The sequence below is a fragment of the Canis lupus genome, chromosome 35, assembly GCF_011100685.1.
Source record: "Canis lupus familiaris isolate Mischka breed German Shepherd chromosome 35, alternate assembly UU_Cfam_GSD_1.0, whole genome shotgun sequence".
Taxonomy (NCBI): Eukaryota; Metazoa; Chordata; class Mammalia; order Carnivora; family Canidae; genus Canis; species Canis lupus.
In genome coordinates this window covers 5,826,754-5,898,842 of record NC_049256.1, presented here as the reverse complement: position 1 = coordinate 5,898,842, position 72,089 = coordinate 5,826,754, and the positions used below count along the sequence as shown (strand labels likewise).

Sequence of the window (72,089 nt, the reverse complement as noted above, 5' to 3'; positions counted from 1 at the left end):
GATACAGAAAGGACATTTGACAAAATTCAACACAATTTTATGATAAGAACACTCACAAACTGTGAATGGAAGGAAACTACCTAGACATAAAAGCCATATATGCAGCTAGAAATAGGATCTACCCCAACATAAAGACCATATATAAAAAGCTCACAGCTAACATCATACTCAATGATAAAAAATGACAAGATTTTCCTCTAAAATTATGAACAAAACAAGGATGCCTGCTTTTGCCACTTCTACCCAACATAATAGTCTTAGCTAAAGTGATTAGGCATGAATCCAAGTTGGAAAGGAAAAAGTAAAATTATCTGTTTGTAGAACACATGATCTTACATGCTTAAAAAAAATCCTAAAGTGATGCTCAACATCACCAATCATCAGAGAAATGCAAATCAAAACTATAATGAGAAGACAAGAAATAGCAAGCATTGACAGGGATGTGGAGAAAAAGGAATTCTTGTGCACTATTAGTGGGAATGCAAACTAGTGTGGCCACTGTGGGAAACGGTATGGAAGTTCCTCAAAAATTAAAAAGAGAATGACCATATGATCTACTAACTCTACTACTAGGAGTTTAGCCAAATAAAACAAAACATTGATTCAAAAAGATATATGTACCTTTATGTTTATTGCAGCATTATTTACAATAACTAAGATATAAAGCAACCAAGTTTCCATCCATGGATGAGTGACTAAAGAAGGCATGGTTATATAAGGCATTATATATATATATATATTATATATATATTATATTTATATATATATAAATGAAAGGTGCCAACACAATTCAATGGGATGAGATCAGTCTTTTCAACAAATGATGCCAGAAAACCGAATATCCCATAAGCAAAAGAAAAAATAAAAATAAAGTTGGATCATTACTTTACACTGCACACAAAAATTTGACTGAAAGTGTGTCAAAAGCTCAAAAGCTTAAACATAGGGAAGAAAACTATAAAACTCTTAGAAGAAAACATAGGGAAAATCTTTCTGGCATTGGATTTGGCAGTGATTTCTTGGATATGACACCAAAAGCATAGGTAGCAAAAGAAAAAAATAAATAAATTGAAATACATCAAATTAAAAAAATGTGTTCATCAAAGGAAAGTAACAACAGAATAAAAAGACAATCCACAGAAAGGGAAGAAATATTTGCTAATCATACATTTGATAAGAGATTAATATCCAGAATATAGAATTTCTAAAATTCAACAAACAAAAAAGACGAACAATCCAATTTTAAAATGAGAGAGAAACTTGAATAGACACTTCTCTAAAGAAGATATACAAATAGCCAGTAGACACATAAAAAAAGAAACCAGGGATTTAAAATCAAAACCACAGTGAAATACTACTTCACACATTAGTGTGGCTATTATTTTTTTAAAAACACAGAAAATAACGTATTGATGAGGATGTGGCAAAGTTGGAACCCTTGTGCGCTATCGGTGGGAATGTAAAATGACTCAGTTGAGGCAGTATGGTGGTTTGTCAAAATATTAAACATAGAATTATCATACAATTTAGTAGTTCCACTCCTGGGTACGTGCCCCAAAGAATTAAAGCAGGGACTCAAACAGATATTTGTATACCCATGTCCACAGTAGCACTATCTATAGCAACCAGAAGGTGGAAGCAACCCAGTGTGCATCAACAGATGAACGGATAAACAAAATGCGGTTAATATATGCAATGAAATAGTATTCAGCCTTAAAAGGAAGGAAATTCTGACACATGTTGCAATGTGGATGAACCTGGAGATTGTTAGCACTATAAAATAAGCCAGCCACAAAGGGAAAAACATTGTATGCTTTCACTTAAAAGGGGCTCCTAGAGTAGTCAAATCCATAGACACAGAAAGAATGGTGGTCGCCAGAGGCTGGGAGAGAGGGGAGTGTAGGGGTTAGTGTTCAGTGGGGATGGAATTCCAGTTTGGGAAGATAAAAATGATCCAGAGCTGGATGGCGATGATGGTTCCACAGCAATGAGGGTTACTTAGTGACACTGAGGTATATCCTTTAAAATGGTTAAAATGGTAAATTTTATGTTGTGTATATTTCACCACAATAAAAATGTTAAAGTCAACATAAAGAGAAATTCTAATATTTTTCTCCCCAAATTTCAATGGATTGTCACATGCACTGACTCCATGTCCTCTACTTTGGACAACATGAATCTGGATCCCAAATAGAGTCAAGGTCTCCGATTTTTTCCACTTAGCCATTCTTCTGTGAAGATACAGGACATTTACAGCAAACGGATAACTTCCAAGAGAGTCCAGTAGATTAGACTCCCTGGAAGATTCCATTACTTCTGCCAATATGTGCTGCCTCCCATTTTACCTGCCCTGCATGCTGACCTTCTATCTCCTATGATATGTTACCAGGATATCATAATTTTGTCCTTCAGGAGTTTGGCTTCTTGCCACACCTACAGAACAATATCCCTGATTAATAATGATGCAAAAATCCTTGGCAAAATATTAGTAAAATCGAATTCAAGTCCATGTAAAAATGATTATCAAGACAATAAAGAGTAAAGAGTAAAACTGTTGTTCACAAGAGTTGTGAAGAATGTTCTAGAAGTGTGTCCTAAAATATTCAGGTTTGCTACTGGGCCACTTCGTTTCATCTCGACATGCCGTCATTTGTTTATCTGGGCCATAGTCAAGGATATCATTTCGGCACCTGAACGTACATCATCTTTATAGAGGAAAATGTTCTCCAAGTTGAGTGAGTCCCAGGATACTTATTAGTATATTTTCAGATGAACTTGATCTCAATGTGTGCATAACACAAGATAAGCACATTGTAATTATCTCTTGGAGAAACAAAAATCTCCAATTAGGTTGGCAGGTATCCAGAACTTGTGCGATCTGAATTGACCAGTGATAGTTAATGGATCTGATGCATCTTGGGATGCTTAATTGGCATATGTGGAATCATCATAGTCTCAGAGATGATTATTGGCTTTGTTTTGATGTTCTTTAATTTCACATTTGTTTCAACTCTTCTAGCAGGCCCATATTTATTTATCTTTTCTGCATCTGTTCCCAGAATATTTCTACTTAGCAGAGAAGTAATATCAATAAGCTCTACTGTATTAGTAAGTTTATCAAACAGAAGAGTTGGTCCATGGACCAGAAATTATTGGTGTGATTTTTTTCTTTTTTTTTTTAGTTATTTTAAATTATATCTCGTAGAGGCTGATTTTCAGTTTTTAAAAAAATCCTTTGACTTTTAGTCTGCCATGAACTTTTGAACTCACATTACATAAAATCTTTATATTTGTACCAAGCTTTGAAATTTCCTGAGCATTTACATATACATTTTCTCATTTAATTCAACAATAAATAGTATGTGGCTATCATTAATTCTGCTTTATGGGAAAAGCAACTAATATTCAAAACTCCTGAGGAAGTTTTTCCCTTTCTGTAATTCTTGAAAATGTGATCAAACTTTCAAAATGTATGAAATACATTATACTAGCATTTCTTCATTAGATGTTTCAGGCCCCTGCAGGTATGCAGAAATATTCTGCATCATTCAAAAGAACTTTATGAGAATATTTAAATTTTGTGATTTTTTTTTTTTTTTTGTGATGATAAAGTAGACATGTTTTAGATTACCTGGATAAGCACCTTAGAAGCAACATTTGAATCCATGGTCATGTTGGTATTAAGTAATGGCTTAAAGTTACAACCTTTTACTTTTAATGCAGTATTTCTCAAGCTAGGGTGGACTGCCAGGGGATCTATAATTTCCCAAATTGACCAACCCTAAGCAAAGAATGACAAGGGAGAAAAAAAGCTAACGCATGAGTATTTGCAGAAGTTTTTGGCTTCTCTTCCAAAGGAAAAATGCTCTCTTGTTGCTTTGGGTCTGTGACTTTTGTTGTGTTGATCAACATGATTCAGAATTGAAAGGCACTTGAAATAATTTATTTCTATTTCAAAGAGCAGAAAGCCTTACACAAAGGGGGAAAAAATAAATCCAGAAACTATTGGAACAGGAGAAGAAGGGGAATTGAGGGAGAGGACCACACAGGAAGTTGGATCTGGGGGCTGCTGCTCTGCTTACCCTGTAAGAGAAAGGAAAAGAGGGTTTTAAGAAGTTGTGTTGCATGTTGTGAAAAAAAATCCACTTTGGCAATTTCTTGGAGACCATTTTAAAGGCTTAATTAAGTAGCTTTGCAATTGCTTTGGATATTACACTGGTGTCCAAATGCAATACGATCCTAAGATAGCCCCTGAAACATCTTGGGTTTATCTAGATTATTTTATTAGTTAAACTGAGGTTCTTCTGTGAGTGTCAGAAAATGGAGAAATCAGTGAATTAAATGAGATAAATATTTATATCTTTATAGATTTAACTGGTGACCTATAAACCAAAGATAAAATATCTACCCCTTGCCAACACATCCAATACACAATGTTGAGTAGGAACAAGGTAATCACAATAAAAATTTCAGTAAAAAATTCAATAAAGAAAGAATGGGAAGCACCAGTATCAATCCCTGGAGATGGAGCAGAAAGATTTTCTTCTCTGTTAGGAGAATGTGTTCCCTGGTTAGTCCATTTGGCAGCTCATGTGGGAGGAATAAACCAATTCAGCCAACAAAAGACACTCCAGAGCAGTACAGTTTAACATTGAGTAAGCATTAATATAACATATGCATGGAGGGTAGAATGAAAGTGTCACAAGGTCTCGATCGAACTTCACACATTTATACAGAAAGTAGGAGAAAGAACATTAAGTCTTCTCTTACCTGCTGGGATTATCTCCAGTAACCCCGTGTGAGAGACTTGGCGGTTTATACTGGAAGCAAGTATTTATAGGCCCGAAGGGTCACAAGGCTCATGACCTTCTATTGCAAAATCAAAAGCTTGGACCTGTTATTGGGCTTATTATGTTTTCAAGGGACACCCTACCTAGAATAGAGAAGCATCTTTTTCCCCTTCAGCCCTGCTTCTGCTCTACTGGTTGTGATCATGTGCTCACTATGCTCCCTTGTCCCCAGGGTCAGCCCTCTGGGGGGGGTGATGGGGCACTTTCTCGTGTAGTTGCCTGGTTAGGGGAGCTCTGAAGGGAGCACTGGAGAAGGTGTCCCTTTTATGGGTTGCCCACGCTCCCAGCAGGGCCAAGTCTGGAGTTTCAATTGATCCTCAAAGATTGAATAATTCAGGCTATTTCAAGCCAGCTTTGTGATTTCTTAGTAGTTTGATGTTCTCAAATGTTTAATCTTTCCATCTATTTGGCTTTAATAGGTTTCTTGTGCAAATAATCACAAATGAATATTGGTCTAGGCAAAGTGTTGAACCTGAAGACTGCATTAACCGCCTCTCCGCTCTGCCCATCTACTTCTCTTGCAACAGCAAGGTGGCGGCTTCCTTGAGGGCATCTGATGCTACAGGCTTAAGGGGGAAGACAGGAATCTTAATTGGACTTTGCTGCTGCCGAGGTGCCTGTTGTCCAACAGAGATAACCTGAATTAAGAAGTTACTTTAGAAAAACTTGCGGCCACAGGCTGTCACTTTGAAGTCCCTGCTTATAATATCCTAAGTTTGGGCTGCAGAAGTCATTGACATTTTCAGTTCAGAAAGTCTCAACGATGAACTCTTAGTGAATTTTGATGACAGAACAAATGCCAAGAGTCTCGCTTTGCAAAGTTATCCTCTGCCAATAAGCTAGCTATAATCAGGGCTCAGTCTCTCCTGTAGGACTTTCTTGAAAGCATCAGAAGTTGCCAACACGTGTAAGTATTCGCAATCTCTCCGACTGGTACACCCTCGGATGGCATGTGGGACTCAGCGGAGGTGAGTGAAGCACTCACCCCAAGTACAAAATTTAAAGGGGTGCCTATACCCCCTCCACAGTAATCAAGGTAAAGATAAATAATATTTCAGTGAGATGTCTTTAAAAAAAATAAAAAGCAATGCAAAAAAATCTGTGACAAAGTATCAAAATTTTGGATGAAGGTAGGTTCAGTATCGCTGACTTTTCTGTTTGCCTCAGGCTCCCATGTGGCTTGGCATGGCATCGCTCACGGTTGATAATTTCACCAACAATTTTGCAATTGAAATGATAGGAATTGCCAGCTTTCCAGCCTGCAATATTGAGTCTTTATCACCTTTTGCCACATAGCGTTCAATAAATCACCTCTAACTCTGAACTCTGGGAAACAAATTGCAGGTTGCTGGAGAGGAGATGGGTGGGGGGATGGGGTAAGCAGGTGATGAGCATTAAGGAGGGCACATGATGTGATGAGCACTGAGTGCTATACGCCTCTGATGAATTATTGAAAACTAGATCCGAAATTAACCATGTACTATATGTTGGCTAATTGAATTTAAATTAAAAAAAATCACCTCCTCAAACAGTTAAAAATATACTTGCCCTATGACCCAGCAATTGCACTGTTGGGGATTTACCCCAAAGATACAAATGCAATGAAACGCCGGGACACCTGCACCCCGATGTTTATAGCAGCAATGGCCACGATAGCCAAACTGTGGAAGGAACCTCGGTGTCCAACGAAAGATGAATGGATAAAGAAGCTGTGGTTTATGTATACAATGGAATATTACTCAGCTATTAGAAATGACAAATACCCACCATTTGCTTCAACGTGGATGGAACTGGAGGGTATTATGCTGAGTGAAGTAAGTCAATCAGAGGACAAACATTGTATGTTCTCATTCATTTGGGGAATATAAATAATAGTGAAAGGGAATATAAGGGAAGGGAGAAGATGTGTGGGAAATATCAGAAAGGGAGACAGAACGTAAAGACTGCTAACTCTGGGAAACGAACTAGGGGTGGTAGAAGGGGAGGAGGGCGGGGGGTGGGAGTGAATGGGTGATGGGCACTGGGGGTTATTCTGTATGTTAGTAAATTGAACTCCAATAAAAAAAAAATCACCTCTAGAATCCCACTTCTGATACCAAATTGTATCTTAAGATTAGGTTTGGCAAAAAGACAAAATCCAAAGTAGCAGGACCTTAAACAAACCAAAAGTTTATTTCCCTGTCCGGTAAATGTAGGCCGGCCAAGGTCACTGTGCTTAGTTACATTATCACCAAGGACCCAAATTCTTTCCTAATTCTCCATTCTCATCAATATGTGGCTTCCACATCATGGTTCTAAAAAGGTGCTCTAGCTCTAGCCATCACATCCACATTCCAGCTAACAAGGCAGAAAGTAGGAAGAAGGCAAATGCAGGCTCACAGTATTTCTAAGGAATGTTTCTTTAAACTACCACATGCCACAGATGCTCATATACACTGGCCAGAACCAGCAAGGCTACCTCCAGCTACAAGGGAGGCTAAAAAGCATGGTATCTGTTCCAGGTTACCATGTGTCAGATAAAAATGCTATTACTATGGGGACGCCTGCGTGGCTCAGTGGTTGAGCGTCTGCCTTTTGCTCAAGTGTGATCCTAGAGTCCTGGAATCGAGTCTCACATCGGGCTCCCTGCAAGGAGCCTGCTTTTCCCTCTGCCTGTGTCTCTGCCTCTCTCTGTATCTCCCATGAATAAATAAATGAAACTAAAAAAAAAAAAAAAAAAGCTATTTCTATGGAAGAAAGGAAACCCAGGCACTGGAGATATCAAGTCTCGTACGTTGTGATGAATTTAGCTGTGTCTACTGCATCTGCTTCATTCGGGTTGCCATAGGAAAGACCTACTTCTGTGCTGGCCAGGTAATCACTACCACTCTCAAACATTTTGTCACATTGTGCTTCTGACCACGGTTTCCATTAGTCAGCTCTGATTTAGATCTACTAAGATCTAATCGTAGCTGCATTATTAAACCTGTGAGGTGAGAGAGATATTTTGAAATGTTCATTGACACGTCCTTTTCTCCCTATATATCCTCCTACCAGATCAGCTAACTGCTCATTTTTCAGAGAAGGGATAAAAGAATAGAATGATAATGTCAAGAATAAAATTTTGGCCTTCTGAACTTCAAAAGCCTAGGACTGCTGATAGATTTGGAAGACTACATCATCAGCCAGAGCTAGCATCTCCCCAGTGGTTCCTCCCATTCTAAGCATGCGTACATTTTCCTGGACTGAGGGAGGATAAAGAGCAGAGGTGAAGCAGGAGGGTTAGATGCTGGTATGAGTCTGTGAGAAGAGGCCAAGGGTGTTGGGTGATGAGTGGGATAGAATCACTAGACAAATTTAGGATCCAGAGGCATAAACATTTGTGTCTCCAACTCCCAGGGAAGAGCTCAGGAAGCCTAAGAAATGATTGTCACGTAAGGTGTCTGGGATAAAGAAGAGTCTACATTGTATGTGCAGCGTATTTTCAGGGTTCTCCAGGGAAACAGAACCAATATGAGATCTATTAGAAGGAATTGGCTCACCTGATTATGGAGGCTAAGAGGTTTCATAATCTGCCATCTGTAAACTGGAGATCCAGGGAAGCCTATGGTGTAGTTGCAGTCCAAGTCCATGGGCCTGAGACACAGGAGAGCGGGATGTGGACTGTAAGTCCCAGTCTGAAGGCAGGAGATGACTGATGACGTCGCAGATTGAGTAGCCAAGCAGAGAGAGGATCTCCCTACATTGCCTTTTTGGTTGTTGTTGTTCAGGCCTTCAACAGATTGAATGAGGCCCACCCACATTGGGAAGGGCCATCTGCTCTACTCAGTCCACTGATTTCAAGTGCTGATCTCTTCCAGAAACACTATTCCCCAAAATAACACTTAACCAAATGCCTGGGCACTCCATTAACCATCAAACCCAGGCCAAAGAGTCTGTTTTTACAGTCAAAGCATTCTATTTTACATGCAATAAGGTGCTACTGGAGAGTTTGATCAGGGAAAGACAGGATGAGATGCACATTTACGATTGGTAAGTCTGGGGGCATCTGGATGGTTCAGTCAGTTAAGTGTCTACCTTCAGCTCAAGTCATGATCCCGGGGTCCTAGATTGAGGCCTGTATCGGGTTCTTGCTCAGCCGGGAGACTGCTTCTCCCTCTTCCTCTGCCTGCTGCTCCACCTGCTTGTGTGCCCTCTCTCTCGCTGTCTCTCTTTCTGTCAGATTAATTAATTAATTAAATACAAATAAATAGAAGCTTCTGCATGTTGGAGTGCTGCTGGGGGAGACTGCCTACAGGGAGGGCTGAGAATCGAGAAGCAAGTGGGTAGCTGAAGCAGATGTGGCAAGCTAAAGAAGTGTTAGGTGGAATGTTCACCATTTGCAGGGCTGATGTACATTGGATGGGCCTGCAGACAGCAGGTTTCAGATGTGGCCATATGGTCTTTATTTGTTCTAAGCTTTAGGAACGCGATTCCAAACCCTTTGGGGAAGTTGTCCTATTCCCTAAGCTAGCTCCAGATCCAGCAGTCCATGGATGATTGGACTTCTATAGGGTAGTGGTTCTCAAGCTTGAGTGTGCGTGGAATCACCTGCAGAAATTGTTAACATTATGGATTGCTGGACCTCAAACCCAGAGTGGCTGGTTCAGTCGTAGGGCCCCAAGAATTGCATTTCTAACAAGTTCTAAGGTGATACTGATGCTGACCATACTTTGAGAATCACTGCTGTTGGAAAAGAAATGACAGTTGGAAGATGGGACAGGCAGGGAGTGGAGTGTCTTTCATCCAAGGGATCATCTCAGGTGGCCCTCTGCATCCCCAAATGGGTCCATGACCATCATCATTTGACAGCACATTTTTACATGCCCATATTTAATACTGAAGTTTCTTACCCTTCGAGGGTAGGAAAGGGCTTGCTGAAGGTAACATTACTGGGAGCAGGAGACCAATGGGACATGGCTAGGATGTGCCTTGCCTCCAGCTAACATTCACTGACTATCCCTTTCGGCTGGGCATAGTTCTGGGAGCCATATGTATATTATTTCTTTTATTCCTTAACATGAAGTGGATGGGCTTTTATCTTCATTTTATAGATGAGAAAACTGCAGATTTAAGAAAATTGTCTGAGATCTCACAGCAGTTAGTGGAGGACTGGGCAGATTGGCCCTGGGCATCAGCCCTCTTAAACAACCCCCCTCCCCCCAACAGTGTTCATGCACCCACTGCCCCTGCACTACTTTCCGTTCTGTGGAGACAGAAGGAATAATCTTCCAGGGAAGTCGCTGGGGGGAGATGAAGCTGTGATCCTGATAGAGGCAGGCAATGCAATCCCACTCTCAGTGTGGTGGAGGGCACATGCCTTCCCCACACCCCGTGGCAGGCAGACAACTAAGGAGTCAGCCCCAAGCTTAGAGTCTCCAGGACTGTGTACTTCCTTCCTAATGGAAAGTAGGAAATGCTTTAAAATGTAGGTTCTATCATCAGTCAGTATGGAGAGGTCAACAGATCAGCAGATGGCAACCATTGAAGAGAGAGCTGGTCATAGTCACTGATCCCAGGGTGCAGGGAAGACCATGACATGGGGCCACGTGGGGAAGCATTGGGGTCAGTCTCGAGGCAGAGCTAGTGGGAGGAACTATGGTGAGAGCCTTTATTGTGGTTTCTGTGGGAAGGAATGAATGAGGCAAGGTGAACAGGCTTAGGGTTGGCTAAATTGAATAATTTCAGGGGCCCTGGGGCCTAGGGTCTGTCCCTAGTGGTCTGGTACCTGGCCCTGGGGTGATTGGCCTAAAGTGTGAAAACCTGATAAAGGAGGTAGTTGCTTCAACTAGTTGGTTTGTATACGAAAGGCACACTCACAGGTAAGTCTTAGTATCTCTAATTGGCTAGTCCTGGGAAGGGCAGTCCCTCCAGGGTCACCAGGGCCCCCAGGTGTCTAAGCATCAAATTCAGAAACCAGAAAACAGTTATTACAGAGACTCCATGCAAAGACTGCATGAGGAGCTACAAATCCCCATGCTATTTTATCTCCAGGGTCATTTATTTGGAAGAGACTTCTAATCAAAAGATAACAGAACAAGGAGGGCAGGCCACAGTTAGGAATAAGCATGGGATTCATCATTCCTGGTGTAGCTCCAAAAGGTCTAAGCTTTAAAGGAACTCTCTTTTAGTGACTGTATTCAAGATGGCATCTCACAAGTGAAGGCAGGGCAGGGTGAGAAGAAATCAGGCTTGCAAGGCTGTAAAGCACAGAGAGTGATCTATCTATATCCAGGAGTCAGATTATATAGTCATGGGACTTTGTTTGTTTCCCTAATTTTCATGCTTTCTCCATTGACCTATGTGTCAAAATGTACCTGGGGAGCTCCCTAAAATTCCAACGTCTTGCCCCGAGAGCAAACCACTGCTCCACATCAGAATCCCCTGGATGGCTTGTTAACACTGATTTCTGGGTTCTACACCCAGAATTTCTGATTTCAGGGAGTCTGGGATGGGCCCCAGGTGGTTTTGACACAGCTTTTCTGAAGGCCACACGTTGAGAAACACAGCCCTGGGGTTTGGTGACTTTTGATGTGAGCATTCCACAAGTGCAGCCACCGTGCTATGGAGGGTTGAGAGAAAGTCATTGACCCTGCTTGCGAGGTGGAGGTGGGGGCCACAGCATCAAGACACGTTAGAGGAATGGGAAAGCATCTTTCACAGAAGGCCCTTCCTCCTCTAGCCCACCGGGAGATTTCTCCTCTGGTGCTCACCTGACAGATTCTCTTAGTTGTTTTATCAAGGAAGATGGTGTTTTCTAGAAGGGAAGATACTCATATGGCTTTCCCAGCTCCTTCTCTCCCTCATCCACGTTGAGTGCTGGTGGACCCTCCCCTCTGAGTCACCAGCCCTCCAGCAGGACTCTGCTGAGTCCAACAATTGCCTTCCACGTGCACGTTTGTCTGCGTGTGTTTCCCTACCAATCTGACCTTTAGCCTGCTGAGGCATCTTCTCAGACCCCTGGGTGGCTCTCCACTCCACTTTAATATTTGTAATATTTTACACGTTTGATTAGACTCTGGGTTGGAATAAGAATTCCTTCCTCAATGTAAAGATTGCCAGGACATCACATCATAAGGCATTATTCAATCAATATCTCAACGGTCCGTTTACACTTCAGCGGGGACTTTGGGTGTCAGATGAGGGATGTCGAAGCAGACAAGAGAATCTGCTGGCAGCCAAGGAGCCCAGGGAGAGGAGGGGTGAGGGAGGAGATGGGAGGATAGCAATGCCCAGCTTGGCCTTACTGGGGATTTGTAGTTTTGTGTAGGATCGGTCTGGACTTGTCCCTCCAAATCCATCTGGCAGTGCCATCCATACAAATGCCTCATGCTGTTAAAGGGCACCCTTTATCCTGCATTTTCTGATATAGTTCTTATTTCATGTGATCTTATTATTTTCAAAAGAGGCATTTCACGAGAGGCGTAACTTGAGAGGCCTGCCCCCAGCAAAGGGACATCCCACCCTGATGTGCAGCTCATACCCCTTCCCCTCTCTGCACCTCTAGCTTCACCAGGATATGTATTGCTTTTCCCATCCCTACTGTCCTGCAAACAACCACCCCTTGGCCGTTCCTTGGGTACCGTCTTTATTAAAGGGAAACTTGGCCTCAGATGGAACTTCCCTCTCAGCTCTTGAGATGCCTGACCCTGCGAGGAAGGACACGCATGGGGGAAGGCAAGAGTGGGTCCCCCAGCATGTGGCGCCTAGCCCAGGGGTGCCAGTCACCCAGTCTAAAAATAGTACCTTAACAATATGTCATTTCATTCTAATATCTTTTGGGACTTGTCACAGTGTTAGAAACAAAACTTACCAGATCATCTGGCTTGAAAAAAATATTACCAGGGGTATAAAGAATGTCCCCAAACTTTGAGCCCTTTCTGCTGTTGAAATACCCCAGAGTAGGCCTCGCCCCAGGCTCCAGTGTTGTGGAAACATGCATGTAGAGCCAGGACTACAAAGTTTCAACATCCAAGGTATGAGGGTGACCTCTCTGTGGGAAATGTACTCTTTCAAGAAAACTTAGTTCCTCATGCTTCAAAAGTTGCTTGGAAAAATTCAGGCAATGATGAAAGCCAGCACCAACTTTAAACTTCAGCATGCCCCCAGCTTTTTCACATTTGTCACATCAGCTAAAGGCTTCCAGGCAAATTTTTTTAAGAGAAGGGGATGGAGGGAAACTAACAACTTTGTTTTGGCCCTGTGATCTATAAATGCAAATAACGAATTGGAGTTGAGCTCTGGTGCAGCAAGAGTTGAATGACACAGGCACTAAATGGAAAACCGACTCTCTCCGAGCTTTCTGTAGCCTGGACAAATGCATAATTTAGTCTCAGATAGCTGGACTAGCAAGCTCACGGTGGGGGGTGTCATGCTAGAATGTTGTTTGTGCAAGGAATCTGAATTTCAAAGGACAGCCTTGCCCGCAGAGATACCACCCAGAACAATGAGGGTTTAATTAAGGTTTAGAACCCTGATTTGTTCACTGGGGGCTGAGAGGAAGCCTCCAGGTAAGATTCTATTTGGAAATAGATTATTGACCAATGGCAGGGGAAGGGGGGCCTATTTGCATATATTACTATTCATGACCTCAGGACTAAAGGAATCAGAATGACAGCAGGCGATATCTCTGTCAGCCTGCTGTTTCTGGAGGGAAAGGCAGTTGGTGGGTGGATAAATAGACGTTTTTTTTTTTGTGCTGCCTTTTTCTCCTGGACCCAATGTTCTATCAGACCCAAATGTGAGATCTACTTCTCTGAGAAATTCTCCCACTCAAAGGGAACACTTTGATGAGATTAATTAACCTGAATACCAAAGATCTGTTTGTGGCACCCAGATGTGGAGTTGGTGGGCAGACCCTGCTCAAGGAGGAGCAAAGTTCTAGGAAGGGGAAGAGGACCCAGGAAGGTCATCCAGGCTCCTCAGCATGAGCCAGGCACTCTCGGTTTACATTCGACCAGGAAGGGAAGGAGCCTGTGGAATTCCCAGCACATCCCAGCCGGGGAGGCAACACCAGGATTCCCAGCCTGTGGTACTGTGCTGGGCCTCGCCTGCTCACCCAGGTGAACAGGGTACTGGGGAGGCCTTTCTAGGGTGAGGCATTCTGGAATTAATGGATTCCTGAAAGATGTCAGGGAGAGGTACACCTTGGTAGGATGGGGTGAATGCTTTTCTTCAGGGACCTCAGTCTCCAGTCTTTGCATTTCGTTCTCATTCCAATGACACTGTCTTCCCAGAGGTCGTACCCCCCACCTCCATTCAAACATAACAAAACAAAAACCAAAAATACCCCAAACAAAACCAAACCAAACAAAACAAAAACATAACAAAACAACTTTGGTGACCAATGCCCTGCCACACTCCTTCCTTCTAAATTTGCTCTCAGGAAAGCCTCTAGTACCAGTAATTCAAACTTTGGGAAGATTTAAAGTTAGATATTACATTCCCCCTGTTTACATACAGATGTCCAGGTTTTCCTGCATTATTGTTAAAAGGACTATCCTTTCTCCATCGACTTGCCTTTCCTCCTTTGTCAAAGATTAGATGGCTATATGTGCGAGGGTCTATTTTGTGGTCCTCAGTTCTATTCCACTGCTCAATCTGTCCATGCTTCCACCAATCTCATGCTGTCTTGATTACTGTAGCTTTATAATAAGTTTTAAGTCAAGCAGTGTTAGTCCTCTGACCTTTCTTTCTTTCTTTCTTTTCTTTTTTTTTTTTTTTTTTCTTCAATATTGTGTTGGCTATTCTGGGCCTTTTACCTCTCCATATTAACTTTGGAATCATGTTCTCAACATCCACAAAATAACAGGCTAGAATCCTGATGGTGACTGTATTAAATTTATAGGTCAAGTTAGGAAGATCTGACATCTTAGCCATATTGAGTCTTCCTATCCATGAACATGGGTATCTTTCCATTCATTTTGATCTTATCAAAATTTCATTCACCAGAGATTTGTAGTTTTCCTCATATAGATCCTATGAATATTTTATTAGATTTAGGCCTATTTCATTTTTAGATGATGCTAATATAAATGGCAATGTGTTCTTTTTATAAGACTGGTATTTTTTTTTAGAATAGTTTTCCATTCACAGTAAAATTGAGAGGAAGGTAGAGATTTCCCATATACCTCTGGCCCATACAGATACATCACCTCCTCCATTATCAATATTCCTTCCCAGAGTGCTATATTTGTTACAGTTGATGAATCCACACTGGCACACCATGATTATCCAGTGTCCACAGTTTACATTATAATTCACTCTTGGTGTTGTACATGCTATGGATTTGCACAAATGTATAATGATATATAACCATCATTATGATACCATACAGAGTATTTCTACTACTGCTTTAAAAATCTTCAATGTTCCACCTATTCACTCCTCTTTCCTACTACCCCTCACCAACCCCTGGCAACCACTGTTCTTTTCACTGTCTCCATAGTTTTGCTTTTTCCAGAATGTCATAGAGTTAGAATCACGCAGTATGTAGCCCTTTTAGATTGGTTTCTTTCACTAACATACACATTTCATGGTTTCCCAGCTCATAGTACTGAGTAGTATTTCATTGTCTAGATGTACCACAGTCTATTTTATCCATTCATCTGCTAAAGAACATCTTGGTTGCTCCCTGATTTTGGCAATTATGAATAAAGCTGTTTTAAACATCCTGATGGTTTTTATGTGGACATAAGTTTTCAGGGGTTTTTGGTAAATACCAAGGAGTGCTATTGCTGGTCATATGGTAACATTTTGTTAATTTTGTAAGAAACTGCCAAACCGTTTTCCAAAATGACTGCACCATATTGCATTCTCACTAGCAATGAATCAGAATTTGTTACTCCACATCCTCACCAGAATTTGGTGTTGTCAATGTTCCAGATTTTGACCATGCTAATAAGTGTGTATTACTATTGCTTATTGCTGTTTCAATGTTTATTTCCCTGATGACATATGATGTTTGCATATGTTTATTTGCCATCTGTATATATTCTTTGGTGAGACATCTGCTAAGGTTTCCTGCCCAATTTTTGTTTGTTTACTTATTGTTGAATTTTAAGAGTTCTTTGTATATTTGGAAAGCAATACTTTATCAAATGTGTGTTTTGTAAACATTTTCTGTCAGCCTGTGGCTTGCCTTCTTGTTCTCTTGACACTTTCTCTTTAATTTTAACAAAATCTAGCTTATCACTTCTTCCTTTCATGAATCATACCTTCAGTATAATATCTAAAAAGTAATTGCTATACCCAAGGTCATCTAGGTTTTCACCTATTTTATGTTCTAGGAGTTTTATGGTTTTGAATTTTATATTTAGGAATGGAATTTTGAGTTAGTATTTTGTAAAGGGGTGTAAAGGTCTGTGTCCAGGTTTGTTTTGGGTTTTTTGTTTGTTTGTTTTTGTTTTTGCCTGTGAATATTCCATTGTTCCAGCACCATTTGTGGAAAAGACTATCTTTTCTCTGTTGTACTGCCTTTGCGCCTTTGTCAAAGGTCAGTCGACCATTTATGCAGGTTTATTTCTGGGCTCTCTATTCTGTTCCATTGATCTACTTTTCTATTCTTTCACCAATTCCACATTTTCTTGATTACTGTAGCTTTATAATAAGTCTTGAAGTCAGGTAATATTACTCCTCCAACTTTGTTCTTCTCCTTCAATGTTGTGTTGACTATTCTGGGTATGTTCCTTCTCCACATAAGCTTTAGAGTTAGTTTGTCAATATCGACAAAACAATTTGCTAGGGATTTTGATTGGGATTGCATTGAATGATTAAGTTGGGAAGAACTGATATCTTGACAGTACTGAATCTTCCTATCCATGAATATGGGATATCTCTCCATTTATTTCTACTTTGAAATTGTTCATCAGAGTTTTGCTGTTTCCTTTATATAGATCTCATACATGTTTTATTAGATTTATACAGAAGTATTTTATTTTGGAGAGTGCTAATGTAAATGGTGTTATGTTTTAAATTTCACATTCTACTTGCTCATTGCTGGTACACAGCAACTGACTTTCGTATATTAACCTTGTATCCTACAGGCTTGCTACAATCTTTTATTAGTTCCAGAGGTTTTCTTTTTGTCAATTCTTTCAGAATTCTATTTAGACAGTCATGTCAACTGTGTAAAAAGTCTGAAGGGAAGTCTTATGTAATTCTTATCTTTGTTCCTCTATACATAAGATGTCCTCTCCTCACCCCAACCCTGGCTTCTTTCAAGATTTTCTCTTTGTCTTTGTTTCTCTACAATCTGGCTATGGTATGCCTAGGAATAGATCTTTTGGTATTTATCTTGATGGGTATTCTCTGCCCTTTGCATCCATAGTTTGGCTTTTGTAATTAATATTTGGAAATTCTCCACCTTTATTACATCAAATATTTCTTCTGCTCATTCCTCTTTTCCTTCTCCTTCCGGTATTCTCATTATGTTTATGTTAACACATAACTATAATTTGTAATTGTCCCACAGTTATTGCATATTATTTTTTTTTTGGTTTAATTATTTTTTTCTCTCTGTATTTCAATTTCATAAATTTTTATTGACATAGCTTAAAGCTCACCAATTCTTTTCTTGGCTGTGTCCAGTGTACAAATAAGCCCATCAAAAGCATTCTTCATTTCTGTGACTATGTTTTTTATTTCTAGCATGTACTTTGGGGTTTATTTCTCTTTTTTTACATTACCCATCAGTTCTTGCATGTTGCCCACTTTTTCCCATTGGGATCTGCAGCATAGTATTCAAAATCACTTTAAATTTCTGGTTTGATAATTTCAAGATTAGTGTCATATCTGAATCTGGTTCTGATGCTTGCTTTGTGTCTCAGACTTCTAAAAAATCTTTTAGAATGCTTGTAATCTTATTTTGAAAAACAGACACGATGTATTGGCAATAGAAGCTGAGGCAAAAAGGTCTTTAATGTAGAATTTTCTGTTTGTCTGGCTACGAGTTATTTTGTGTTTAACGTAGGGTTGCCTATAACTGCCCAAGTCTTCAATTTCCTCTAATGTTCTTGTTTTGCTTTTCGTTCTGTAATCTTGGAGTTTTCCTTGAGACTCCTTCTTAAATAGAGTGTTAGCCTTACATTTCTTCCAGCTATAGTTCCCTGTTGATATACAGGAGCCTGTCGGTTTGGAGGTAAGGTATGATGAGTCCGATGATTAGGACTCAGTCCTTCAGTGAGCCTGTGCCTCTGGGCTGTGGCTTTCACCGTGCTTTTCAGGTTTTTATTCTGCCTGAGGTGAGACAGTAAGGCTAGAGGGGGCTAGAGTCGATATTTTCTTTCCCCTACATTTGTTAAGTCTCTGTAAAGTAGTTTCCTTTGAGGGAAGGCCTTTGTTAAGAGGAGATTTTTCCAAGCATATTTAGAAATGGTTAGTTTTCCTCTTCTCTAAGAACCTGGTGAGGCTTTTAGAAGTAAAATTGATGAAAGTGTGGGTACCACCACCTTCCCTCCAGCCACCAAAGGCCCCCAGGAGTTTTTGGATCTCAAGTTAGTCCACACTCAGCCTCAAGCAATTAGTTAATTACCATTAAAATGTTCTTGTCTATCAGTTACTTGCTTCAGTGGCTTCTGCTTCCAGTAAACTATAATTCTCAATATTCAAGCTATGATCTGTATGTACTTGTCTCTCTAGTTTTGGGGCAATATTTTGCTCTGTGATCCCAATTTTCTGATGGATCTCAGAAGAGTTGTGGATTTTTGGTTTGTTCAAATTTTTTCTTGTTGTGAGGTGGGAGTGATGACTTCCAAGCTCTTTGCAATTTAGAGCAGAAACCAGAAGTCTAGATAACTTTTACAGAAGACATGAGATTAGGTGAGTGTTCATTTTTTTTGCTTATGGATGTCCAATTTTCAAGTACCATGTATTGAAACACTATCCTCTTTCCACTGAATTGCTTTTGCATCTTTTAAAAAACTCAAATGGGCATCTGGGGATGCCTGTATGACCACTCTCCAATAAAATTCTGGGGTGCTGAATGTTTAATGAACTTCTTTGGTAGGCAACATTTCAAATCAATAAGATAGTATGTTAATATATTGATTTGCAAATTTGGGATTCAGGTCAGAAAGATTAAGTCAACAATACCCAACATACGATGAATGAGATCAACCACATGGAGTGACAGCTTTTTCCTGGGAAAGCTAGTGACCTGTCCATAAGGGAGGACAGAGTGCATCCTAAATTGAAGTGTAAAACACAATTCAATCAAGGTGGCTGTGATAAGTAATTTTATGTGTCAATTTGGTTCACCATCACACCTAAGTTTTGGTCAACCATCAGTCTAAATATTGCCATGAAGACATTATATTTTAGATGAGATTAACATTTAAATCAGTAGAGTTTGAGTAAAGCATATTATCGTCTAAAATGCAGGTAGGCCTGTCCAATCAGTCAAAGGCCTAAAGAGAAAAAGACAGATCCTTTGAGGAAGAGGGAATTCTGCTTTCAGATGCCTTCAGACTCTAGCTACATGTCAACTCTTCCTTAGGCCTACTGCTTGCTGCCTACCATGCAAATTCAGACTTGTCAGCCTCCACAATTACATGAGTCAGTTCCTTAAAATCAATCAACCTGTTTATCTATCTATCATCTATCTATCTATCTATCTATCCTATGGGTTCTGTTTCTCTAGAGAATCCTGACTAACACAGAGATGAGGGTGTAGCCTTAAGAAAACATGCGTGGAATGCAAAGACTGGAAGAGAACTGACTGTTGTAGTTCAAGTGTGTGGTCACAGCCTAACATCCTGTGTGTCATCCAAAGCAAAGGGTGGGGTCCTCTGGGCACATACCCTGAAGGGAGCTAAAGAATGTGTCTATGTGTCTCTGCCTAGGGGGAGGAAGGCTGGTTTTAGTACCATCTCTCCAGGATAATATTTCTTTCATGATGCCTGGTAAGCTACCAGGTTACCTGGTGTTAATGGAAACATCACTGGAAATCCTCCCACATTTTGCTCTAATTCTTAGTTCAACCAGTGACATTTATTCATTTTTTATTTATTTAAAGGTTTTTATTTATTTATTTGAGACAGAGAGAGAGCATGACCAGGGTGACGGGCAGAGGGAAAAGTAGATTCCCTGCTGAGCAGGGAGCCCAGTGAGGGGCTTGATCCTGTGACTCCAAGATCATGACTTGAACCGAAGCAGACACTTAACCGACCAAGCCACCAAGTCACCTCATCCAGTGACATTTAAACTTCAACTTGCCAGTGGTTAAGTGCTATGCCTTGAGATATTACTTGTAGACTCAGCAAATTAATAATCTTATTAGTTACTTAACTGTTTTTTTTTAAAGATTTTATTTATTTATTTATTCATGAGAGACACAGAAAGAGAGGCAGAGACATACACAGAGGGAGAAGCAGGCTCCCTGCGGGGAACCTGATGCAGTAGTTGACTCCAGGACCCTGGGATCATGACCTGAGCTAAAGGCAGATGCTCAACCACTGAGCCACCCTGGTGCCTCTTACATAACCTTTTTAAAGTTTGTTTAGCAAAGTGTCTTCTTATGTCAGGTTCCCCAGAGAAGATCTTTGGAGGAGGATTTGGGTGCAACTCATTTTCAAGGGAGGGTTCCCAGGGAGAATGGTAAGGGAGTAGGGGCAGCAAAACCAGAAAGGGGAGGAAGCCAGAAAGAATACACTCCCAGGCAAAGTCTACCTACTGCAGCTTCAGCCCACTTCTGCAGGGAGCCCCGGGATGTAGGTTACAGTTCATGGTCTCCCAACTCACGGTCTCCCAACTCCCAACTCATGCTTGTGTAGCCATCATTCAAAGGTGAGGAGTACCTGGGGCACTCTTAAGTACTTCTAGCTCTCTGTGTGCCGTGGGGTGGAACAAAGGAATCTGAGGTCATTCCTGCCAAGGAGAGCTATAGGTGCTGGCTGTTGAAGCAAAAGCTCACTAAAGTGGATCCAGTCAGATTGGACAGAGCATTGATATTATGCTCTACAAAGTCATTCTCCAGAGTTGACTTGCCAGGTTCTACATGTGACCTTGCAATGACCCCTGTGAGTTTTCACCTGTAGACCCCAGGAGATAGGATCTGTTGGAATAGACCTGACATCTGGCCTTCTCTCCTTTCCCATCCTTGCCACATTGTCCTGAGATGTTATCTTCATTCTGGGCAATACTGACATAAACAGAATCATCAACTTTTCACATATATGGAAATGATGGCAGGCAGACTTTTTGTCATTTGAACAGTAATTTACTTGACACGTTATTTTTGGGGGCAACAACCAGGTACCTGAGTCCTTGGCTCCAGTGAGGAAGAAGACAGACACAGTTCCTGACTTTTTGGAGCTAACAGTCTAGAGCTCTGTGGTCCAGTGCTCTGTCACTAGCCATGTGTAGCTACTTAAATATCTAAACCAATTAAAAATAGATAAAATGAGGGGCACCTGGGTGGCTCAGTCAGTTAAGCATCTGCCTTCTTAGGTCATGACCTCAGGGTCCTGGGATTGAGCCCCACATCAGGCTCCCTGCTTAGTGGTGAGTCTGCTTCTCTCTCTCTCTGCCACTCTCCCTGCTTGTATATTCTCTCTCTCTTTTTCTCTAAATAAAAATAAATAAAATCTAAAAAAAAAAAAAAAAAGATAAAATGTGAAAATCAGTGCCTCAATCATACCAGCCACACTGCAAGTACTCAATGTCACATAAACCTGGTGGCAACTATATTAGATAGTGCAGACATAGACCAGCACTGAAGGATGGCCATAAACATCAGGGATGCCCCTTTTTCCCACATGTCCTTTGAAGTCTCACAGACAAGGTTCACACCCATAATTACATCCAGCCTGATGACGTCCCTGGGGGTGGTTTGAAAGGGCTTACTATTTCCAGCTAATAGATTCACTCAGTAGAGAATAGAATCGAAGTCCAGGGTGTTACACTCACAGTGAGTAGGTGGTAGTGGTAGAGGCAGGCCTCACCCACAGGTATGCTGACTCATGGGTAGAGAACTTCCTGGCTGCAGTAGCATGTCATGGAAATAAATTCTCCATGAAGTGGGATTCCCTTAGGCACACCAGCCTTGAGGGCTGACAACACAATTTCAGGTACTCCTATAAGGAATCATGTCCAGGGGGCATGTGGCACTTAAAGGTATTATATTGTCTCCAACAAAGTGTAGTATGTCTTTTACTGTCTTCATATTTTCTGCATTTTTCTTTTACCATTAAGTTCAGAACCCTACATGTTAATATATAATAATAATAATAATAATAATAATAATAATAATAATAACAGCAGCAGCAAACATATGTGGAGTATTTACTAGTCCTCAGACACTGCTCCAAGCATTTCACATACATTAATTCAGTTTGCCTTCAGAGCAGCCCTGTGATGCCAGTACTATAATTATCCCCAATTTACAGAAGGAGAAAATAAAGCTCAGGTAGGGTAAGCGACTTGCTTAACATCCCATAGTTGGCAAGCAGTAGACACACTATTTGAACCCAGGCCACCTGCTGTAGCACACAAGCCAGTGGGCAGGCTGCCACTTAGCCGTGAGGGCACATTTATATTTGTAGTGATTTCATGTTGTTAAATGCAAATACAGTGTGTGTTTTGAGCCCTAATGCACCATTGTTTTCAGAGGTGAAGGGTCATAATGACTCACTAGACCAGTGTATTTTCCCAAGCCTTTTGAAAAATGCCCTTTACATTATAGGTTTATACAATTGGTATATTCTCTTTATTTCTCATGAGTGTCCATAAATAGCCCATGGTGCCTAAATGAATAGAAATCCGTTTTTATGTTTCTGGAGCTTCTATTGCCAACATTGACCTCCTCCCAGAGCATCAGCCAGGGTTCCTGGTAGAGAAAGGAAACCTCTCTAGCTAACTTAAGCAGAAATGGATTTGGTAATAGGACTTAGATGTTTACAGGGCTGCTAGGTTTCTCTGTGGAAGTCCCAACAACTCTCGGCCCCTGAACTCATATTTGTAGCTTCTGCTGTGAATGGGAGCTTTGGCACTGGGGGAGCAGAAGGCAAAGGATCAGAAAGCTGGCCCCTGCAGCAACCAGGAAAACCAAAGGGAGCTGCCTAAACAGGTTTCTGGTAGATCTGCCAAGATCCATATCCCAAATGGATGCTTCACACCTGCCTCTCTTTCTACTCTTCTCAGTTCCGATTCAAGTCTGACCTGAATGCATCAAATTGACAAATCCTAGTGGCAATGCAATATGGGAAATGCAACTTTTATCTCTCTGGCCTTTGCAGCATGGGTTGGCACACCTCCAGGAAGCTGAGAGGGCTGGTCTGTGGTATCCATTGCAGTCCTTCTCTCTAGGAACTCAACATCCACATACACCATCTGGGGTGAACTTCCTACCAACCAGAGTAGTAACACATTTCCCTCACATAATGTAACTATTCATGCACAAAGTGCTCATCTTTTCCTCAAAAGAAGAGATCCCAACTCCTCTCCTGACAGCCTTTGGCATCTGATGATGTAACCTCTTCTCTGGTTCAGTTCCAATCCTATTTTAATGTTCCAAAACCCAAACATCAAAATACACAATTAACAACTGACAATATACTCAAGCAGCAGAGGAAGGTGTGAAGGGAAAAGGAAAGTTGGTTAGTATGCATACATTCGGTTAGTTCATACCTAACAGAGAGACAAACCCTACATGAGTAGTTACTACAATATTCATCTTTATAATGGGCCAGAAGGCCATAGTTGGTGTGTATAAATTCCTCTACTGCCCATTCTACTTTGTTTGCCTTCAGTTAGAGCCTGCTTATTGAGATTCTTTACCTGCAGATTGATGGAAACCTTTATGTGTGAGGGGGGCTGAGATCTGGTGGATTTATATGACTTTCTTGCAAATGGTCCTTAAGAGTAATAGTGAGGTTTGCTGTCCTATCAACTGTATTCTGGCTCTATTGATCAATGGTTCAAGACACATCCTACCTCCCTTGGGGCAGCAATGCAGCTCACAGTGTTGTCTCTTACTTGATGCTGTAAGTCTTCCATAGACTGTTCTACATTCTCTAAGACTGATTCTGAGTGCTGAGCAACAGAGTAAGACCAGTGAACTCCTTGGGCAAAGCCACAGACTCTTCTTTTGGTATGAACTGAAATTTCTTGGTCAGAAGCAAAATAGAGTGGAATACCAGATGAAACATCATTCAATAAAACCCATTGATGATGTCTTTGGAAGAAGTAAAGAAGGATTGGAAAAGCAAGTTCCTATTTTGAAAGTACCTATTTTCATGAGGAAGAAAATGGGGTCTAATATCATCAACCTGTTGCCAGGTGACTGGCTGTTCCTCCCAGGAATGGGTGACTGAGGAAAGGTTGAGTGGCATCCACAGACTCAGCCATGCTACCTACCTCCGCTGAAGGGTCTTTTGGTGAATATCACATGAGACAATAGTCTCCAAGCTCTGGGATCCTTTTGAGAATTCCATCCACAAGTACTTGACCCAAACTTCCTTTATCAGTAATTCTCTTATTTTGAGCTTTCCATGTCCTTGACCATCTAGCTAAGCATTCAGGCACTGCTTACAAACTAGTGTAGATCTGTATATCCAGGTAATATATACAAACTAGCGTAGATCCGTATATTTCAGGTAAAGCAGAAATCAGATATGCCACTAAAAATTCTGTCCTTGAGACAACTTCTCTTCCCCACTGTGCTTTGGGGCCAACTCTAACTGGGGATATAATACTATAGTGGTGCTCCTCTAACCAGAATCTTGTACATCATGCAGAACTAGTTACAGACTAAGGTTGAGTTTTCCTCTTTAGTCATCTGGTCCTATGTTATACCACATGAGGCCATAGGTGTAGGTTGAAAGAGGGGTGATGATACTGCAGGTTCAGATGACATGGAACAAGATGCCTTTGTGAATGGAAATTACTTATACTTTCAGGACTAGCTCAGGTCCAATTTGGACATTTCACTGCTACGGATGACTCAATACTTTTGGACATAACTGACTGGTGGATTCATAGGTCAAAGCAAGTTCATGATGTGCAACTGAAGTTTCATGCGCATTCAGACTCTAAATGGTACTAGCAGCAAGATAAAAACTGCTTCTCAAAGGGACAGATGTGGATTTATTCTAAACTCGGGGGACCTGTGATAATTTCCTCCACCATGTCTTGCTATAGCTTCCATGCAGCAGTGGTCTATTGAAGACATTCTGAGGTAATTTTTATTAAGTTCCAAGTTACAAAGCTGTTTGTACTGGAGCATTATTCTGCTAGAATAAACTTCTCTTCCCCACTTGAAACTGGCAACCTTGAGGTTCCCCAGTACCTGCGTTGGATTATATTTGGAATTAGTCATCTTCATAATAGAAGGATACTCACCAAACTTTGTATCTCTTTATTAATGGAGGGATGCAAAGTATAGAATTTGTATTTCATTTCAGAAGAGATATCCTAGCGTGCCTAAGAATGCCATACCATACGTCAGAAACTTGATTAAACCACCGTACTCTAACGTTTTTATGGAGTTTATCTCCCACTTTCCAATACACATAAGTCATATCAAGGTATCTGGATACTTGCTATTTCCTGCTGTCCTATCAGCATTATATAATCAACGTAGTGGATCAGTGGTCAAATGTTCTGCAGATTAAACATGACACAGAGGCATAAAAGGGATGTAGTCTTGAGTACGGCGGTGAAAGTATATTGTTGTCTCTGCTAGGTGAAATAAAAATGGTTTTGGTATTCTCTGCTTATGGTAAAAGGAAGAAGTGTTTTCCGGATCAATAACAGGTATATACCTGGTTCTAGCAGCTATATTGATTTTCTCCAATAAATAGTCTATATCTGGAACAGCATCTACAATTAGAGTCCCCATTTGATTGATTTCACAATGGCCCACTGTTGTTCTTCAAGGCACATACCTGTCTTCTACATAGGCCAAAAGTGATTTGTAGGGTAGTGTGATAGGAATCCTCACTCCTGCATCTTTCAAGTGGTAATCTTTCTTCAAAGGTAACACATCCCTTGTTTTGCATCTCTGAACTGCCCCTGGGACTGAGTAGGAGGCCATGACTCCCTAATGATTCAAGTCCTTGGTATCAGTCCAATGGCCTCTCACCAAAAAGTTTTGTTAGCTTGTTTCTTTGTTGGGTTGGTTAGTTGGCACATTTTGTTTGTTTGTTTGTTTGTTTGGTAATATGAATCAAGTAGGGCCTTGGTGGGTTGCCTAGAACTATTTTAGCTTTAGGGACCTCAGGATCACAGCTCCTCTGCGATGATTCTGGGGTAAAATTTACCAATATGAGTACACCTGTTTAAGATTTTAGATTCTTGAGTAGCTGGGGATGATTCTGTTTGCTTGTTTAATTGACAGAAATGTAGGTAGAAATTAAGTGAAGATGCCAAAAATTCTTAGACATGTTTAAAAGAAGCATAAAAACACAAGGAGATAGGACTGTTGGAGTGGATTTATAACCTGCTCACCTGCCTTCTAACGATGTCCCCAGGATGGCCCAGAGAAATACACTGGTAATAGGGATGCCAGCATCTTTAAAGGTACCATCCTGGTTGACCACTGTGGGTGGGGAAGTGGTAAATTGCTGCTTATAAAGTGGGCTCAGTGATTTCAGTGAGGAGGATGGGACCACCAGGAAGAAGCCCAGCAGCAGAGTTTAGCACCAGAGGCAAAGTACTGTGACTTCTGGTGACTCCTGCAAAGTCAGCTGGGCCTGAGGGTATTCAGAGGGACTTACCTACTTCCACCTTTGGCAGAGGATAATCTATTATGGGGTCCCTCTGTGCTTCATAAGTTTCCAGAGACAGTAATGCCACCTGTAACCTATTTCCATCTTAAAATGAAAATAATCTCAACCCATCTTTACCACTAATAAACATTGTCTAAAACAAGGCTGAAGTTTCCTTAGAGCAGAGCTTTACAAACTTTCATGTGCATTCGAATCACATGGGATCTTATAAAAATGCAGATTCTGATTCAGCAGGTCTGGGGTGAGGCCTGAGATGCTACATGTCTCACCAGCCCCCAGGTGATGCTGCCGCTGCTGGCCCATGGCTCCCGTGTTGGGGGAAGGCCGGGTGGTGGGCCTGCTTCCCTTTCTCACTCCTGCTGAGCTACCCTGCTATAACCAGAGCTGCTTCCCCCTTTTATAAACATCTTATATTAGATTTTGTTTGAAACAGAAATAGTTCTAATTTGAAACAGATCTAATTTTTTAAAACACCTGGTCTAAATATTCATAACAGAATTTCGATAAAAACAAAAACAAAAACAGATGACCAAGTAATTCCAGTTCCCATTGCTAAGGGAAGGGCAAAGAGTTTGAATTTAAATTTGAGAATTCCTTACAGATATAATCTATTCAAGAAATAAGTTTTGCAAGGCTACTCTGCGCAAAGCTGAGCCTGTCAGGTACCTGCTTTTGCAAAGTGAAATTCTCCATCTTTGGTGCTCCTTTTGGAGCCTCCTTTCCCTGTGCTGGCGTTGGGTTTTGGCAGTTCATGTGTGTGCGCTTGTGTGGACCCGGCTTTTTATTTCAATCTCCTGCTATAGGGAGAGACCATTATTGCCCAAGGCCTGGAAGGCCAACAACACATTTTAGATGGGGTTTACAAAGACCCCTTTCGAGGAGGGAACACATTTCTGTAGGTAAAATTAAGAGAATACGAATGAAGGTGGGAGAAAACAGCTTTCGAATAGACCTATCACCTATGCATTTGACGTGCTTCTCAATTTTGATAAATGCCAATGACTTTCAGTTCCAGAGAGGCAGGATATTTATTGCTGGTTCACCTTCCACTGGTTACAATTCCTAACACATTAATGTTATGTCTTCTCACCTATTAAAATTCTTTTCAAGTCACACTCAGGGCTCCATTTAAATGTCACCTTCTCTGTGATGTCATTTTTGACAACCCTGTTCTTGTCAGAAATAATTGATTCTTACACTGCCCTCTTATGTCACTACGCAGAAGTTCCCAATAGATTTCAGGGATTTATACCAGATGTATATTTTTTGAAGTAATTTTTATAAGGATATTAAAGTATTGTCTTTAAGATGAACAGACTTGGTTAATACCCATTCATCCTACCTGATAAAATATACATTATTAGATTATGCATACTTTTTTACTGGTGCACTTTAGGTCTTTTATTATAACCCTTAACACAGTCTTTAAAAATATATTTTATTTATTTATTCATGAGAGACACAGAGAGAGAGGTAGAGACATAGGCAGAGGGAGAAGCAGGCTCCATGCAGGGAGCCCGATGTGGGACTCGATCCCAGGACCCCAGGATCACGCCCTGATGCTCAACCACTGAGCCACCCAGGTGTCCCTCCCTTAACACAGTCTTATATGATATACTCTTCTTTCTCATAGGTCGCAAGCTTGGAAGAAAGTTTTATTCTTCACACCAGGCCTAACCTATTGCATTGTATTTACAAGCCTTTGAGCAGTTCTATGAAACACCCAACCCTGTAAGTGAAATTTTGTGCATATATGTGTGAACGCAATTTTCTGAGGAAAGAGTCCGTAGCTTTCTTTAATTTCTCTGAAGAGTCCAAGAACCTACAGAAATTAATAACCACTGGTTTCAAGAACCTCATGGTGAGTCTGTGTATGAAGCAAACATCTGTTTGTAATACACACGTATTTGTAGTACTCACCATGCACTTATTTGTAGGTTTTTAGATTTGAATTTTTTGGTATTAGCTGTACTTGAAGTGGGACGCACGTATATAGCAGCTCAATTATTCTGTGCTGTGGGATATTGCAGCTACTTCCTTCACTGGCTGTCTGCCCATGGGTCTTTTCAATACTTAGCTCTTCCACTGGGAGATGGAGTAAGGCGAGGATAGGAGATGGGGCACAAACCAGCCGAAGCAGCGACATTATTAGCACTCCAATAAAAGTCTATTTGGAGGGGGAGTTGAAATCACTGATCCAATTGAGGCTTGGGGATTATCACTGGATATCAATTACCCATGACCTCCTGGTCTCCCATAGCTACCAATGACTTAATGTTCCCTGTAATTTTAAATGATTTCTTTTAATTAAATGCAAAGGATCAAATTCATAAAGACTGGTGAGCCTGTGGGTTGGTGCCAAGGCTCTAAGACTGGGCTGAGGTCTGGCCTGGGGAAGAGTTTGATTGGTGGGAAGTAGCATAATTTCATTTTTTCTATGCTCTGATCTGTTCATAGAATGAAAGTACCATGGGTTATCTTTGGGAACATGTCCGTAAATGGCACCACGCTTCTCAAATAGGAGGGCACCAAAATCTCTGCAAAAGGGTGGGGAAACGGGTGTGTGAGGTCTACAAAAACTCCCGGGGGACTGTCAAGTGCTCTCTTCCTCGTCCCCACCCTCAACCGAGAATACGCTAGTCTGTGAAGAACCAAATACTATCTGTAAGACACGCTGTGCTTGTTGGCAAGATGCATATCGACCACACTGTCGTCCCGCTTGCTGGCTCAGTAGTAAATCTTACTTAGTGCTCTTCCAATGTGTGAGCCTTCCCTGTTTGTCTTTCTTCTCCAGCTTACACCTGCCTTGGCTCTTTCACATTCGTGGTACCTGAAATCAGATGGAAAGTAGATAGTCGAATGGCACGTTTCAAAAAAATGTTTCTTCCTGGAAAATGGGAGTAGTTTCTTTCTGGAGGGGGGAGACTGTCTCATTCGCCTCATTTTTGTCGATTGCTGAGTAACAAAACCCAGCTACCTCCTCTTTCCTCTTGCTGGGGAACAGAGCGAGAAAAACAACTCCGGGAGCTTTCCCAAAGGGTGCGCGTATCTCAACGGACAAAGCCAGGGAGTTGATGCCTTCTGCTGGGCGTGCGCCTGGAGAATTTGCCCCACTGGAAAAGGAGAAGTTTCTCCTAACAATAGAACTCTGTGTTTCCCTTTAGCTTTCTGGAAAAAACAGAAACTAATAGCAACTTTGGCTCCTTGAATGCAATACCGCAAAACTGCCCACAGCGTGGTGGGACAGCATCACTGAGGACCTTTATGGCTCTTTATGTTGTTGGTGTAATCAGGCTCAAAAATATAAGGAATATATAAATCAAGGAACACAGACACACCCAGCTAGGCCTCACCACAGCTGGATCCTCTGAGCAGCGTGAGGCCCAGAGAAGTTAAATAACTCGCTCAAGATCACACAGGCATCACAGAGATGGCTGCACAGGCTCCTCTGTTTGTTTTTTTTCAGGCCTACAATTTAGCCTCGGGTGTTGCTGCTTTTGGCTTTCTTTCCTTCCCATTTTGTTTTGCTCCCAAAAAAAGAACCCAAGAAAAAGAATGTTTACGCTAAGAGAAACAGAAGAACAGAATTATGTGTTTTCTCATTTTGCTCACAGATCTTCAGATCCAGAAGAAGATTCCGAGTGAGTGAGCAGCAGGGGTGGGAGCCAAGCCTGAAGGCCACACACCAGCGACTCCTGCTTCCAGCCAAAAGTCCTGGTAACCTGTTAGCCTCCTGCCTTGGTGGGGCCACGGGGCCGGGCCTGCCTTCCCAGCCCCGTCCTGAGCCAGGCCAGGAGAGGACAAAGACTCGCATTCAGAGGCAAACCTGCTCCGGCCGCACACCCCGAGCAGCTCTTCTGAAGCTCAGCCACTTTCCCCTCTGGAGCCTTCTGTTTCCTGCCCAGTTCCAGCTGCTTCTGTGAAATCAATCAGGTCAAGGTCAAATGGCCAACGCGGGAAGCCAAACACAGGGAAGTAGGTTTAGAGAACTGAACAGACACCCTCACTGCCAACTCACAGTTGTGACTCAGCGGAAATTCTGGAACGCAGAGCCTGACCCAAATGTTTGTGGAAAAGAGGGGAATCGATGCTCCTGGAATCAGCAGAGAATGAATCAATGCCTGGCTGATGAATGAATGAATGAGTGGATGAATGAATGAGTGGATGAAGGGAAGGACAGGCCCTTCACCCTGCTGAAGAAATAGGAGGGAAGCGCTCTCAGTGCTCTGAGGGTTGGAGGATGCTTGAGAGTCTGTGCTGGAGTCTTCAGGGAAACCCGGCGGGGGTGGGGGGGCACTGACTCCCCCTGCACACCATGGGCTTGGGCAAAGCTCGCCGTTGGTTCCTGACTCTGCCGGAGGAGGAAATCCTGAGCAGACTACCGGGGAGGGCTCCTGGCTTCCAGCCGTCAGATGACATATAGAAGCGGGGTGGAGAGGGCAGGAAGACACAGTTGGCAGGCGTCCCCTTGCTGAGGTCACAGCAGCTGAAGATAGGCGGTGACCTTTGGTACCCACCTCGTTGGCGGAAGGAGCCGCACTCCAGGGACAGGCTGTGGGTGCGGCCGTGCTGAGGGTGGCGGGGAGGGAGTCTGCTCACTCCCCTGTGCCCGCAGGTCCTCAGGGCCCAAGGGACACGTGTGCATTCGAGACCCTTGTCTCACATCCCCCCCAAGTGAGGGCACAGGCCCCACACTGCTGAGAACCCTGGGGATGCGAGGCAGCCTAGATGACCTCTCCCGGGGGCCCCACGAGAGTAAGCTAGGACACCTGGCTCCCCTGAGGGCTAAGGAGGTGTGTTGCTCTGTCCCTTGGTGCCCACTGGGATAGGGAAGGGGGCAGGGAGGGGCACCCGGCAACATCTCCACTTTCTGCCAAGCAGAGATCCCTCCAGTTATTTCTTCTCATCTCTCTTCCCTCCTTTAAAGTGTAAACACAGGGACACCCAGGTGGCTCAGCAGTTGAACGTCTGCTTTCGGCTCAGATCCTGATCCCGGGGTGCTGAGATCGAGTTCTGCATCGGGCTCCTTGCAGGGAGCCTGCTTCTCCCTCTGCCTGTGTCTCTGCCTCTCTCTGTGTCTCTCATGAATAAATAAATAAAACCTTAAAAAAAATAAAGTGTAAATACGCTCTTCAGAAAGTTACACCAAAGTCTAAATGATTCCAGATCATTCCAAGATCACCCATTCCACTTGATCATCCACATTTATTGGGAATGGTGTCTGTGCAAGGCCCTGAGCCAAGTGATAAGGCCAAACAAAGATTGACAGACAGTGACTAACACGCTTATTGCAAGAGTCCGATTTGAGCTTAAAACCTAATCTGCCTTTATTTGGCAAATCCTCTGTGTACAATGGGTATGCCAAGGCCTGCTTCATGAAGGAGACGTGAGATTTAAGGACAGGGGTCACCCTGCTCGGGACAGGCTGAGAATGGAGGTGACCTGGGGGAGGGCTGAAGGCCAACATCATCATTCTTATCTGTGTTATCATCAAGATAGAAAGAAGTTTCCTCCCTTTCTTGAGGACTGCAAGAAAGAGAGCCTAAGACAACATCCATGGGGCTGCCCACCAGGGTCTCCTATGGCAGATGAGTAGGTGAGAGTTTGTGCAACCCATGGCACCATCCCTAAGTCCACTTGTGGGACCAGGATGAGACACAAATGATTGACAGGGATGTGAAGGTAGAAATAACCCTGAATCCACTCCAATGAATACGTTAAAGGCTCAGGCATGTGCAAGCTTCGAGTGAGTTCTATCTTCAGCTACTCTAGCAGCACATCCCTCGGAGCAGGACACTGCTGCTCACGAAACACCAGTGTGCAACGACTGAGAAGTGTGTTTTGTCCCACTAACTCTGAGTATTCCCAGACGACCGGGTCCCTTGGGGGAGAACCGGACAGGGCCAGGCCCCGAACCAGGAGTCAGCATAAGGCCTTGCCCCTGGAGGCTAGGGGAGAGAGGAGCTCAGGATAGGAGGTGAAAGAGGGAAATCCAGGCCAAGTGAAAATTCCAACATTCTTCTCCAGACTCTGGCTGTCAGTACATTCCTACAATCTGACGAATGGAGGAGGGTGGCCGGGACCAGAGGCCAACTTGGAGCCATTGCCAGGGTCTGGTGCATAGTTCGTGCTCAATAAAGGTGTGTTGGAGGAAGAATCGCGTGGGACTCAGCTAGAGGTTGATTTTTGCCAATTCCCTTCCTCTCCTCCTTCTTTCTTCTCTTCGTCTTTCCTATGAAGGAGGGAGGAGGCTGGGGCCCTGGTCCCTAAATAGAAGAGTCTCTTTTCCTCATTTTAATTGTTATGAACCACTCCTGTGAAGCATGCTCAGAAACCTAGGGCTGCTTTAATTAGAGGCTGGCCCAGGAGGACCAGGTGTGCACCAAACAGAAGGTGTGCAGGAAGGGAAAGCTCAGCGGGATGGATTTATTACAGAAGGCCTGGACCCACCTGAGAGATCAGATGCTGGCACAGCCTGTGGCCTGTGGGTGAGGGATTGGAGCCCTGGTCTTGAGGAGCCTGCAGAACCAATGCAACAGTACACAGACCGGTGAGGCCAGGTGTGAATGTGGAGATGCAGTATTTCTTCCTCAGGACAGTCAGTGGAGGGACCCACCGTTAGTCCTCTTTTATATCTGAAGAACTAGGTTCAGTTAGGCAGGGGCAGGCAGCTGAGAATCACAGAGCCCTGATTTCAGTGCTTCACTTTTCCTTTACCCTGAGCTACGTACGTCTGCAGAAACAGCCGACTCTGTCTGGGGTGAGTTAGATGGGCACTTCCCAAAGGGAGTCCCTGGATCGCCCATGTCAGGATCCCCTGAGGAGGTTGTTAGAAGTAGTTGCAGCCCACCCCCCGCCCCCGGCTTGTTCAGGATGAGGCTGAGGATGAATCCCTAGCAGCCATCCCTCTTGCTGCAGATGGGGAAATTGCTAAATGTTTCCCCAAGATGCCCTGTGGCCCGTGTCCAAGCTCTAACGGCTGTTGAGATTCATTGCAATTTCCTCTCAAAGAGGCTTTAAAGAAGGGAGAGCAAGTTGAGAAAGTTGCTCCTTGAGCAGAAAAAGATTCATGAGCTGGAAATAATTCAAACAATGACCCGTCAAATCCAGGTCCTTTAGCATATATGTTGCGCGGCCCCTTTCTACACAGATGTGTTATGTTCCCATGTGCCTGCCGTGCCTCCATTGACCCTAAACGCAACAGATAAATTCATGGGCCAATGACCCAAAGCAGACTTCGTGTGACCTCAGTTTCATTTCTGTCCCGATTCCATTTCATTCAACAATTACAAGGGGATTTCTAATCTTGATCATAGAGTTTCTGTGTCAGTCAGGATTCCTTACTCTATATAACTAGTGTTAAAACCTCATCTCATGTAGGCTTAAATAATATGGAAATATAGTCTCTCCCATCACAAGGGCTCAGAGTAGGTCCTCAGAACTGGTTAATTCAGTGGCTCCTTCGACCAGGTTCTCTCTGCCCGGCCATCTCCAATGCTGGCTTCATCCCCAGGCTGGTGCAAGACGGGCTGTAGCAGCCAAGCCATCACAGATCCCCTGGGGTCTCAGACCAACCAGCCTAACAAGCCCAGCCCAAACTCAGCCCAACCAGTGGTCCCTCCACTGACTGTCCTGGGGAAAAGGGGGTTGGGGAAAGCCGCCATTGGCTTAGACCTCTCAGGATCTCCCTTCTGAACTAGCATCCAAGTTATACCTGGGGCCACCCCTGAAACATGCATACGTGAGGATAGAAATCTCACACAAAATCAGGATTCTGCTGGGAAGGAAGACAGGTGAGTGAAGGGAACAGATGTTGAACAAACACCTAATTGTGACAGTCACAGCTCCTCTCTCAGAAGAGAACTTGGTTGGAGAAGTGACTTAAATGTAGCTAATCTCAAGGTTGTCCATTACCCTACGTAACAGGATGACCCACTAATCCAAATGAAGGCTGAAATTAAGCCTCCTCTGCTCTCTGCTCCTCTTGCTTACTTCCCATCTGGGAATGAAGCTTTTGGATGCAGACGCAAGGCGGTGGTTAGAAAGGGAAATAGAACATCAGTGGGAAACACAGAAATCTACATTTTGTCCATGTCTCACCAGGTCCTCTCAGGGGATATCCATCATATGTTCTCCCTACAAGGTAAACCTTTCAAATCTCTAAAAAATAAGATGATCTCCATGGAGTCTAGAGCTTCTTTCTATTGTAGAAAGCCAAGCTGAGTGCCTTGGACATACAGGCACTCAACAAATATTTGTTGAATGAATAAATGAGTGGATGAAAAAATAAAAATAAAAATAAAAATAAAAAAAAAATAAATGAGTGGATGAATGAGCACATGAGATGTTTGACTAGCACAGCTACGCATGCTTTCCCTTTAAGCTCCTTGCAAACCATGAGTGCTCTAAACAATCCTGCTGGTGAGATCAGCGCACAGATCTTCAGTACATTCTGGACATAGTCCTTGGGGACCAGAGTTGAGGTCAGCCCCTGGCATCAGGTCAACCCTTCACCATGGGTAGGAGGAAAACAATGACCGGTAAGGTCTCTGCTTCAACGGGCACCATCTCTGCGTGGTCTCTGTGCCTTTTGTGAAGGCAAACCTGTCCCTTTGCGGGCCCCCAGGGGCCTCCAGGCACCGATGTAAGGAGCTTGCTGCCAGGGTGTAGGTCTGTTCGCGTGGCCCAATCACAGAGCTCGGAGTGTCATCTTATTCTGTTAGCTCTAGTATATGGAGTAAGACTTTCTTATTTCAATTTAGATCAATTTTTATTAGAAAATATTTATTTTTGGTGACAGATTTATACATATAAGAAACTAAGTTGAACTTTAAAAAAATACTGATAGGGGAACTGAATGAAACTATGAAACATTGTTATACTGGTGGGATTCTCATCATGGCATTGTGTGGAGGAATGGTGTTTGGCTACATTTGATTTATTTATTTTTTTATCTATCTACCTATATATTTATTTAGATTAAAACAAAAGGAATTTATATATATATATATATATATATATATATATATATATATATATATATTGCTGTGCAGCCAATTTTAGGTAGGTTTTTGACTGAGGTTTAACTACTAGAAAAAAGTACACAAGTCCTAAACTCACTGCTCAATGAATTTTCACAAAAAAGAACATTCCTATGTAATCCAAATTAGGATCCGAAAACAGAATATTATCAATACCCAAAGAAGCCCTCCACATGCCCCTCCCAGTCACTACTCACCTTCAAAATGATCTTCTTTCTACCGCCATAGAACTAAATTTGCCTATTTTTGAACTTTATGTGAGTAGAATTATCTAGTATGTACTCTTCTGCGTTTGGTTTCTTTTGTCCCAAGTCATGTTTAAGAGACTCCTCCATGTTGTGGTAACAAGAGCCTGCTTCTCCTCATCACTGGGTAGTATTCTGTTGTATGAATATAGCACAATTTATCCATCCTGTTGTTGGTAGATACTTGATTTGTTTTCAGTTTGGAGCTACAATGAATAATACTTATTATTATTAGCTCAATGAATGCTTCTATGAGCATTTTTGTGCATGCCTTTCGGTGCACATTTGTAATGTGTGCCCTGATACAACGGCTGAATCGTAGAGTTTGCATGTTTTCAACTTCAGTAGATGAGGCCAGAGAAGTTTCCAAAGTGGTTGTACCAGCTTACATTCTCACCAGCAGTGTAGCAGTGTTCAAATCACTTTACATTTGTACCAACTGTTGACATACTTTGTCTTCTTGATGTCACCTATATTGCCGAGTGTGTAACAGAATCTCACTGAAGTTTTAATTTGCATTTTTCTTTTCTTTTTTTTTTTAAAGATCTTGGAATTTATTTTTTTTTAATTTTTATTTATTTATGATAGTCACAGAGAGAGAGAGAGAGGCAGAGACACAGGCAGAGGGAGAAGCAGGCTCCATGCACCGGGAGCCTGATGTGGGATTCGATCCCGGGTCTCCAGGATCGCGCCCTGGGCCAAAGGCAGGCGCCAAACCGCTGCGCCACCCAGGGATCCCAATTTGCATTTTTCTGATGAACACTAAAGTTGAGTGCCTTTTCATGTGCTTATTAGCCATTTGTGTGTTCTTTTTTGATAAGGCACCTGTTCGGGACTTTTACTTCTTTTTTTAAAAGTAGGCTTGTCTGTCTTCTTATTGATTTGTAGGAATTCTTTATATATTCTGGACACAAGTCTTTTGTTGAATACATGTATCACAAATATCTTCTCTCCCTCTGTGGCTTGCCTCTTTAATCTCTCCCTTGGATCAGAAGTTCTGAATGGTGATGCAGCCCAGATTATCAGTCTCTTCTTCAAGATCAGTGCTTTCTGTGTGTCCTGTTTGAGAAATATTTGTCTGTCACATGAATCGTGAAGACAGTTTCCTACATTATGTTCTAGAGCTTTATTCTTTTACCTTTCACATTTAAATCTACAATCCACCCTGGAATTGATTTTGCATATGGCATGAGGTAGAATTATTCCTTTTTTTTTTAACTTAGCCTTGTTTCTTTCAAAATCTATTCATTATAATGTATCAAGTTAAATGGTTCAGACATGCCAGAGAAGCCTGGTATCCAGGGAACAACCTCTATATTTGTTATTTTGTCCCTAGTTTGAGAAAAGACTTTTTTTTTTTTTTTACCTCAACTTGAAAAAGAAGGAATCAAGATATTCTAAGCTTCATTTTATCGATAACTATTTTTTAATATATATTTTTATTGGCATTTGATTTGCCAACATATAGTATAACACCCAGTGCTCATCCCGTCAAGTGCCCCCCTCAGTGCCCATCACCCAGTCACCCCATCCCCCTGCCCACCTCCCCTTCCACTACCGCTTGTTAGTTTCCCAGAGCTAGGAGTCTCTCATGGTCTGTCTCCCTTTCTGATTTTTCCCACTTAGTTCCCCTCCTTTCCCCTATAATCCCTTTTACTCTTTCTTATAGTCCCCATATGAGTGAAACCATATGATGATTGTCCTTCTCCAATTGACTTACTTCATTCATCATAATCCCCTCCAGGTCCATCCACCGAAGCAGATGGTGGGTATCCGTCCTTTCTGATGGCTGAGGAATATCCCATTGTATACATAGACCACAGCTTCTTTATCCATCATCTGTTGATGGACACCGAGGCTCCTTCCACAGTTTGTGGACGTTGCTGCTATAAACATTTGGGTGCAGGTGTCTCGGCTTTTCACTGCATCTGTATCTTTGGGGTAAATCCCCAGCAGTGCAATTGCTGGGTCGTAGGGCAGGTCTATTTTTAACTCTTTGAGGAACCTCCACACGGTTTTCCAGAGTGGCTGCACCAGTTCACATTCCCACCAACAGTGCAAGAGGGTTCGGTTCCCCTTTCTCCACGTCCTCTCTAACATTTGTCATTTTCTGTCTTGTTAATTTTCACCATTTTCACTGGTGTGAGGTGGTATCTCATTGTGGTTTTGATGTGTATTTCCCTGATAGCAAGTATCGACAACTATACAAGTGTTAGGAAATGGTCAGTGTATCCATTGTTTCTGGAACGTCCTAGAACTTTATCCTTACATGCAGGATGCACTTCTCTACTTTGTGCTCTTCTCGGTATTTCTTTTTAAAACAAACACAAGCATTTTCCTATCACTTGAGGTGCAATGCCTGGCTTATATGCCTCTGTCTTGCTCAACTAAATTTAGACAACTACCCAACATTCATCTTTTGTAAGATATTATTAGCTGACTCAAGATGATGCATGCATGGTCTCTGGTTAAATGACCATGTGGCTGCATTGCCTTTGATTGGGGTTATTTCTCCTCATGTTGGATGATTTGCTCACTAGGTTGTAAAGCTGTCTTCTGCATAAGATAGGAAACTCCTCGCCATATGATGCTTCAACCCAACATATATCTCAGTAGTTGAAATTGTGAAATCCTGTGAGATGCAGAATCATCCTAAACATGTTTCATTCTGTCCTGTAATCCTGCCCGATGTGCCTTGGCTGCTTCCCTTTCATTGTGTCCACCTTCTTTGTTACCTGTGGATTTTGCCATTATATTGTTTGTTGAAAGTCACATCTCCTTTGGAGTGCAGTGCCAAGTTTTCTCTCTTTCTCTCTCTTTTCACTTTTTATGCCCATTATATATCATCTTCAATAGCTTTATAGGGCTGCCATTTTGTTTTGAAAGTGATCTTGCTCTTTTTAAAGAGCAAATTAATCTTTTAGCAAAAACTAATCTTTTCAGAGTTTTAGGATCTTTGATGTTATTTTGTTTGATTTCATAATGCTCCCCTTACCCTCATGCCACAAAACAAGAAGTCATGCTTCTAAAAAAGTAACTTTTAATTAATTTGCTTTTGAGAAAAGGCCAAGATATTTGCCATATTACAGCCTAATGCAATGGAAATATCACTTGGGTGGGAGCAACCAGAGTTGATTCTAGTCTCAGCTTGGCTAATTATGTGATCTGACTTTACTTTTCTGGACCTCAGTTAAGTGTAAGTTAAGTGAAGGAATTGACTCTCTGAGGGTACTTTCAACTCTAATACCATAAGTTTTTCTGCAAATGGATGTAGTCACAGTTAAAAAGTTAGGACTGTGCATCAGCCACATAGATTTAGTCCACCTGGGGACACCTGGTTGAGCGTCTCACCCCTGATCCCTGGACCCCAGAATCACGACCTGAACCAAAGGCAGACACCTAACCACTGAGCTACCCAGGCACCCCATGAAGATATTCTTACAACAGAATTCAATATTACTAAATCTTATCACAAACATACACAAAACACAAAACAATGAAAAATCTGAATAATGAGTTCTTTAGACTTAGTAATATCGAACATAATAATAAAAGCAGAGTACAAAAAGAAAAGACTAGACAGTTTTTTGGTATTAATTCCAAATTTGATCTACTAATTTATTTTGTATGGAATCATTTGACTGTTGGTGAATATTTTAGTCTTAAAAATCATTTCACTTGAGTTTGTTGAAAATACGTTTTGAAATTAGATGCTCTGGTATTCACTATTCTTTCCCTTTGTGATAGGTTAGCTTAAAAATATTTTTTAAAAGTTCTGGTGATGTAAACTTCTAAGGAGTGGTTACTATATGCATATACACTTATTGAGCAGGCAGGTATGGTGAAGATGTCAAAGACATAATATAAAAGATGGTTATTGGGACGCCTGAGTGGCTTGGTGGATTGAGTGTCTGCCTTCAGTTCAGGTCATGATCTCAGGGTTCAAGCCCCCCATTGGGGAGCCTGTTTCTCCCTCACTCCTCACCCCTGCTTGCTCTCTCTCAAATAAATACAATCTTTAAAAAAAGAAAAAAGATGACTAGTGTCCTTAGGTAGTGTACAACCTTGGAGAAATAAGACTTAGAGAAATGGGAATGTAAATCACACACAAAAAATGTAAGTAATAATTAAAACCCATGATTCCCAGGCATTTTTAAGAACTCGATAAACTAATTCTGAAGTCCATTGGGGAACTGAAGCTCCTCTTCGCTGACTCATGGGGCAACTCCTAGTGGAGGCTGCCTACAGGCAGGTAGGCTGGAGGTGCAGGTACAGGATAAAATTTCTTAGCAACTTAACATGGAAACCATTTGCTCACCTTGCCTTCATTTCTACCTGTCCTGGGTCAGCAAGAGAGAGTGCCCCAATGAGCAAGAGAGCACAGCGAGACGGTACCACGGGAATATGTATTATTCATACTCAGGCTCCTGCCAGCGGCTTACAGCAGGTTGCCAACTGGGTGCTGCTGGCCTTGGGGGTGGAGGCACATCCACGCTTCCAAGCAAGCAAAGCAAAAAGAGTTTGGATTGCAAACTCTGGATTGTCCATGGATCACAACAGTGATGAGTATCGTCAAGGTAGGGAGAGGAACGATATGGTTGTGAAAAAAGAGCCAGTTGAAAAGCAAGCAGAAGGCACAGGGGGCATTGCAAAAAGTGAATCAGCTCAAAGAAGAGAATGAATGGTTGGAAGCAAAAATTAAACTGCTGACTAAGGAATTAAGTGTACTGAAAGATTTTTTTCCTTTTTAAAAATGATTTTATTTATTTATTCATGAGAGACACAGAGAGAGACAGAGACACAGGCAGAGGGAGAAGCAGGCTTCATGCAAGGAGCCCGATGTGGGACTCGATCTCAGGACCTTGGGATTACGCCCTGAGCCAAAGGCAGATGCTCAACCACTGAGCCACCCAGGTGCCCCTGAAAGATTTGTTTCTTGAGCATGCACACAACCTTGCAGATAAGGTACAATCCACTAGCACTGAAAACACAACAACCTCTGATAATGCAAGACAGTAGACCTCACTCCTTTCAAACCTCACAACTTTGGTATGAATATTAAATGTGTGACTACCTACCTACACGCCTCGTATCAATAGCTGAATACCGTCCTGTTCCATTATTCAAAGGTCCATTGAAGGTTTTTTTCTAGGATCAGCACTGAAGAGTTGATTAGCTAAAAATGTTAGCCATGTGATTTAAGATCCAGTTTTAAATGACAGGGATTTTTTTTTTTTTTTTTTTTTTTTTTTTTTTTGTGGGGATAAAACAAATTTCTAAGATACATGGAAAAAAAAAGTCTTGGACCTTGATGTTCTTCATGAATCCTCACTTCCCAAGGAAAATAAAATAAAATATAAATAAAATAAAATAAAATAAAACAAAACAAAATAAAATAAAAAATAAAATAAAATGAAGTAAAATAATCAAGTTCATTAGGAAGAAAAATGGATAAGAAAGAAAAATAAAGAAAAAGAAAAAAGAAAAAAGCTTAACAAATAGTGATTGAGAGGAGGGAGTGCTTATACTATGTTACCCAGAAGAACTATAAAAACATTGCCATTATAAAAAATCTGCAATAATTTAGGATTGAAAAAAGATAATAGAAACAGATCCAAGAATATGTGTGTGTGTGTGTATGTAAGTATTCAATATATGATAAAATTGGCATTTTAAATTGCTGGAAGAAGATAATATTGAATATTGATAAATTCTTTGGAAATAATAAGGACAGATGCTTCATCGTATATATTAAAATAAATCCCAGACACACCAGACGTTAAATATAAAAATGAATAGAAAAAAATGTAGATGAATATTTATGTCATCTTTGGTGTAGGAAAGGTCTTTTAAAACAGCACATTTAAAGATTATTAGATTTGGCTAATAAAAATATTAAATGCATTTTATATAGCAAAAAGCCTAGGCAATTTTAACCTATCATGATAGAAAGAGTAGATCAGTGGTTGCCTGGGGCCAGGCGTGGAGGTGGGGACTGTCTGGAAAGGTGACAATTATCAGGTTCCTGAGAACAAGAGAGCTGTCCCCAGTGGGCAAGCACACCTCCAGTCAGTCCGTCTACACCTCCTAATCTTCCATCGGCCAAATCAAGTCCCATAGACAAAACAGACTTGAGGATGGGAGAAACAGACTCCACATCTTGACAAGAGAAAAATACTATGTGGGCAGGTTTTGCTCTCTGCCACATATTATTTAATAATAAACCTCAGAAACCATGTAAATGTTCAACAATAGGGACATGGTCAAATAAAATATAATCCAACCATGCAATGGGCAATGTGTGGTATTTTTTTTTTTTTTTTGAAGGGGAGAGGGGCAGAGGTGGGAAGAGAATCTTAAGCAGGCTCTGTCCCAGCCCAGCCCCATCTCACAACCCTGAGATCACGAACTGAGCCAAAATCCAGAGTTGGAGGCTTACCCCAAGAAACCACCCAGGTGCCCCATAATGTGTGGTATTATAGGAAAAATTTTGATATGGAAAGATCCCTTATGAAAGCACAAAACAAAATATGCTGCATAAAACCACTTCAATGAAAAAAAAAAGCATTGAAAAAATGACTGGAGGGACAAAATTTTAAGTATTGTCACCCCATGTCTGAATAGAAGGGATATGGAGATATGTTTCCTTATCCTTTCCAGTTTTCTAGATTTTCTAATAGAGCACATGAAGTAGTAGAGTGTGGTAATTAAAGGATAGGTTGATCTGTCTCAGGGCGCAGCTCTGCCTCTTATTACCTGTAGGACCATCAATAAGTTACTGACACTCTTCAGGTTCTTTTATCTATGAAACGGGGGCTACCATAATGCCAACCTTGCAAAGTTGTCATGACAATTAAATGAGATATTTCATACATGGGGCTTCACACATGGCCAGACACATAATAGCTCCCCAAGAAATGGCAGATAAGCAATTCATTGTTTTTATAATTAAAGAAGAGTAATAATAAATATTGGTTTTAAACTATAGCTTGAAAGACACAAATTTATAATAGCGTTTGCATTTCCTTAGTGCACTGATTGAGGAAATACATGGCAAAGGGGGTCAGTAACTTTTAGAAACGTTTCCTGGTACATTTGTATTTTTTTATTCCCATTAATACCAACATGAAAAATCGCAGTACATATAACATGTGAGAAATATTTACCAAATCCACAGATGAGGTGTGCTGTGCAAAGGGATTTGAAGCCCTGCCAATGATTTTTGTCTTGCAGGTTGGAAGCCAATTATTTGAGACAACAAAAGAAAAGATGCAACAAAGCAGAGCCTGGTCAATTGCCAATTAAAACGTCCAGGCGGCAAACGGATAACGCTGGTAGTCTAATATTTTTTAGACTCCCTAAGATTTTTCCCTCCATTGCAAATGGCACCAGAAATCTTTATGACCCCCCGAAATATGACAAGCCACACTTTGGTCTTCCTTTTGTCCTTCCTCGGTTCAGACCCGCCGTCCTCAGGGGCTCCTAGGAAGCACAGACCTCGAAGGTCCATGCTCTCTGGGTGCTGTTTATTATTATTTTTTTAATCTCACATGGGACTTTGAGAGTTTGATCACTACAGAGTCCACAGCAAATATCCCACCTTATTTTGTCCCCAGTATTCTTGCAAATGCCCTTTACTCCCCAAATCACATGAAAGGAAAACCAAACACCGTCATGTGTGAGATGCACGTCCCTTTCAACGCTCCGTTCAAAGAGAGTGTGTTGACACCAGTGCCACCTCGGAAGCACCTGAGAAAGCAGGACTGTCCTTGGTGATAGGGACACTCAGCTGTGGAAGTGGGACCCCAGCCCCTCCTAACTTTCAGGTACCACCTCTGAGATTATTCCAGAAGTTTTCTTCTTGCTGCGCCAAAACGTTACTCCCCTCTCTTTTCTCCAGATGAATCTGATAAAATTTTATTATTTTCCCTCTCGACCTTATCATGCTGACCAGAAGAGGCCACGCTTTTGTTTCCTTTCACAGAGGGCTGTCCATCATTTCGATTGACTGAGCTACCTCTACCTGGACTTTCTGGAGCACCATGGAAACCGTCAACGCACTTAATGCAATCACTATCATGTCAGCTAAGCCGGGTAGGGGTTACTCTTTTCCTGATTTTGGTCATAGTCATTGAGGAAGTCGCTTCAGGAAAGGCTCCGCAGGACCCCAAGGTCCTCTTCTTAGCAGGAAACCCAACCTTGCGTCAAGACATGGGCAATAAGACCTGGAGTAATAAGACCAGCTTCACCTGATGCCTGGTTGCTTCATCCTGCTGGCTCCTGCCCCCACCGGATCGCCCTCTCATTGGCGTTACTCTGACCCCTGGGAAGCACATGCTGCCTTATTCCTTGTGCCTTGGTCTAGCACCTTCCCTCTGCGCTCACCCTCCGGAGTCCTAGGAACACAGGAAGAAGCATCCTAGGGCAATCGCCCAGTTTCTGCAGGGAAATGCCTGTCTCTGTGCAATCGGCGTGCCTTAGGCTTTGGCAATCCTTGGATGTCGATGAGATCCTGCTGCACAGCCCCCAACACTCGGCTCTGCACAGCTCCGGCCTGTCTTCCACAATCCTCCCCACCCCACATGTGTGCAAGGCTCCCAGAACGGCTTCCACGGATGCTTGAAGTAGCTCTGATGGGCACTCACGGCCGGCCCAGTAGGGAACTCCGTCGGGCCCCTGTAATGCCAACAATCACAGCCACTGGCTCCCTGACAGTCCTTGGAGATGTCGCTCCCACTGAACTGGAATTCAGGTCCACTGCCAGGGTAGAGCCAGGGACCCGGTTCTGCCCCCACCTTGCAGCTGTTGGAGCCGACTGGGGGCTGTGGCCAATGCCACCATGACCACCCGTGAAACCTGCTGACCACGCTGGTGCTCCTGTCAGCTGTACCAGGGCTGGGTGGCCGAGCTCCCACTGTCCCATAGAGCAGTGGCTTCCGTTTAGCTCTCTGTCCCTACTGGCCTTACGGCACATCTTTATTAACGTACCCTGGTTCTGGATGGCCAAGGGAGACACCGACGTGTACCATACAAAAATTCTCTGTGTCCCAGACTGTAAGTACATGCTGCTACAACTCTGTAGGCTCAGATAAACCTGAAGCCATCTCCCTCCGGATACATCAGGGCATCAGGGTGGCCGGGTGAGGTCGGATTCCAGCATACGGGATGTACCATGACTAAAACCAACCCTCTTCCCTGATCTTCATGCTTTGGAGCTGTATAAGGTTCTAGACTCCCAGGGTCATCCTATGCAATTTGTATGTTATGCGTTGCACAAATCCAAAAAGAGATTAAAAAGTAAACGGTGCCCCTGAGAGATGTTCAGTGCACAACCTATACAACTGTTCACAGTGGTCTTAATGCCTTCCTAATGACAAACTGAGCTCCCCCGGGCTCTGCTGTCCTCACTACCATATGGCCCAGTGCTCAGACCTACTTTTCAATCCTTGATCCTCAAGAGGGTCAGAGATCCACTTTCTTCCCACCCCTCCTCCATTTCCAGGGTACTAATTAGCTTTTATAAAAACATGCAACAGCAAAGAGACGCTGCCAGAACCCCACTCACAAAGCATCTGAACCCCAACCAGTGTCCTTGCAAAGTAACCTCTTCCACTCCTAAGAGCCTCCTAGCTCTTCAGATGCTCAGTTAATTGTGAAGAGAGGAGTCCAGTAAATCTTGACAATGAGTAAGTGTTCCTCCTACCAGAATCCCTGCCAAGTAGCCTGGAACAGGAAATAGAGTCATCACTAGGGTCACAGCCCCCGTTTTCTCTTGACGTCAGCATTCTCTTCTGCTACTCCCTGGATAGAGACCATCTGTCGCAACTCCCTCCCCCGGCTGTGTCTCCTTTTGTCACTGCTCTAAGGACTGCGAGTGAGAATCTGAGAATAGCCGGGGCCTCTTTCCTTCCCTGCGGCTCTACCCGGGCTTTGTGCCTCAGTGGCCCAGGCCATCTCTGGCCACCTTGGACTGTATGCCCACAAGGCAGGTGGCTTCCGTTAGGCTACCGCACCTTTGTTTGACCAGAGTCGTGGCTGGGCCGCCTTCAGAAATGGGAGACTCCAAAGGGTTAAGGACTCAGCAACCGCAGCTATTCCCAGCACAGTGCGTGGCGCCCGTGGAGAAGGGACTTGAAAGAATTTACGAGGCTGCTCAGACACACTGGCTGAAAATGCTGGAGAACAATTACATCTATATATAGAAGTGACCCGGGCCCACCCCTGGCCGCAGGCTTTGATACCGTCCTTTGGGGCATTTTGAAGTGCCAGGCTGCTTTCATCACTTAGTGCAGCTAAAATGTTCGAGCCGCTTTAAAAGCACCAGCCGGGTACCTCACTGCGATCTTGTCTGATTTCGGGGCAGCAACAATTAGATGATAACCCGGCCCCAGGTCCCTAAGGCGCAGGGGGGCACGTTCCAGGCTCGGCTCTTCCTCTCTGGGCTGTGGGATCCCACGAGTCACTTAACCCGTCAGGTCTCTGTTTGCTCACATCTAACATGAAAGGACTGGATTAGCAGAGGAGAGAAAACTGGCTTTGGGAGGCCGGCAGGCTGGGGTTTCACCCCAACTCCCATCACTCGCCTGCCAGTCAGATTGTTGGGTGCTGAGCTGGCTTCTCTCCAGCGGAGCAGGGAGGCTCACACCCCCGACTGGGAGAGGATTTCCCGGGGCAAGTGATGGGCCAGACGCAGCTGGGTGCTCAGGCTGTGCCAGCTCTCTCCTCGCTGTCTGAAGACTGTGTCCAGCTTTGCTAAAATCTGGATTTGGAGTTAAACAAACCAACCAACCTGGATTTAAGTCTCATTGGTTTCCGTGTGTGCAAGTCTCTGAGCCTCAGTTTCCATATCTGTGTAATGGTATCATCACCAGTAGCATCAGATGGAACAGTGCACGTGGAACGTCTTGAAAACATTAAAGTTGTGCACGTCAGAGTAGGGGGTACCTTCTCCAGGGTGCACCTGGCTGCAATTGTCCTTTGCCCCCACACCCCTTTTGCTGCCCCCCCCTCCCCAAGCAGCAGATCCGGGTGGGATATGCCTTCTCACACTGTTCTCTCGTACGTTGTCACTTCTCAGCCTGCCTTCTCAGCGAGGCGTTCTAGAAACACTAGGCCAATCACCACCCATCCTAGGAGACTCCCCGTTGTCAGGTGAATAAGCTTCTAGGGTTTTTCCCTTACCTCGGGCGCCGCGGTGATGAGGGTGGCAGCCAGCGTGGCTCCAACATAAACAGATGATCCTCCTGTCGGAATTCCAGCCGGTTGGGTACTCAGGCTTCTGCGTAATGAAGAACTTGGTATAAAAACAGCACAATCTGCTCACTGACTTTCGGGGAAGGGGGGGAGGGAAGGAGGGCATCTTTCATTTCCCAGATTTCCCTCCCAGGCCTCTTAGAGCCTCATTACTCCCGACCACACGTGCTCCAGGATGAGAGCCACACACCTTGCATTCACCCTCACTTCTCTCCGCCCCTGTCTCCCCCTCCCTGCCATGGAAATCCCGTGGATTTTCCTCAAGCCTCTCCCGTGACAGCCAATACCCCTTTCAGACCTATGGCTCGGCAGCCAGGAGCTTGACACCCAGCACTCTGGGTACCTGGGTACACATTCTTATAAATGCCTAATTTCAGGATAATAGACACAGCAGACAGATGACCAGGAAGGCATTTAATCAGATTGAGTAGACTTTGAAAATGGTTTTTCCCTGCTGGGATCTAGATGGAATATTGGGTGTTTATATTGAAGCAATAACATTTTACAGTTGTAACAGCCCCTGGTGAAAGTGTGCTATGAATTTTCTTAGAGGCCAAAAAAAAAAAAAATCTACAAAATGACAATGTTCCCTGGATATTTATGAAAGTCTGTATGAATTATTCCATCCAGTCTTCACAGAAATGGTTTCTTGTCTCCACTAAAGAATGGCTCACACTCGCCAATGTACCTTTTTATTTTAGTTTTACTGGCAAGCAAAGAGAATGGCTGATGTACAGGGGACATGGCGACATGGGACACCCTCTCCCTGGGAGTTTCAGTTCGGGGGTGGTGGTGGGTAAGGGCAAAGGGCTGCCTCAGCAACGGCTCCTCTTAAAAAGCTAAAGGCATTTCCCCTATAGAGAGTGATGCCACAGGAGGCCCCTGCTCCTGGGCCAGTCTGGGCACTTCAGTTTAAGAGCCATTCCACAAACTGGAGCATGGATTGGGGGTGGGGCCAGACGAGGGCAGACAGTCTGGAACCTGCCTCAGTGGTGGGGACTGGGGCAGTCCCCTCAAAGGAAAGAAGTGTTGGGTCACCCAGCAGTCGCCCAGAAACAGAGGCCCTGCTTGGAGTTCCTCTAAGTAAATGGTGGCCAGTGGGTGGTCATTCACAATGAAGCCCACTTGGGATAAAGAATCTCCAAAGGGGGAAGCCAGTTTGGTAGAGTTATAGGTTTGTGCTTCAGGAGGGGTCCTGCTTCAAAGGAGCTCTTCCCGGGGTTGATTCAGTGTCTCTCTCATTCTGGCAGCAGGTACGAGGATCTTTAGTCCCCACCCACCCACTCCTGCTACTCTTGGGCTTGTGGGATTCCTGGGAAGTTGGACAAGCTTGGTGCCAGGCACCTAGAGATATCCCCTCATTGGATACTCAGTGGGCAGGTCCCCCTGCCCTCACCAGCGGCCCTCCTAGCACCTGGCAGGGGGGTCTGTGGCTTAAATCTGGGGATAGCAGGCAGTGTGGACGCTGCGTTTGGGTGAAAGGGGAGCGATGCCCCACACCCAGCTCACGTGACCCTTTGCTGATGCACATGGAGCTCTTGGCTGATGGGAATGATTGTTATTCACCCAGAAAGAGCTTTTATTCTTGCATCCTGGCTTTGAGGACATTTGCTCTCCTGTACAGCTCCTTGACCCCTTGCAGACCACAGCCCTGGGAACTCAGGCCTGGGATCTACCTCTAGGCCATAGGACCAGCCAAGCCAGACTTCAGCCCAAGGCCTAGTGTTTTCAAATACGCCCCCATAGAGCTCTGGGGTGCCCAGGAGGAGCCTCAAGGCCCAGAAAGGGGAGCGAGAGACTGACTGGGCTTCGGATCCAGCATCCCCTCTGCACTGAATCACCAGAGCTCCCCTGATGTGGGTTGTCTCCACAGCTGTGGCTGCAGGATTCCACGTGAGGTTTTGTTCGAGAGTAAAAAGGGGCCCCTTTGCTAAAGGAAATGACAAAAGCTTGAGAGACCCAGGGATTAAGAACATGGATAGCAGCTTGAATTCTGGCTCTCCTACCTATTAGCTGAGTGGCTGCTCTGTGCCTCAGTTTATTTGTCTATAAAATGGGGATGTTATCAGTCCCTTTCTCACAGGTTGTTGTGAGGGTTTGATGAGTTACTGCACACACACTGCTCTGAAAGCACCCAGCAAGCTCTGACTGAGGGCCAATTGTCACTGTCACCATTACTCCAGATGACGAGCCACCGTGGGGCTTTAAGGGGGGCAATCTTTTTTTTTTTATATTTAATCTATTTTGGTTATTTTTTTTTCTTTTTTAATTTATTTTTTATTGGTGTTCAATTTACTAACATACAGAATAACCCCCAGTGCCCGTCACCCATTCACTCCCAACCCCCGCCCTCCTCCCCTTCTACCACCCCTAGTTCGTTTCCCAGAGTTAGCAGTCTTTACGTTATTAAGGGGGGCAATCTTAAGATTAAATCTGTGTTTAAAAATCTTTCTCTGACAGTATGTTGCAAAGTGATCGCAGTCTTCTCCATGGAAAGGGGCTTGAGGCAGTAGCTACTGAAATGAAGAGGGCTGAGAATGTTAAGGAGCCCTGGCAGGATCAGATGACTCATTGGCTGTTGGGGAGCCTCAGGGGAGAAGGAGTTGGAGGGACACCCATTCTACCTCAGGTACTCAAGCTCTGGATGTTTAGGAAGAGAGGAGGACTTATGGGACCATTGTGGCCATGAGATGCTGCAATTGCTGGTGCAGGTGGCCATCTGGGCTGGTGAATCCCAGGATCTGGAGCAAGACTGGGGTTGCACAGAGAGCAGTAGGGATTATCAGGTTGAAGTAATTGAGGTTGTGAGCGTGCAGGAGGTCAGCAAGGGGGCGGGGGGAGAAGATGGAGGATGAGTAGGGATTGCCAAGGACTGAATCCAGCAGGACATTGAGAAGAGCTGCCGGTGAGTCAGAGGCAGGTCAGTACCTACGGAGCCCTCATCTGGTCACCATAATTGGTTGGACACCTGCAGCTGCTGTCAGGGCTGGTGCCCCCCTTGAGCCAGGCAGGCCTGGGGACAAACACACAGGTGACCCTGACAGGCTCTCACTAGGGCATCCCCTCAGGTGGTCTAAAGAGGACAGGAGCCTGGTCAGAGTGCATGGAAATGGGGTCTGTGTTCAGCCTCCACAGCAGCTGGTGTGAAATAGAATCACTCGCCACGAGCCATCTGCAGTGTATTCCCCGAACACAGCCAAAATAAAATCTGCAGGGAAGTTGGGAGGATGTTAAATTAAGTAGGTGGCAGACACTATTTGATGACGCTCCATCTAAGTGACAGCTTAGTATGCAGTAGAGGTGGGATGAGCAGGTGGCTGTGGGAGAACTCAGGGTGGGGGCTGAGTTTCTACATCCAAGTGAACAGGAACATACCCAGATCAGCCCTGCGGCTGTAAACTCCCATTTCTGGGAGCCCATGGCCCCAAATCTGGTGCTGGGGATGCAGTGGGCGTATAGCAAATGTTCACAGAACTGGACTGAATAGACACTGCAGGCAACATTCAAATTCCTCTTGCTTCACTTCCCCTAGACCTGTCATGTGGAAGGACTTTTTTTTTTTTTTTTTGCCTGAGGTATGTGAGTGAACGGTGCCTCAATTCTCTGCATTATTCTCCTAGCTAGTGCCATACTTTGGATTTGCTTTTTAGCCTAGAGAAGAGTTCGTTGGAGGAAAATCTCTGAAAATGCAGCAATGGGGCTCATCAGAGCCATTGTCAAGATCCATTTCCCTGGAGAGGATGAGGAAGAAAGGCCAGATAAATGTTACATTTCTCAAGCTCAAGTGTTTGGGGGAAGAGTTATTGGTTCCTGGGTTCCTGGAAGCAGACATTGGGCTCAATTGTATTCACAGGCCATGTTGCTATCAATGGTGTCCCTTGGCACCATATTCTCAATGGAAAAACAGCCCATAGTTGACTATTCACATGGCCTATCATCCTGAAGCCCAGTGTTCCTCCATTTTCTGCCTGCTTTCAGAAGGAAAGACAATCAGGAGTGGATTTCTCAATACTTCAGCACCACCATTAATGGTTAATCCATACAGGAAAATTTTGTTGTAGAAAATCTGCAATTAAGAGTTAAAAATAGAGCTGCCCTATGACTCAGCAATTGCACTGCTGGGGATTTACCCCAAAGATGCAGATGCAGTGAAACGCCGGGACACCTGCACCCCGATGTTTCTAGCAGCAATGGCCACAATAGCCAAACTGTGGAAGGAGCCTCAGTGTCCATCGACAGATGATGGATAAAGAAGCTGTGGTCTATGTATACAATGGAATATTCCTCAGCCATCAGAAACGACAGATACCCACCATTTGCTTCGACGTGGATGGACCTGGAGGGTATGATGCTGAGTGAAATAAGTCAATCGGAGAAGGACAATCATCATATGGTCTCATTCATTTGGGGAATATAAAAAATAGTGAAAGGGAATAAAGGGGAAAGGAGAGAAAATGAGTGGGAAATATCAGAAAGGGAGACAGAACATGAGAGACTCCTAACTCTGGGAAATGAACTAGGGATGGTGGAAGGGGAGGTGGGCGGAGGGTGGGGGTGATTGGATGATGGGCACTGAGGGGGGCACTTGACGGGTTGAGCACTGGGTGTTATTCTATATGTTGGCAAATTGAACACCAATAAAAAATAAATTTATAAAAAAAATCTGCAATTGCATGTTGGAGGCAAGGAATATAGTAAATCCATGGGTTCATCCATTCCTTCCACCATTCGTTTGCTCATTCAGTAATCCAAAATGCTAGTGAACAGCTGGTATACCACAGTCATCAGAAATAGAAATGAAGGAGGTAAAGCATCTGAAAGAACTGGGGAGCCGCAGGGTAAAATATGTACACGTATTTGTAGTACAATGTAGTTAAGAATAGGGCCTGGGTACTGTGTAAGTATCAGTAGAATGTAAGCTCCACGAAGACGGGATCTCAGTGTCTGTCTCGTCCACTAAAGACTACAGCAGACCGGTACTTGGTGTGTTTTGCCACAGGATCCTGCTATTGAATCCTTCTGTTGCTAAGATATTCACATATTTGATTTTAAGCTTTTAGCATTTTGTAATGATTTAAATATATATTGATGCAATAATCCAGATGAAATAACTTTGGGGCTTTTCATGGCTGGGGGAGAGGGGATGAGGCAGATCGGTGAGGAAGAGTATTGCTATAATAATTCTGAAAGTTTCAGCATGAATAGAGACTATTTACCACTTAGACCTGGAAAGGAGGAGGATTATATTAAAAAAAAAATTCAGTAGCAATTAAAACATAATGAATTGCATAAGAATATATAATTTGTATTATTTTCAAATCACTCCATTGTGTAGCTATATCTACATAATATAATTAAACAATATTTAGTACTAATTTATGATGTTGCTTTTTAAAAAGAAATGCCGTCTCCTATGTTAGCAAAAGCACAATTGTGCCAAAGTAGAATTGTCATTACAATACTAATGATTTGTGAGTACTTACTGGGCACCAAACTCTACTGTGGCACACTCATTTCATTTTCTCAACAACTCTTTGAGATCTGCGCTATTATGATCCCCACTATTGCAGCAAGTCACACTGATCATAAGTGGGGGGATCCAAGAAATCAAGCCCAGTTTAGTGCCTGAGCCAAACTCATCATGACTGCTCTCTACTGTTCTCTGAAGATATTTAAAGTATTTTAAAAGTATTTACCTTGTGGAAGAAATGCCTTGCATGGGTCAGGGTTGTATCTTCCAACATTTGAAGGGTCATTTTAAAAGACATCATCTTCCCACCATTTTACTTTTATGGTTAAAGTTTTTGTTTTTTGAGATCTACTTCATTCTTATTATGTGCAATCCTGGTGGTACTGTTAATCAAAAGGCCCTCTGTTCCCCAAACCAAAGGGTGACATTCAAGCTGAACTGGCTACCTTGGCCCTCTCTGGGCAACTCCCATAGGTGAACAGAATGAGTCACCCGGAGAGGGAACATGGTTATATCTGACCCATGGGGCCTGAGGAGCTGTCCAGTGGTTTTGAGTATTGAGATCCTCAGAGAGCTGACTTTTAGTCACTCAACTCTATGAGCTAATGCAGCTTGCATTTAGAGCTGGTTAACTGAGTTGGTTACTGCTGGAGGTAATCCAGGAATGCGAACTTATTTCTCCTTGGGAAGAGGAGGTGTCAAACTTTTCCATACAGTTCCAGCAGGACCAACTAGAAACAATGAGCTATGCACTGCTGAAGGTTGCTTTTGATTCAGAATTGGGGGGCAAGGCTAACAATGGAAAAAGTAGCCTTGAGACGGAAATCCTGTCACTGGAGAAGTTCTACCAGAAATTGGTGTAGCAGAAGGGAATTCCCCCTTGGGTGGGAGTTTGGACTAAAAGACCTCAACACTCTTTTTGAGAAATGAGGGTCTATAATTCTCTATGTGTTTTCTCAATCCTCACTATACCTGAGAATGATCTAAGTACAACTTCCCTTACCCTCCCCATGTCTTCACAGAAGCACCTTTCATCCATCAACATACAGTGACATGATATTTATTGATTTACCCTTATCAGGCACTATTTTAAGTGCTTTGTATCTTCTAAATACTTCAACATTCATAACCACCTATGCGATTTGTATTACTATTGTTCTCATTAAATGGGGAGACTAAGGCACGAGAAGTTAAGTAAGTACCTAAGGCTACAGAACTAGTAAGTAACAAAGTAAATATTAAAACTTGGGCAGTGTCATGCCCTTGACCTTTAAGCGGTGGAGCAGATGCTGTAATGGTAAGGCTGTGTTATTTCCAGGCATAACTTAACAAAGATAATACTCAGACCCACTTCATCCACGACAGTATTAGAATCCTTACGTCTAAAAAAAAAAAAAAAAAAAAAAAAAAAGAATCCTTACGTCTTCAGGATGGGCATCACACATGATTAATAATTCACCATTAGTACAAATTGATGGTCCTTGCCTAAAGTTGAGGAGTGGGAGGTGAGGTTGGGGCTGTGGTGGGCTGGAGCTGATTGTGCACACGTCTTCTCAATTCTGTGTCCAGTGACTTCATGGAGAGAATATTTACACCAAGAAAATTGGCAAATGCTATAAATAGTTGTGCAATGGAAAAAGATATTTTTCTTAAAAATATAGGCAGAATAGCTGTGTCATGTATTGATCTGACCTTCAGCTATCCAAGGTAAAAGGCTTCCTTTCACATCTCCTCCTTGAGGCATTCCCCCCTTTCCTATCCTCTGGACAGTCACTCCTCTTGTCAGGCGGCTCGTGGCTCACTGCCCAGTTAAGGCACATGCACAGTGCCCTGCACCCAGCTTATCTCAGCAAACCTTGGAGGAGGCTCTCTCTAGAGATGGATCTTTTTATAGCCACAAAGAGCGATGTGGTGAAATGGGGTTTGTTGCTGAGCTGTGACTCAGGAGCTTTGGGTTCAATTCTGGAACTCCTGCTAATGTGTTGAGTGACCTTAGGTGAGCTAAAGACCCACTGTGGGTCAGTTTCCTCCTTAGCAGAGTAGAAGCATCAACACTCACTATTCCAGAATGCATAGAGAATAAAATGTGCCCCATAGAGCAGTCTACTTGTGTAAAATATTTGAAGGGTTATTTTACTGTAAAATCCAACTGAGCCCAGTGACGAGGCTCCAGCAGATAGGGTCTGGAGGTCACTTGTTGGTCTATGTCTTGAAAGGGGAGAAGTGGGGGTGAGACAAACAGGAAGGGATAGGAACAAGGAAGGATCCATAAGGAAGAGGATGCTTTAAGGGACTGATAGCACAGATGCCTAGAATATGGACTGATAGAGGTCATTCTGACTCCTCAATTGCATTATGATGAATTAGTTTCCCTGGACTCCCTGACCAGAGAAAGTGACCTTCTTGCTCCAGACAGCTAATGCACAGATGTACCCAAGGATTACAATAAGCCTCGATGAGCCTATTTGTGCCCATATCCATTCCCACCTTCCCCTTCTCAGCTGTGTGCAGAGAGAACTGCAACCCCCAGCACCCAGGTAGGTGTATCAATGAGAACAAGCAAGAAATTAGAAGGTGAGAGGGGAGGAGCCAGACCCATTCTCCCTCTCTCTCTGCTTCCTGTGGTACCTTGGTCAGTGGCTGCATCCCTTCCAGTCTCCAGGCCCCACTGATCTTTCAAAATCTGAGAACTGGCCTCTTCCATCCCATTCTGGCTCCATCCCATCCCAGCTCTAAGGGTGGGAGAAGGTTCCTCTGGTTAGCCCATCCCAAGTGTGGTTCCCAGCTCTTCCATCCCTGTGTAAACAATTCCCCAAGTTAAATCCCCTCTGTTTGAAAGACCTATAGCAGTTCCTATTTCCTGGAAGATCTGAGTAAAGGACAGATGGTAAAATGAGTGTGGCTGATGAGTCTGTACAAATTCATTACCACTATGGGAAATAACTCCTTTCAGCTCTCACACATGTCCTACACATGGTAGGAACCCAACAAGTGTTCATGAAATGAATCAGGATCAAATGGCCTATTTTAAGTTTCTGTCTCTCAAGAGGTGCAATAAATTCCAGGTTCTGGGCTCTCCACAGCTGACTATTTTTTGTTATTCTCTTCTTCACATGATGGAATAAAAAAAAATATCAGGAGTTTCAAGTCCTCAGGTGCAACATACTCTTACTTTTCAAATTTCTGTCCATGCCAGATTTATTTTGTTCTAAGGGGCAGCACACAGGCATTTCAGGGTGCAATGAGGGAAAGGTTCACAGGGGAGAGGTGACATCATCAAAGACTGAGAAGCCTGGGAAAAGACCAAGCCACTTCTCCTGGGCACTTTGTGAAGCTCTTCTTCCTCTCTCCTTGATGCTACCCTATCCTGGCAGTGAGAGACTGTCCATATGGATGACCGGCATGAATTCCCTTCTCCTCTGACTTCCAGCTGGGTGTGGTCAATGGGGGAGATCTGGCAGAAGATTGAAGTGAAGGAAGAACAATGAGTTGGGGGCAGTGGTGGGCTCCAGCCTGCTCACACCAACTCACTAGAGTGGACTGTGCATATCTCTTGCCAATTCTGCAGCCAGTGACCCCATTTTAATAGTTTGAAAAAGGTGATAGGGAAAGTATTTGTACCAGAAAATGGGTAAATATTACCAATTAAAAAAAATATATGTCCTGGAGAGCCAGCTAGTGAACATTGACCAGTATGCCATTGGGCTGGAGTATTTATTCTACTGGCTCCCCTCTTATGGAGCAGCTGCAGGCTGACCTTGACCAAAGGCCATTATCTTTGCCAAAGTCGTCCTCTCTATGCACTCCTCTCCTTCTGGGACTGCACTGTGTCTTGTGGTTTCCCAACATGCCCCCAGCTTTGTAAATAGCCCCCTACTGAACAATCTTCTGATTATCTTAAGTTGAGTAGGCCATTTGTTTCCTGCAATGATCATGGTCGATATAGTGAGTGAATAGATGAGTCATAACTTTACTGGCCAAGTCATACCTGGGTGTGAGGTGTGATGACTTGTCATACCCTCCAGTGTGACAGATCTAGAACTTGAGGCTACAAGTTCTGAGAAAACAACTTTCCCTCAGTATCTTTGCCCGTAATATCTCCTTTCCCCAGAAACCTCTCTAATTCCAGAACGTGGACAAAAAATCCTTTTCAAAAAGATGACTTTGGAAGCCCTCACACTCCACTGCAGACCCTGCGGAAGAATCCCACAACGTGGGGTCAGTGGTCTTGTTTTGGCAGCTGGTTCAGAGCGGAAGTCCCAAACCACTGGTTCCCAGCCATAGCTACACATTACAAACACCTGGGAGCTATAAACAATCTAATACTTGGCTCTCTCTCGTCCAGGTCAATTAAATCAGATTCTGATAGACACTAGCTATGTGAACTTGAGAAATAATCTCTCTAAGCAACTTTTCTCATCAGAAAGCATACCTATTTTACAGGATTTCTAGGAGGGTTATATGAAGAGTAAATAGTTCTTGGCATCGCCATCCTAATCCCGCATTGTCCCACATCCCAGTGCTGTCCTAGGACACAAAGTACAAAGTAGGTTAGTGGGAGGTCTAGACCATTAGGCTCCTCAGGAGTGGTCCCTGAATCCTAGCATCACTTGGGGACTTGCTAGAAACTCAGATCTTCCAGCCTCTTTCCAGATCCACTGATTCAGAAATTCTGGGGATGGTCCAGCAGTTGATGTTTTAGCAAATCTTTTTTTTTTTTTTTAATTTTTATTTATTTATGATAGTCACAGAGAGAGAGAGAGAGAGAGGCAGAGACATAGGCAGAGGGAGAAGCAGGCTCCATGCACCGGCAGCCCGACGTGGGATTCGATCCTGGGTCTCCAGGATCGCGCCCTGGGCCAAAGGCAGGCGCCAAACCACTGCGCCACCCAGGGATCCCCTGTTTTAGCAAATCTTCCAGATGATTCTGATCATGCTAAATCTGAAACTGAGCAATCTAGACATTCCTTTATCTGCTGGTGACTTGTGGAATTGTTAGCTGCACTCTTCTTCCCATTTTTGCCCAGGTTTGTCCTTTCAGTTGACTGGACTCTTCCACTCCATGGACACCCCAGGTTTTATATTTTCACAATGTGGTTCAAGACCACCCTGCTCCCAGCACCTTCCAGCAGCTTAGCAAGGGTTGTTTGGCTTGTCTTGGTTGGTTTCCATGTAACCAGGGATAGGACAAACACAGAGATGGATTCTCCTCCTCTAGAAAATCCAGAGCCATCATTTTGGGAAGAACTTACTTTCCTGTTTTGCTTTCAAAATAGCTATTTTGCTTTTGAAATTAGGAATAATGACTATTAATTCTCTTTCCTCATTACATGAGATCTTTTGGGATAAAGGTATATGACCTGAGAGTTAGAAGCATGGAAAGAATTTCTCCTTTAAGATCCTTGAGTATATGTGTGCATGTAGACACCTGGGTACATGCTTGTACATCTGGGGTTGGTGGGATAGATGATGGGATTTGAAGAGAGAGAAGAGGCAAGACTATCTCTTTGTAATAAGCGTATCCTCCCACCTCACAGTTCTGTGGAAAGGTCTGGTTTGGAAGTTTTGGACCAAGAAGGGTTAGAGCAGGAATGTGTTGCTATGGAGATTTCCCAGCCCAAGATCCTGGATTTCATCCAAGTGCTCATTTCTCAAGCATCAGAGGAAAGAGCCTCTCCTTGCCATTATGCAGTGCCCCCAAAGAAGATCCCAAACCAGAGGGAAGCTCTCCTTTCCCTGGCTGCCAGACAGAGCATGTTGTTGAGCTTTTAGGACCCCAACAGGAGAATTACCCTCCTGTTTGGTTAGATGTAAGTATCAGGCAAGTGTGACTATTGGCTTTGGAAAGAAACTGATTAGAGTTCTAATAGGAATCCAGTGTCCTTGGCTGGCAAGCTCTTGACCTTATAAAATGCCTCTTGCTTTTCCCTAAACTACATTCACTGTCCATCTGCATGAATTTTATTGATGATCCCCACATGCATATGAAAAGGATTCCAGGATTTAGAGGACCATCTTTTATGTAGTGGATGCACATTAGCTCATACCCTTGCTTAGTTACTAACCATGAAATCAATCCCTTGGCCACTCTTTATTTCATGGCATCTTCCAGGGGCAGACTTGGAAGCAGTAACTACAGGTGGTGCAAATGAGTGAAGTGCTCCACAGAATGAGTGTCTGAGAGCATAGAAGTTTCCCTCTGCTGGGCAGCCTGGTCGATCTCTGTTATTGCCAGTAGTTCAGCCACAAGCTCTCTCTGATTGGTACATTTTAAGCTATGATGTGATAGATGGTGATGGTGTCCAAATGGAATTTGCAGATGGCCCTACAGTAGAACAGATGACGGAGACTCACTACTTGATGAAAAGTGCTCTGTCACTTTTATCGGTAGATAAAAATATGGCAGCAGCATTTTCACACCGTAGCACAAATGGGAAATAGAGAAGCCCATTACAAACTTATCATTCAGGTCTTGATACGCCAATTCACTCTTCAAATCTTTATCCGTGAAGATTCTTCACATGGTATCATTTTCTCTAAACGTTTTTACATCTTAAATATATAAATCTTCACACCGACCTCTGTGTCATTCATCATATCATTAGGATGATGATGATGATTATGAGGTAAATTAAGGACCATAATCATAAACCACATCTAGATATTTATGAATCACTGAGGTGAAACTACTTTATCGCTCTATATAAAACCCTTGTCAAATTCTATTTAAATGTGTTTTAAAAAGTAATGTTCTGGTACAAACTGAGATTTTTGTAACAGTAGTTAACTGAAAGCACTAGTGTCAGGAAAGAAACTGTTGCTATGGGGACCATCATAGGTAAATTTTGGCTCTTACCAGAGCCTAACTAGTTTGGTCAGAGGCAAGAGGCCAAAAAGGATGGCTTTTCTCCACTAAATAGAATACAGAAAGTAAAGATGAAGAAATGGTTGGGTGTGAGGAAACCTTCCTCTGATTGATGAAGACAGGAAAGGGACTCTCACTGATGGCTAGGGAAGCCTGATGGGACCAAGCTCTCTCTTTTACTGTATTTGTCAGAAAAACTGGAGCATGGTTTAAGGAGGAGATGCTGTCCCCCATCCTTGCAGTGTGTTCTCTGTGTGAAGAAAATGAGAGTCTGGGCTGAGTGGCAAGGGTCCTGAACACCACTGGGTGGAAGAAGCCAGACCAGCCCAGTCTAGCTCCTCTGGCTAAGGAAATTCAAAGCAGAAGTTACTAAAATGGAGGTCTCCAGATACTTAAAACCCTGGGTCTTATACATGAATTTGGGTTTCACATTGAGATAAGCTACAAAAGTATATTCTCATTAAGATTTATGAGCAGGAGGGGCACCTGGGTGGCTCAGTTGGTTCAGCGTCTGTTGTTGGCTCTCAGGTCATGATCCCAGGGTCCTGGGATCAAGTCCTGCATCAAGTTCTCTGCTCAGAGGGGAACCTCTTCTCCCTCTCCCTCTGCCTGCCTCTCCCCCTGCTTGTGCTCTCTCTCTGTCAAATAAATACAATCTTTTATTTTTTAAAAAAATTATGTATTTATTCATGAGAGACAGAGAGAGAGAGAGAGAGAGAGAGAGAGAGGCAGAGACACAGGCTCCATGCAGGTAGCCCGATGTGGGACTCGATCCCAGGTCTCCAGGATCACACCCTGGGCTGAAGGCAGCGCTAAACCACTGAGCCACCAGGGCTGTCCAAATACAATCTTTTTAAAAAAGGGTTATGAGCAGGAATAAGATATAAACAAAAATTATAACAGTGAAAGTTTAGTGAGAAGTGTACCTAAGTGTACTTGTCTGTGTGTTTTATTGAATTCTTGCTTTCTACATTAATGTTTTATAATACAGTGTTCTGTAGAAAAACTTGATCTTAGAGAGAGAAAAGAATTTTGGTAGATGTTCTTGGTACTCCCACAATGATCTTCTTCTTGGTTCAGTGCACTCACTGCCCCTGACTTCATCTTCCTACTGCTCCCTCAGGTTTTGAGACTTTGACTACTAATTGCTCTTAGTTCATAAGTGGCTCCCTGCTTGGGAGGTTGCACCTCCATCTGCAGGGGATGGTCAGCCTATACTAATGACTGGCTGTCAGAGAATTAGAAAAGGTTGGCTCCCTTGCCTAAGTGGAAGACAAGGCTGGGGTGAAGTTTATGCTCCAGAGCTCTCATCCAGAGCGGATGGGAGTCACATCCCTCCTCCCCCATGCTTCCTTAGTTCTTCCTGGAGAACATGTCCATGATAAATACAGTGCACCAAATCCCTGCCTCAGGCTCTGCTCCAGGGCACCCTGACCCAAGGCAATAACCACAGAGCAAATGGAATCTCTGTGTGTTCACTAGGCTCACAGGAAAGCACATTGCCTGTCCCATACCCTGTCACAGCAAACACATAACCTTTGAGCCCTAACTTTATGATCACAGTTCCATAAAATAAGAGCACTGTGTTTACATTTCAAAAACTTGAAATATTGGGTCATCAATGAAAAATGAGGAAAGGATGCACCTGGGTGGTTCAGTCAGTTAAGATCTGCCTTTAGCTCAGGTCATGATCCCGGGGTCCTGGGATTAGACCTTGTGTGAGGCTCCCTGCTCAGCAAGGAGTCTACTTCTCCCTCTTTCTCTGCCCCTCCCCCTATTTGTACTCTCTCTCTCTCGCTCACTATCTCTTGAATAAATAAATAAAATCTTTAAAGAAAAAAAATGAGAAAAAGAATACAATCTTATCATTCTCTGATAAATTTTAAACTATTTTTACATGGTATGGCAATAGACAATTTGATTTATAGTTAAGACTAGATCATGTTTCGGTGGGGGGGAGTACAGCTATTTCTGTTCTGTGGAGATTTACAAGGAATTTACAATTCCTTTTGGTTTTGTGAAATGATTGATACCGAATACAGGTCATGATATAAATGCATTAAAAATAAACCGTTGTATTACATGAAAGTTGAAATCTTAAGGTTCACAACCACAGAATAAGGCAAGAGATAATACCAACTGTTTGCAAGGCTGCCAAATTGCAAATGGAGAGTTAGGCATATTGGGAACTCTATATTACCTGTTGATTAACTGGCCAGACATTTAGACCACCAAATCCCACAGATAGCATAGCATATTCCACAAACCCTAAACAGGCATAGTGAAGTTGGTGAACATCCAAGCCCAACGTTTGCTGTTTTGTGACCTTAGTCATTACATAATCACCAAATTTCAGATTTCTTATTTGAAAAATAGGCACAGTACTGCCTGCCTTATTGTGTTAGTTAGGATTTAATACGATAATGTCTACAAAGTGCCCAGCATCGTGCTTGGGAGAGTATAAGAGCCCAATGAATGTCATTCTTTTACCTGAGAGAAAGGCTACACTCCAGATTTTTGAAACTCTAAGTGTATATTTATATAATAAATTTTTTAAAGTAGACATTTCACAAAGATCACAACTGAATATGGACTCTGTATTACTACAAACTTTCCTGATCTTTGTCTATGTACGTTAATATATATTTGAGCATAGGTGTACAAGTATACACATGGCATTTTACACCCTACTTTTTTTCCCTTTCAGCATTATTTTACATACTCATGTCTATGTTTTGCCATAGTCTATGTATGTCGTTTTTATATTTCATTCCTGAGGGCAACACATGCAGAATGTCACAAGAAGTTGGAGGAGGTAATTACCCACTTTGCCACTGTTTACCTCCCAAGAGCCCCAGGGCTCCAGGACTCAGCAAACCATTAGGTCCACCCAGTTAGTAAGTCATTCGGGACCTGCTAGGAGCCTTCAGTCATCAATCAGCCCGATTTGGCCCCTCAGAAATCTGTCATCCAGTTGTCTTCAAGAGGGTCCTGGTCTCCTCTGTGTTTGTTTCCCCGATTCTGAGACTACTTAGTTCCTGATGACTTCTTTTCAGATTTGGTTTTTTGATCTGTGTATTATTGACATTTGGGCTAGATAATTCTTTGGTTTGTGTGTGTGTGTGTGTGTGTGTGTGTGTGTGTGTGTGTGTGTGGTGGGGGGTGGCCTGTGCATTGTAGGATGTTAGCAGCATCCCTAGCCTCTACCTACTAAATGCCAGTGGTATCTGCCCCACAGTTATGACAATCTATAATGTCTCTAGACATTGCCAAATGTTCTTCATGGAGCAAAAGTACCGTTGGTTGAGAACCACTGGTTTAGGATCTTGCACCATAATGGATTCTGAGCTTTGACTGCTTGCTCATCTGCAAGCCCAGAATATCACTGGCTTTGCCTCCACATCATCTAAAAGCTACATGATCTCTCTCCCTTGTGATTTAGTCACCATCATGGAAATGAAACTCTATGATTGATGTCTAAAATAGGGCATGAGGTCTGGACAAAGCAGGATGATTTCTACTCAGTATAATTACCAGTAAGATAAGAAAGGCAATCAAGTATAATGGAAAGTTCTTTAACCCTTCCAAGTCTGGATTATTCAACTGTAAAATGGAAGTTGTAACAGAAGACCCTGCCTAACTTTGAGGGTGTTGTGATGATCAATATGTTCATAGATTGACTCATTCATTAATTCATTCAACATTTATTGAGACAGCAACTGTGTCTCAATACACATGGATGCAGAGAAGTATCAGGCAAGCTTTCTAACCTCAGGGGAGAGAGGAACACAGACCCTGTAAAACACAGTAGCTTCATTGGTGGATGAATGGGTAAACAAAATATGGTTATATACATGCAAAGGAATATTATTTGACCTGAAAAAGGAAGGAAATTCTGACATATGCTATAACATGGATGAACCTTGAGGGCATTGTATTCTTTGAATAAGCCAGTCACAAAAGGACAGTTACTGTATGATTCCTCTCCTATGGAAGTAGTCGAGTTGATGGTCCTGAAAGCAGAATGATGTGTCAGGGGCTGGGAGAGAGGGGAATGGGGAGTTATTTTTGAATGATGTCATGGTCTTAATTGTCCCCCCCCTCCCCAAATTCTTATGTTGAAACCCTTGCCCCAATGAGACTCTTTTAGGGAGGCCTTTGGGGGGGGGGGAATAATTAAGGTCAAATGAGGTCATAAGGATGGGCCCTAATCTGACAAGACTGGTGTCCTTTTAAGAAGAGGAAGAGGCCAAAAAAAAAAAAAAAAAGAAAAAGAGGAAGAGACCCCAGAGCTTGCTTTCCCCTCCCACCCCTGCTTAATCTCTCATTCCCTCTTCCCTGCCCCCTCTCTCCCATACACATGAACACAGAAGAGGCCACGTGAGGACTCAGTGAGAAGGTAGCCATCTACAAACCAGGAGAGAGTCCTCACCAGATACCAACCCCGGCAACACTTTGATCTTATACTCAGCCCCCCACCCAGAACTGTGAGAAAATAAATATCTGTCCTTTAAGCTCCCAGCCTGGGGTGTTTTGTTATGGCTGCCCTAGAAGACTAATACAGATGGGTATAGTTTCAATTTGGGACGTTGAAAAAGTTGTAGAAATGGGTGCTGGCTGTACGGCAATGACTACAATGTAATTCGTTAATACCCCCGAGTTATACACCTAAAAGTGACCAAAATGGCAAATTTTTTATTACATGTGTCTTATCACAGTGAAGAAAGCAGGCGCACACAGTGGTGCGTATGGTCAGATATGCACAGGGGCCCTAGCACGGGGTGGGGGGCTCGCAGAGGCTGGGGTGGGAAGGAAAGAGGAAGGCAAAGTGGGGAAGATCCTCAGGCCAAGGGGCCAGCAAAAGCCAAGATGTGAAAGAGGAAAGAAAGGGTGATATGAGGCTGCGAGCTGCCAGCAGTTCTATATCCTGGAGCATGAAGTGGTCAGTGAGATGGGAAGGCAGTGAAGGAGGGTAGCCAGAGCACTAGTGGCCATGGCCATGAAAGCCCTGAACGCCGTGGTAAGGAGCCTGGACTTCATCCTGCCAGCAGAAGGAGCCACTGAAGGCCTACAGATGGGAAATAACATGGTCACATGCGTGTCTGAATGAGACTATACACGTGAAAGCCCTTCGTAGGTTGTAAAGCTCCTGCAGAAATGTAATGTTTAATTACTGCTGTCGTTGTCACAATGACAGCTGTAGGTGACATACGGCATCCGGTGAAACAACAGAATGAAGGATCGCACAGAGCTGTCCGGGTTGCCGAGGAGGGTAGGCCCGAGTGTAGTAAGCTCACATCGCTCACGGACAGTTGGCCCAGCCTGCAGGTGCAGAGAATCAACAACGGGCCGTAAACGCAGACCCAAAAATGTGATGGGGGGAGCTGCTGGGTGCCCCCTGGGATAGAGCCACGACTCCAGGCGCATGTCTACCCAATGGATATTGGGTTGATCAACAAAGCTGGTGACACGATGTGGCTTATTAATAGGGCCATTGTGCTTCCATGAGGATCCGTAAGAATCTATACAGAAAAGCTAAATGGGGCTCTAGGGCTCTGTCCGGGGAGCTAAGCAAGTGTAGGGCCTGAGAAAAAGGGAAGAAGGACATTGTTGGGGCTACTGGGGCTCTTTCAGAAGAGAAGCTGGATGTTTTAAAGTACTAGCAATGTATTATTGTCCAGCATTTATTCAGAAATAGTGGGCCAAAGAGTTCTTATACTTGTCACAGAACCAGCTCTACTCTCACGAGGTATAAGCCACCACTGGGACAAGGGTGGGGAATTAGGAGGCAACCTGACTTTGGGTGAGGGGTTTATGCCTTACACTTTGCTTGGAACTCAAATTTTTGTAAACTGAATTTATTTCCCCCGTTGACTTACATTAGAATCTCCAGACTGTAGTCAGTTAGCTTCCGATGGATTTTTCACTTTGAAGGGGCCGGAGCATTCTCTATGTCCCACGCTTCTCTCGTAGCATACAGGGGACACGCACACGGACACAGACACACACACTCATGGACACACACACACACGGACACAGACACAGACACACATACACACACAATCTCGAGGCTGACGGCTTTTACAGGAAGCCTGGGGCAAATCCTTCCAGGCCATGAGCAATCATTTCCTAGCATTTCTGTTTTGAAGGTCCAGATTTTCCTATTTGGTCACACCTGGTATATATTAAGCTCAGAAATGAAATAATAAGGAAATCATGAAGGCATTTCACACTTTTCATCTAAAACTCCAAAGTAAAGAACTCAACAAATATTTATTTGGCACCTATTAGCATATCACTAAGTGGAGAAATATTTTATTTTTACTCTGCCTATCCCTAAAAACTATTTACGGTAACTTTACAAACAAATAGAAGTCGAATACAAGGTTTCCCGTTAGGAACAGTGCTTTTTCTCTTTGAATCTCTAGTGCCGAGCACAACGTGTGGCCCATAATAGACCTTCCATCAAAAATCCTTACAAAGAATGAAAGAAAAATATATAATCAGTTCAGCTGGAGTCAGGACGCAAGCATGATAAAATAATGATAAATATTAGAATTATATCAATATATTAATGCTTATATAGATATAGTGGGTGCCAAAGGAGTGATAGAATAAAAAGGGTTCCCAGCACTCAAGACATTATCCTTTTTCTCCAGTGAGCCTGAGGCCAATGTCCCAGAAGAACAAACAAGGTCAAGAGGTGCACATCTTATACAAGATCCTACAGCTAGACTCATAGAAGGATGGCTAAGTAAGAACCATGGCTGGTTATAGGAAGATGGCTCTGGAATTTAAGTTCAGATTTGTGAGTCTCAGAGTTTCTATTCTTTGCCCTCTACTTTTGCAGACTGAAGAGAGACCGCGGTGGGGCTGGCACCTGGGAAGGCTTAGGGACTTAGGAAGTGGAAGGAAGGACCGGAGACACAGTGTGAGGCAGTTGGAGGAGATGGCTCGCCAGAGCAGTGGAGAATCAATCACCCAGAGAATGGATCAAATCTTTAGACCAGGGTTGTCCCAGTACCTGATGCTTTTGTGGTTGGGCCCGAGAGTGTAGGCCCCTAAACTCCAGGTCAAGGGCAGAACCTTTACATTCCAGCTACAAGAGCCCATTAAGATTCAAGCCTGATGAGCTGCAAAACCGTGTTAAGGGGAGACAGGGATATCACAGAATAAATAGAGAGGGCGCTGAGAGTGAGATTGAAACCAGAGCGTGTTCCTTCCCAAGCCCAACCCGCAGCCCATCCTGAGCCAGGAGAAGCAGCCAGCTGGCTGGCCCATTGCACCCTGTCGGGGCGTGAGTCAGTGGCCCTGGTCGCTAAGGCACAGGACCGTGGAGCCCACAGCCACAGCCCATGGCTCCTGCCAGTGGAGACGCTCCTGGCTCACTCTCTCCAGGCAGCAGCACGCTTTCGGGGCGGCCTCTCACCGGCATCCAGGGTGACTCAGCATTCATACAGCCGCTGACTTCCCCTCCCTGCGGCCTGTCCCGGGCTTTGGGCGCTGCCCGGGATACCCAGGGCCAGTCCCAGGGGCTGGTCTTCCCTGGGACCCTGCCTCCCCCCAGAGGCCGGGGAGGTCAGCCTGCCTTGCGCTGCCCTGTGGCCCTGCGATGCTGGGAGCACATCCAGAGGAAGCCCCAGTTTGGACATCGGCATGAGGCCTTGCTTTTCAACAACAGCCTTGCACATAAGATGTTGGTTGGGCCCTATGGATTCCAAACAGACTTCTAGGTGGTCTCAGATGAGCCAGAGCTCAGCCTCAGCCCCTACGAGGCTGGCTGTCATTTGCAAGAGCACACCTCAAAGGGCAAACATGTCTCAGGGGATAAAAAGTTGTGTATTGACCTGCTGACTTTTCATCTGAAAACCTCATTACTTCATCTCTGGAATCCTCCTCTCTGATCTGGAGCATCTAAACGCTGACACCCAGGACCTCTGACCCTGAGCCCTTCCCCCATGGCCCCACGCCCTCTTCTCGCCCAACCAGTTACTCCACTCCAGGATCACTCAACTCCAGGCTCACACCCTCCCAGGCTGTCATCCTCACACAGCCCTCAGGCTTCCCTCTTGTTCTGTCACACTTGGGGCATTGGATGAGACCTGCGAACACTGCCCTGTGGAGCCCCCCTCTCCATCCAGAGGGATCACCCCCCCTCGCCTCAATCCCCATCAATCTGTCTGCTTTTCCCTGCAATGGCTCATGCGAGGAGCAAAACCCTGGTGGTCACACAGGCCTCACTGCTGGCAACCTTTCCCTGTCCATGGCCAGATCCCTTTCTAGGACTGGTGACACCGACTACAAATCACCACTTAGGACCAAGCACGGGGGTGGGAGGGCAGAGGACAGCGGGGCTCCGAGCACAGGCAGGTCCCCTCCAGGGACTTGCTTTTTTTTTTTTTTTTTTGATATTTTTTTTACTGGAGTTCGATTTGCTGACATATAGTATAACACGCAGTGCTCATCCCGTCAAGTGCCCCCCTCAGTGCCCGTTACCAAGTCACCCCTTCCCCCTGCCCACCTCCTCTTCCATTAGCCCTTGTTCGTTTTCCACAGTTAGGTGTGTCTCATGGTCTGTCACCCTCTCTGATTTCCCCCACTCAGTTCCCCTCCTTTCCCCTTTAACCCCTTTCTCTATTTCTTATATTCCTCATATGAGTGAGACCATGTGATAATTGTCCTTCTCCAATTGACTTACTTCACTCAGCATAATCCCCTCCAGTTCCATCCACGTCGAAGCAGATGGTGGGTATCCGTCCTTTCTGATGGCTGAGGAATATCCCATTGTATACATAGACCACAGCTTCTTTATCCATCATCTTTCGATGGACACCGAGGCTCCTTCCACAGTTTGGCTGTTGTGGACATTGCTGCTGTGAACATTGGGATGCAGATGCCCTGCCATTTCACTGCATCTGTATCTTTGGGGTAAATCCCCAGCAGTGCAATTGCTGGGTCTAGGGCAGATCTAGTTTTAACTCTTTGAGGAACCTCCACACAGTTTTCCAGAGTGGCTGCCCCAGTTCACATTCCCACCAACAGTGCAGGAGGGTTCCCCTTTCTCCACATCCTCTCCAACATTTGTTGTTTCCTATCTTGTTAATTTTCCCCATTCTCACTGGTGTAAGGTGGTGTCTCATGGTGGTTTTGAGGTGTATTTCCCTGATGGCAAGTGATGCAGAGCATTTTCTCATGGGCTTGTGGCCATGTCTATGTCTTCTTTGGCGAAATTTCTGTTCATGTCTTTTGCCCATTTCATGATTGGATTGTTTGTTTCTTTGCTGTTGAGTTTAATAAGTTCTTTATAGATCTTGGACACTAGCCCTTGATCTGATAGGTCATTTGCAAATATCTTCTCCCATTCTGTAGGTTGTCTTGTAGTTTTGTTGACTGTTTCTTTTGCTGTGCAGAAGCTTTTTATCTTGATGAAGTCCCAATAATTCATTTTTGCTTTTGTTTCCCTTGCCTTCATGGATGTATCTTGCAAGAAATTGCTGTGGCCAAGTTCAACAAGGGTGTTGCCTGTGTTCTCCTCTAGGATTTTGATCCTAGATTCTTGTCTCACATTTAGATCTTTCATCCATTTTGAGTGTATCTTGGTGTCTGGTGTAAGAGAGTGGTCTAGTTTCATTCTTCTGCATGTGACTGTCCAATTCTCCCAGCACCATTTATTGAAGAGACTGTCCTTTTCCCAGTGGATAGTCTTTCCTGCTTTGTTGAATATTAGTTGACCATAGAGTTGGGCCAATTAGGGCCAATTTCTGGATTCTCTATTCTGTTCCATTGATCTATGTGTCTGTTTTTGGCGAGTACCACACTATCTTGATGATCACAGCTTTGTAGTACAACCTGAAATCTGGCATTGTAATGCCCACAGCAAATATCATTCTCAATGGGGAAACTGAGAGCCTCCAGTGGTCTTGCAAACTACTTGTGAATAATCTGAGGATCCTGGGTTCCCACCCCACCAGAGGTAAGTAGAAGCAGAGCAAAGGAAATAGTGTTTTCTTTCTATTCTTGTGAAACTGTTCTTATTCCCTAGATGGGAGGCCCAGGAAACTCAGAAAATACACACAATTTAAATGACAGACTCTTTGTAAACTTGAAAAAAAAAATGACCTTTATTCTCAGAAAAAAAAAAATCTCCTATTCCACATATGTTTTTTAAGAGGAACAAATTGGTGATTTCATCTCTAAATTGAAAGTCAGAGGGTAATTGGCCATCTCTATAAACTAGAGTCTTGGAGTGAATATGGGTAAGGTACGCAAAAAGCCAAGAACTGAGATCTCTGTATTTAAGAAAGTGGTGGTGCTTTTATACTTAAAATACAAAATATGACAAAGCCCTAGACGGCTCTCCTGTTAGCTCCAGAGAGCTCCAGAGAGTCAAGAGTCCTCAGGACAGTGTTCAAGGGCCTTAAAAATTTAGGACTAAGCCGCTTTGTTACTCACGACTGGCCACCTTCCCCCAAACCTCTGTGATCTCAACACAGTCTGAGAAAGAATCACTGCCTTGCTAGAATCTTTCTCTCCTTTTCTTGGATATTTTCCCTCCACACCCAGCTTTCAGCTAGCGTTATGAGCTGAATGTTTGTATCTCCGCACCACCACCCCAATTTATATGTTGAAGCTCTAATCACTAGTGTGATGGTATTTGAAGGTGGGTCCTTTGGGAGATAATTAAGGTTCAGTAAGGTCTTGAGAGCCTAGCAGGCTTATAAGAAGAGGAAGACAGAAACCTTGCTCCCCTCTACCTGCATTCACTGAGAGCCTACAGGAGCATCCGGCAAGAAGGCAGCTGTCTGCAAGCCAGGAAGAAGGCCTCATCAAGAACTGAATCAGCTGGCATCTTGATCTGGGACTTCCCAGCCTTCCAAAATAAGTGTCTGCTGTTCAAGCCACCCAGTTTGTGGCATTTTATTATAGCAGCCCGAATGGACTATGACAGCTGGCAAACACCTACTCAGCCTTTACGATCCAGTTCAATTACTGCTTGTCTCCAAAGTCTTCCTGAACACTTCAAGATAAATTAGTCATTCCCCATTCCTGTGCCATCAAAGCACTCAGGTCCCCAGCACTTCTGTAGCTCTTATCTGATTGTATCAGACCTATTGATTCGTGTCTGTCTTCCCATCAGACTCTGAGCTCATGGCAGGGATCAGTTCTTACTCATCCAGGTGGTTACTCCCCCACCCAGGCTCTCCCAACCACCATCATCTGTCTGATGTGTAATCATGATTTGATAAATAAGTCTTTTGAAGAAACAGTTTCTATCCAAATCTCTGAATGTGTTGATCATTATCATCACAAACATAGTCTTCATTGTTAGGAAGACGAGCAATTGGAAATATAACCATCACTAAACTGTATTTCTATCATGCCTGTGGCTATGGGGCCATATGAGTTAAACGCGATATAGGTCTAGAAAAAACACACATGTAATTTCTGGTATCAAGGACTTTGCAGTCAGGTCAGAGTGGTGAGGCCTATAGTGAATAAAACCATGAAATTTTGAAGTTGGAGGGGCATGGATTGAGAAATTAAATAACAAACCAACAAATGTTCAATTGATTTGTGTGCCTCCTGTGGCATGACTGTCCCCCCAGTATGGCTGCTGCAGGCCAGTTGGAGGGGATACATCTCCCCTGGGAACATCTAGAGATCTTAGGGATCTATGCTCAATGTTGGGGAGAATGGCTGTCCTTCCCCATTGGGTTATACTCCGGTAGAGGGGCCCCCAAGATGTCACAAGTTTAACGAAAGTTTTCGTGTCATATTCTCTGATTTCAGAACACAGACAGGAATCCAGTGAACTTGGCCAGGGATGAATTCAAATAAAGGATGACATGCGATGCTCAGAATCCCTATTTTTGTCTAGCAAGGTCTTGTTCCTGGGTCAAAATAGTCATGTCATTTCCTATTTCCTTATATAGCTATTTCCAGAGAATTCCTTCCTTCTCCTTCCTGTCAGTTCAGGTCCTCTGAGTAGCAAATGCCAAGATCAGATTAAAACATGCAAAAGATTTACTGGAGGAAACACTTGTGATGGAGGGGAGGGAGCAGGAGTAGGCAGGGGTGGAGGAGTAGGGAGGAGTAGCAATGCGGGTGTGACACCTGTGAGGGGAGTGAGGGAAGGAGGGTTGGAGGGGCCTCAGACCTCAGAGCAGTCCTGTGAGTCCCAGCTGGGCCAGAAGGGGTTGTGATCCAGGACTGTCCAGATGGGGACTCCGCTAGAGGGAGAGAATGGCCTGGCTCTAGTACCCCTCTGGGCAGCCGGGAGGAGTGTGGCATGTCATGAGGGCCATGGAGAACCTGAAGGTACAACACCTGGAGGCTGCCAGTCAGCTGCGCTCTCTGCAGAAAGTTCTCCTGGACAGACATTTGAACAGAGCATCTCTAAGGCGGCTGCATCCTTGCGAATAGAACTTTTTTTGGGGGGGGGGGGAGGAGTTTGCCTACTGAGCCATGTCGGATTCCCAGCAGCGAACATGACTTGGCTTCTGCCCCAGGAGGAAGCAGGCCCCCTGCAAGCAGGCCTCTGCCAGCCCCCAGCTTAGCGCGCATGCCCTAGTGCACTTGCCCTCTAGCAATGGAAAGCGGGTAAGGTGTCACCCAAACTGCA

At 43.6% G+C, this 72,089-nt stretch overlaps 1 long non-coding RNA gene and 1 pseudogene across 1 annotated transcript; both read left to right on the top strand.

Moving 5' to 3' along the window:
* The first annotated feature begins 13,499 nt into the window (after window positions 1-13,499).
* LOC111094024 lies at window positions 13,500-31,592 on the top strand. Its single transcript, XR_005384117.1, has 3 exons — window positions 13,500-13,930; window positions 28,227-28,324; window positions 30,208-31,592. It is a non-coding gene; the product is annotated as an uncharacterized LOC111094024 (long non-coding RNA).
* Window positions 31,593-40,245: 8,653 nt separating this feature from the next.
* Window positions 40,246-40,898, top strand: LOC100688950 (annotated as a pseudogene).
* Window positions 40,899-72,089: the final 31,191 nt, after the last annotated feature.